Below are 72,089 nucleotides of genomic sequence, written 5' to 3'. Positions count from 1 at the left end.
GGAGTCTAAAACGTCCGGAAAACCAGGTTTTGTTCCAAAATGCGTACGGAACGGACCCCCGTGTACGGTGCGTATACCCCATCATTGCAGGGGTACGGTACATCGGGGTACGGTGCGTATACCCCTGGATTACAGGGGTACAGTGCGTATGTCCCCGTGCGTACCCCACATGAATTCTAGTTGAGCTCCTGATTCAGTGCCATGGGCCTTCTCTTCCCCCAAACACCTTCTTGCTGCTGATTGTTATTTTAGATGATGGGGGCATTTTGTGATTTCAGGTAAGGCCCTGGATTATTACCAAAGGAGCGACTGGCCTGTGAACATACATTTCCCCATCCCTCTTCACCAGAAGGTGAGCAATCAAAATATCGAAAATAAAATATTGACCTACAATAATATCGAGGTGATAATATTGAAGGGACAGAATATCGATGTTAAGAATATCGATGGACAGAATATCGACCCTAAGGTAAATAATATTGATTCTTTTAATATCGATGTAAGTAATATCGAAGTTAGTAATATCGATATCAAATATATAAATGTTATTAATATCAATGTTACTAATATCGATGTTACTAATATTGATATTTATATGATTGTTATGTATTTTATAATGTATTTAATATGTATGTGTTATATTTTATTTGTTAGTGTTCTACTGGTTTTAAAATATGTGTATACAATTTGTATATGTTAATAATGTTATTTTAAGTTAATTTTGTATTTTGGTACCGTAGCGGGTTGTGGGTTTATAGGGGAATAAGGTGGGAAGTAATTTAATTATACTAAATTAATTATTAATTTTTAGGAATTATAATTCTTTTGTGTAAGTTCTGTAGCGGGTTGTGGGTTTATAGAAGAATAGGGTGGGAAGTAATTTAAATGCAATTAAGTCATTTATTTTTATTCATTGGTACTGATAATTATATTATTGTTAATTAATTATCAATTGGTAATTAATATTTATTAATTTGTAATTAATTTTTATTAATTGAATAATTATATTATTGTTAATTATTCATTAATGGGTAATTAATTTTTATTCATTGTAATACATTTTTATTAATTGATTACTTGATAATTAGGTTGTGTATTATTTTATTATTGGAGGGAGTGTGTTGTGTGCTTATAGGGGAATAGTGTGTAAAGTAATTGATATCTAATTAGGTAAATATTACATTTATTTTTGTGTATTGATAATTTTATTTATTGGACATTAATTATTAATTGGTAATTATTTAAAAGTATACATGTTTAGTTATGAAAATTAATTTATTGTTTAATCATTAATTGGTAATTAAATATTAGTTAATATTATGTATTTATATGTGTAATTTATATATTATTAAGTCATTATTAATGGGTAATTATTGTTTAATAATTAATATTTTTGGTATGCAAAATTATTTAATTGTTTACTATTTGTTAATTGGTAATTTTTTTTATAATAATATGTTTTTATTATAAAATATTTGAATATTCAATGTTTATTAATTGGTAATTGATAGGTATTAATTAATGTTAATTGGTATTATTATTAATTTATTGTTCATTAATTATTCATTGGTAATTATGTTTTAATAATTATTTATTGGTATTTGTAAATAGTTTAGATTTATTTAAAAAAAATGGTATTAATTATTTTAAAACATTCATTTATTTATAAGTATGTTATTTTTAACTTCTACGCTATCCAACACTTTCCCTACTGTTGCACTCTCTGGAGTGTGAATAGTAATTTTTACCCCTACGCTATCCAACATTTCCCTACTGTTGCACTCTCTGGAGTGGGAATAGTAATTTTTAACCTTACGCTATTTAACACTTTCCCTACTGTTGCACTCTTTGGAGTGGGAATAGTATTGTTACCCCTATGCTATCCAACACTTTCCCTACTGTTGCACTCTCTGGAGTGGGAATAGTAATTGTTACCCCTACGCTATCCAACACTTTCCCTACTGTTGCACTCTCTGGAGTGGGAATAGTAATGTTTACCCCTATGCTATCCAACACTTTCCCTACTGTTGCACTCTCTGGAGTCTGAATAGTAATTTTTACCCCTTACGCTATTTAACACTTTCCCTACTGTTGCACTCTTTGGAGTGGGAATAGTATTGTTACCCCTATGCTATCCAACACTTTCCCTACTGTTCCACTCTCTGGAGTAAGAATAGTAATTGTTACCCCTACGCTATCCAACACTTTCCCTACTGTTGCACTCTCTGGAGTGGGAATAGTAATGTTTACCCCTATGCTATCCAACACTTTCCCTACTGTTGCACTCTCTGGAGTCTGAATAGTAATTTTTACCCCTACGCTATCCAACACTTTCCCTACTGTTGCATTCTTTGGAGTGGGAATAGTAATTTTTACCCCTACGCCATCTAACACTTTCCCTACTGTTGCACTCTCTGGAGTTGGAATAGTAATTTTTACCCCCACGCTATCCAACACTTTCCCTACTGTTGCACTCTCTGGAGAGGGAATAGTAATTTTTACCCCTACGCTATCCAACACTTTCCCTACTGTTGCACTCTCTGGAGTGGTAATTTTTACCCCCTACACTATACAACATTTTTCTCACTGTTTTTTGGGGGGAGTTGGAATAGTAGTTTTATTCCCTCTGCTATATGTTTTGTATTATTTTAGCTAATGTAGTATATCATTAATTTTAAAAATATTAAAAGTTTAAAAAAAATGTAATTTGCTTTACATAATTATTTAATTTGTATTGATGTTATTATTTTATGTGTATAGATGTATTTGCAATTTATAATATTTGGTAATTATTTATAAGTTATTAAAATAATTATTAAAACTGATTATTAAGTAAGTATATATATATTATATATTATATATTATGGGGTCGATTCCGATTCGGGAAACAAATCCGTACGACGATTCGAATTCATAGCCCTTTCCGTACGAATCGTACAAATCCGTCCGAATCGCGTAGTACGATCCGTTGTAAAAAATACGTCCGAATCTTTGCGAATCGTACGAAAAGCAAGGGAAAATCTGTACGATACGGACCCTCACGGTGAACAGTACGAATCGTAAACATGCTGTACGACCCGACAAGTACGATCCAGACCGGGGAATCAGAATGCGAATCGTACGGAAAATGTCGCGTATGAGCTGCGATTTGTACGGTAAACTTTGCGTATGAGCGAGTCACAAAATCAAATACGAGACGAACCCACACTGAACGAAGCACACGCAAACCCCGTAAAAACGTCGCGTATGAGCGATCCAGAAAATCAAATACGAGATAAACCCACATTGAACGAAGCGCACGCGAACCCCCTAAAAACATCATGTATGAGCGAGCCACAAAATCTAATACGAGACGTACCCACACTGAACGAAGCGCACGGGAACCCCGTGAAACAGCACAAGGAGGTAGAAAACGACCCGTACCGCGAGAACGTCGCGTTGGACACACAAATAAACAGAAACAAATACAAGTAAATGAGCCGTACTGAACCACGCGGACACTGTAAAACAGCACAAGGAGGGTGAAAACGACTCACACAACACAACAAAACACGTCTCCAGTGTACAAACCATGGAAATGAATGTCCTGGGCAGATCCAAACAGGCAAAGAGAAGGGCTAACTCAGAACCACCCCTTATAACACACCCACCAATAATTAAAACTAAGCCCCACCCACAAATGGACCAATAAAAAGGGCCCACACACACAAACCATGATCCTTTGCAACATACCCAATTAGCAAGAGACACTGACAATACACCACCAACTGCACACATCCACCTTCACACATACCCCCATTCACATTCAGACCCACACACCCCCATTCACATTCAGCCCCACACACCCACATCCATACACACCGTCACCCCACACCATGCCCGCACAGAAGAATCCAAAGTTCACAAAGGAGGAGATGGAGATCCTTGTAGATGAAGTCTTCAGAGTCGAGCCACAGCTGTTTGGCGCATTGGTCAGACGGACCAGCATAGCTGAGAAAACACAACTGTGGGAGAGGATAATCAATAGAGTAAATGCTGTTGCACCCATCAGACGCACAAGAAAGGAGTGCCAGGCCAGGAGGTACGATCTGCGGAGGATGATCAAGCAGAAAATGGACGAAGAGTACCTACAGAGCCACTCCACTGGAGGTGGTGGTCCCCGCAGACCAGTACAGTACCAGCCCTGGGAGGAGAAGGTGATGGCCCTGCTACCACCGGTGGGAGTACATGGAACTGAAGGAGTCGTAGAGCCTGGTGAGTACACAAACAACTCATGTAACATGGGGGTAATGGCATCCACACCCCAAGTACAAAAAATGCCTGCACCAATCCCCAAGCGCCCACTGCCCACTGCCCACAACTACATCCAAAAACTATGCTAATGCCACTAACATGTGTATGCCCCATTGATAAAGCAAGGCCATGCTATGTCCCATGTTACAGGAAGCACAGACCCAAAAATGGACGTCCGGTATGCTGGGAGGGTGGGTTTCACAAAATGCATTGTGGGACTCCAAATCTGACCCAATTGCATGGGCGTCCGCAGGGGGGCAAGGGGGGTCTTGCCCCAACCTGGATCCCCAGTCCATCTGGTGTGGGCCCAGTCAGGGCCAGACCTAGTCCATCATGCTTTTGAAATGGTGACATTGTTCCAGGTGGCAGCCCCCTCCATTGGGTGGGAAAGGTGCAAGGGGGTGTCCGGGAAGGGTGCAAGGCAGAGGGCGAGAAGGGTGCAAGGGGGAGGGCGAGAAGGGTGCAAGGAAGAGGGAAGAAGGGTGCAAGGGGGAGGTTGAGAAGGGTGCAAGGCAGAGTGGAGAAGGGTGCAAGGGGGAGGGGCGAGAAGGGTGCAAGGCAGAGGGGAGAAGGGTGCAATGGGGCAAGAAGGGTGCAATGGGGAGGGCGAGAAGGGTGCAAGGGGGAGAGCGAGAAGGGTGTAAGGCAGAGGGGAAAAGGGTACAAGGGGGAGGGGAGAAGGGTGCAAGGGGGAGGGGAGAAGGGTGCAAGGGGGAGGGGGAAAAGGGTGCAGGGCCGTGGGGAGAAGGGTGCAAGGGGGAGGGGAGAAGGGTGCAAGGGGAGGGCGAGAAGGGTGCAAGGCAGTGGGGAGAAGGGGTGCAAGGGGAGGGCGAGAAGGGTGTAAGAGGGAGGGCGAGAAGGGTGCAAGGCAGTGGGGAGAAGGGTGCAAGGGGGATGTTGAAGTAAAAAATTTGGCCACCCCTATAAACATATCTGTGGACGCCCATGCCCAATTTCCCTCATCCCATATGGCCCAGATACACACCCATGCACCATGCTGAATGCACAGGGAGTGGGAAAGTACTGACAAGATAGCTGACACTGGGCCCTGGTGTAGGCAGCACAAGGCCCTCCTGTGACCAGTGCAAACACAAACACCAGGACAACAAGGTCAGATATCTTGGACAGGAACTAACAACCACTGTCATGGCAGCATGCTCCATGGGGGGACAGCCACACCACGAGGGAGACCTAGTTCCAAATTAGACTCCAACTACCAGCACGGCCTTTCACAGACACCCCTTACACAAACATAGCCCCCTGGGACAGGCAATGGAGCGCCCCACTGTCACAATGGCCATGTAACACAACAAAACCAATACAGATCTGCTGAAGCATCCAAGCAAAAAATGCACGGTGCAGATTCACAAGCCCCTTGAGCTCCTTTAACTCCTCTGTTGCGTCACCTTTGTGACGCAGCGGTTGCACAAACGTGGTGCCATGTTGCTGGGTATTTACAAGGTGACGCATCTGGGAGATGTGTCACGTTCTAAAGCCCTGCACCATTAGTAGGTGTTCAGGCATGGGGGTGGGAGGGGGCTTTCCTGCACAGCAACGCCTCCCAAAAGTGGCTGAGTGAAATCTTTGTCACTTTTAAGCACATGCTGTGTCAAACCCCTGCGCATGCTTGAAGCAGGCGTGAGGATTGACGCAGTATTGCGCAGATAGGGCCCCACAGAGCATTGCTGGAGCTGCGTTGTGCTGGTGATGCAACTCCAGCAATGCGCCACTTCTACGGCACATATGCGTGACGGAGCTGTGCCGTCTTTCCCCCATGGTGCTCTGCATTGTAAATGTGTCGCATCCATGCTGGCATAGCTGTGGTGCACAATGACAGGCGAATCCCTGCTGATATGCAGGGCTGTGCCATTGATTGTAAATATGCCCCCACATGTCAATGACTCCTGAGCACAGATCAATCTGACCCCACAACATACCCATCCACAAGTGAACATTGAGGACAATCCAAAGCATAGACAACTACCAGGTGGAACAGTGGCAACTACAATTTGTATGAAAAATGTATGTTGCATTAAATGACATTAACATTGTCTGCCTCTCACACCCACAGGGCAACGTGCGGAATCTACCCCCAAAAATGGGGGGAGATGAATCACAGTCCCAGGCTACGCATAACCCTGATCCCACCGACAGCAACGCCTCTCACCACTCCACGGATGACCCCGATCAACATGGCACCTCTGGTGCCCAAACCCGTGCAGCAGCTGGATCAGGAACATCTGCGCCAACCACCACCACCATTCCTGCCACATCCCAGCAGACATCTCGGAGCCCTGCCCACAGTCAACAACTGAGCCAATCTGACAATGAGGGACAAGGTTCGCCGGGCACCCAGGATGTGGCAGACAGCACCACCACTGCCATCTCTCAGGGATCCCGTCGACCCGATGTGCCCACAAGGGCATGCCAGGCTTGTGTGGGCAGGGGTGGCGCCAGGCAGAGGCGAGAACCTGACCAGCCAGCTGTAGGGCCCGGTATGTCTCAACTACGCAACATTATGGAGGCATACCGGCGGGACACCAGGGAGATCAGCCAGGTAGTGGGGACCCTCACAGAGATCAAAAACCTACAGACCGAGCAACATGCCAGTCAGCAACAATATCAAAGACTGGCTGAGCTCCTGACAGTGCAAAGGGACATACGCCATTCACTCCGTCAGATCGCTGACATCATGGAGCACCCTCCCTGTGTCACCAGGCAAGACACTTCTAGGCGAAGACCGCCACCAGGCACAGGGAGGGAGGAGGAGGAGGAATCGTCTGACGGAGCGTCCCATGCATCGTCAAGGCCTGCATATGAGGGTCCCCCAAGGAAGGTGGGTTGTCCACGGAAAAGACAGTGAGAGGCAGCAGGCCATGCCCATCTCCCAGAGTCCCAGGTCACCTGGTCTGGCACCTGGACTTTGTGTGCAACAGCATCACCTCATTGACTGTCCTACTCTGCCACATGGACTTGCTGGTTGCAGTCTGAACAATGATGCCAAACACTGTGGTCTGGACTCTGGTGACTCCAATTGCAAGGTATCACATCTCCCTCTGTGAACTTTGGATTCCCATCATTTTTGTACAGCACCTATCACTCACTCACGATTCACGCACCTGACAGATAAATAAACAAAACAATCACAAGGAAAATTGATGTTGCATTCATTTTGCATGAGTCAGCAACATACGTGTGGGGACATGTCAAAGTATGCCTGAGTGGGGAACAAACTCAAGCCATCCATACAATGGTATCTGAGTCTGGTCGAGGACACACATAGGTCACATTGTATCATCAAATACATACATGGAGTGCAAAACTCACCCATGATATTTTCAATCTGATGGGGGGGGCTTGCCATACTGCTCGGACAGGCAGGTTTTGAAGAGTATCATGAAGGCCTAGAGGGCATGGGTCATGTGGAGGTGCCCGGGGAGGGAGTCCCAAGTCTGTTTGGTTAGGTGGGAGAATCATCTCCCGCATGCAGTTGTTCTGTGGATGTGATGACTGGTGGCCAGGGCAACGTTGGCTGGACGGAGTTGGGGCAATGGTGTGTGGGATGAGAGACGTCCATGGTCGTTTTTGGGTCTGGGATTGTGGAGTGCCTCCTGAGTGTGGCTGAGGAGTCTGAAGGTGAACCTGCAGTTGACAGTGAGCCTATTGTAGGTATCTCAGGTGGACGGTCATGTGGCTGTGGCAGGGGATGTTGAGGATGAGGCGTGTGGATGCACCCTGGATGTGGACAAGTCCTCCTGGAGTCTGGCTGTTGTTCCAGCATAGAGGGCGCTGCCGTCGTTGACCCGGCTGGTGTCGTGGACTGGGTGACTGTCTGTCTTGCCTAGGATTGGATCTATCTGAGGATCATTTGCAGCATGCGGAGGGTGTTGCAGCATGAGGTAGAGATGGTGTTGAGTTGCATTGTAATTGTGAGTGAGGAGTCTACGATGAACACCAGCTTGCGTGCGTGGCCACTGGGTGCTGGTGTGCTGCCCGGCCGGTGGGACACAAGGAGTTGTCCAAGCCGTAAGGGGACAATCCTCAGATGATGACCTCAGTCTTGTCTAAGTCCAGCCTTAGGTGGCTGATGTTCATCCATTCGTCAACGGACCTCATGCATTCGTGAAGGTTGGATCTGGGAGTGGCTGGGTTTTTGCTGAGGGTGAGGAGCAGATGGATGTCAATGGCATAGGACATGATGATGAGGTTATGTGCGCACGTGATGGTGGAGAGGGGGGTCATGGAGACATTAAAGATCGTCACGCTGAGAGATGAGACCTGGGGCATGGGCCAGATGACCCCAGTGTACTACGTGCTGAAGGTGGGAGTTGGACTCCCTGGGCCCTGCTGGTGAGGTACTTGGCGATTTAATCCTGGGCCCTCCTCTGGATCCCAGTGTTGGAGATGTGTGATTTGACAGTGTGGTAGCACATGGTGTAGAATGCCATTGAGAGGTCGAGGGGGTGAGGGTGGTAGTCTCACCATTGTTGAGCAGGGTCCAAAATGTCATTGGTGGTGGCAATGAGGCCAGTTGCAGTGGTCTGATTACTGTGGAAGATGGACTGGGGCGAGTTCCCTGGAGGTGTTTGCTTGGAGGGAGTTGGTCAGTTGCTCGTTGACTGTCTTCGAGATGACATTTGCCGGGTAGGGAAGCAGGGTGATGTTCCAGGAGATCCTGCGATATTGCCGTCCATTGTTTAAGAAGGGCCTGGGTCTCTGCATGCCTCCCGCTACCATGGAATGTGGCGTACTCAAAGGAGACATTCATGACGTGCCGGAGGTGGGCTTCAAGGATGGGGTATGCTGTGATTGAGATTTTGTGTGGGAAGGGTCCTGATGGAGAGCCGGAGTGGATGGTGGTGTATGAGCTGCTGACGGGAGTCCAGGAGCTGAGGGGGGGGTATGTCCCGTGGATAATAGCGCTATCTGCCTATGTGTGGCGAGGCTGTCGTGTATGTCCATGAGCTTGCAGTGGTAGATTGTTGTGAGGGATTCCCCTGGCCTTGCAAGGGTGGGATGTCTTTTGGATGGAGATCTGGGGTTAGATAGTTCACTCACAATGCTGATGAGCTCCTTGATGTTGTGTGTGTTGGTGCCTATGCCCTACCTGAAGGATGTCCTCTTGTCCGTGCTGATGATATGGTGATGTCTGTGTGTGGCGGGTTTCAGGGCTGAAAGGTAACTGATGGTTGATTGTTTCTCAAGGTATGCATGAGAGTCCAGCTAGTTCTGTATGAGTCCAGTAAGTCTGCTGTGTCCCAGGTGGCTTAACTGTTGCTGTGATTCACAGGAAAGTCCGCCAAAGTGGCAAGAGTGAGGGATCAGTCGCTGATCCAGTCTATGAGGTTGCAGGTAGTGGCGGTAGCTTTGATTGGAGTGTCCTGGGCGAGGGTGCCACACAGCTCGTCTGTGGTGACTTAGATCAAGCATCTTTTGGGGATCTGTAGCAGAGTGTGGCTCATTGTGTTGCTTGTCAGAGAACTGGATGCAAATGATAATGTACCAATGAAGGATGGTGGTGTGATTGTCCTCCAGCCAGAAGTTGCTGTCCCCCAGCCACATGTAGTCTGTGGAGGTGAGGGCCTGCGTGCTGATGTATTTGTTGATGGCTTAGCGGAATTGTGGGTGGAGGGCTGGAGATCTGTAGATGACTGTTAGTTCTGAGGGTGGTCAGGGTGTTGGTGTGAAACCTGAAGTGCAGGTGCTTGACAATGCTGAGTGTTTCCTTGGTGTTGTATGTGACTCTGAGGGTGTACTTCTGAAAGAATTGCAATTCATCCTCCTGGATTGATGGTGCGGTCCCTGCGGGTGATCTTGTTTCTGTCTGTGATGGCAATGTTGAAGTTGTGTGCTGAGGATGTGTTCAACCAGGTTACTGTAATGAAGGCGATGTGTGGGGCTGTTGTGTTGAGGAGGTAACAGAGTCCAATGGCGTGCTGGTGGATGGAGCGAATGTGGAGTAAGAGGCACATGACCTGGTTGTACGGACATGGTCTGGTAGGCGGGGCAGCGTTGTGTAGGCAGTTGGAGTCGCACACCCAGCATGCAAAGCTGTCGTGTGTGTGCTTAGGGGTTGCCTGATAGCAGGTGGTTGATTGTCTGGTGTTCATTGTTTGGAGGGTGGCTGGAGCATGAGTCTGTTGTGTTACATGGGACATGCAAGCACCAAAGGGTCTTGCACTGTGCGCGTTTCAGGCGCTGACGATCCTGCCTTTGTCACGGCGTTGGTGCAACAGTGGCACGGAAAAGCTGCTTCCTGCATCAAGAATGGGTGGAGGCAGGGAGGAGCATCTGGAAGGCGTGTGTGTTGCACATTCAGGGCCCTCGGTGGGACGGTGCCGCATGGGAGGCAGCAGGAGGAATGCGTGAACACCTGATGGCGGCAGGGGTGAGAAACTAGGCAAAAACTAGCAGACAAAGACAAGGAGGTTAGAAAGCCACAGTGTAACAGGTATATAGAAAGGATGGAGTGTCTGGTTACTCATGGGTCACTCAAAGAAAAAGGATGAACAATAACCAAAAATTACGGGCACAGGATCAGGCTCCAAAAGGCCAAACTGCGCATAGGACACACAGCGTCAGCAGGTGTTGCCTGCCCGTTGTGGGTAGCAAGCAGCACAAATACATACACAACCAAATACTTCATGCACAGTAGTGATCATTAGCCATGAAGAACTGCATGCATGTTGCCAAAGTACACATACTCCCATATGCACAATCTTTGACAGTTATGCCATAGATGATGCCTGCAAAGTGGTAAGAGATCTGCGGTGACAGAGATGAGGCACATTGTACTGTGGTAAACACATTTACTACACCAACAGATCAAGTATGTGTTTTGGGCCATGCTGCATGAGCCAATGTCCATGGCCAGTGCCATTGGTCTGCGGAAATTAACAGTAATGTAATGAGTCTACCTGTACTGCTGGTGATCCAATGTGCACAGGACTACCTGTGACTGTCAGGGCCTTGAATCTCCGGAAACGTGCGATGCTCAAAGGTGTCCCTCTCCCGATAGCCCCTTGGTCTGAGTAGAAATGACAGACTCAAAAGGGTGATCAGGCGAGGGAAGGAAAGGAAGGGAACTTCAGGGAGGGAGATCTGAAACAAAGGTAAACAAGCATAAGGATTCTACACTTCTTGTCACTGAATCTCAGAATACCTCAGGAACTATACAGTAACAGTTATACCTGTAAAGGAAAACAACAGCCACTGTATCCTAGTTGGGATCACAGTAATGAAAGTGCTAGTGGGTCTGAGGATCGAACAAGGACATTACTACACACTTACAAAGAATGCAGTTCCATACATTTCCATGTATTTATCCAGCAGTTAGCAACATACCCAAAAAATTCTTAAGAGCTATGTACCTGGGGAATTGAAGCTTTCTTCCGGACGAGCTCTACAATCCCCTGCTGTGAAAACAGAGATGATCAATCCACATGAATTCATAGCACATGTAAAGTTGATGAAACACCATAACCCACCAAAGATAATGTTGTACGAGTTGCAAAATAAATGTCCAATATTATGACACTGTTCCAAGGATTATGCAACTAGCACAGGGATCACAGGAGAAATATAAAAGGTAGCAGAGTATTGCAGCGATATGAGGGGGTATGACGCTCTGCAGGCTGCTTCAACAAAATTAAAGGCATTCTCAGTGTATGAATAAAGTCCAATAAACAGAAATTCAAATGCGCTGCTGGGCGTCTCACACAAAGCCAACAATCCGTAGTTCCCCCCAGGGAATCAGTGAGGGTCAAGAAGGGAAATTACACAGCCCCCGCTAGAGCCTTGAGAAGCTTGTCCAACAAGGGAGGGAATTTGGTAAACACATGGAAGCCCCACAAAAGCCAGTCATCGGCTTGTCCAACTGGGCTTTGAAATGCCAAACATTACAAGGTGCTGGGCCGGAACTCAACAAAGAGTAATGAGGCGTGATGGCGCAAATGCACCCCTACCGTGACCAGGATATACAGCACGCCACAAGGGAATCCTGGAATTAACAGCACCCGACTTGTGCCACGGAAGCGTTTACATTCGCTTCCGCGCAACGTTGTGACATCATCAGCGCCAAGTTCTTGGCTTCATGGGAAATTAAATTTCTCATCCACTTACCAAGAAGGCTTGCACCGCAGTGTTCTCCAACGACCCTGAGGAAGTGATGTGACAGTGACATGACATACTGGCACAAAGGGCAATGCATCCATACGAACAGACTCACAGGACAGTTGACAGAACATGTGGGACATACGCTGGCCCCCACCTTCATAACATGGATGTTGGAAATCCCATTGTACTGGCACACAATATTAAGTGGATGAGCCAAACACATCCTGCTGCACACAGAGAGACTGCAATTCCCCATTGAGCCTGTTGTTCTGATGTCCCACACAATGTCAACACGTGGCATCCGCAATGTGTCAGGGGCAAGGTTTACACACATTGATGCCTTCACCAGAGTCCACACTCCACTACAGATGACTGTCACGAAGGGTGATTGTCATGTAATGGGAGTGGTGCTACATGTAATTTGATCCATGGTGATGAGACATGTATGCATGGTACTACAACATGCACAGAAACAGTTTCCACACATTCCCAAAGCGTACCAACAACAAAAAGCCTGTTTGGATCTCTTACCAAAACTGACATTTACACATGTCCGTGCATGGATCGCTGATTCAGCCCACGTTGCAATCATCATGAGGAATAGTAGGAGGACAAAGATTACACGAGCACACAACAGGCACAGCAACCTGGGAGTGACAGACACACAAGAGGTCACCAGTAAAACTCTTTGCAATAGACATGGGCAGTTACGAAACATGAACAATACAGGACACATGCAAATATCAAAGAAAGTCATTGCGCATTACTCTGTGGCCTGACATCAGCACTCGAGTGACACATCAGAACACACATCAAAGTCACTTTGCATACAGTCAGCTGGACACACACATTGCAGCACATATCACTCAATGCTACAAGCTTGCTCACTCATACCCAGTGACTCACAATTATGAGAAGAAGTTGCGTATGAGCTGACGGATATCATCCTCCTCATCCTCATCACTTGCATCGCGACCAAGCCCTTGATCCTCAACAGGTGGATGTTCCTGCTCCTCAGGATCCAGGATGAGTGGCACTGCCTTCTCAACTGCCATGTTGTGCAGCATGCAGCACACAAAAAAGATCTTACAGACCTTGTCCGGTGCATTTGGGAGGGATCCGCCGGTCTTATTGAGCCAAATGTCCTCTCAATCACTCGCCTGGTATGCCCGGGTTGCGGAGAGGTGTCATTAGCCATGGCATGTTGGGATATCCCGAGTCCCCTACATAGATGCATCACGTAAATAAGTGGGTCAGGAGATGCCGTTAGAGCAAAATATACTGGAATACACAGGACAAACAGAGTTTACCCACCAACAAGACATGCCCGCTCGTTGCGCAGCTGCAGCATAATTTGTGGCACCCTGCTACGCCTCAGGATGAATTCAGCATGTGCCGATCCTGGAAAACGTGCACAAACGTGGGAAATCAGCATTTTAGCAAGACACACCACAAGGGCATTTATTGAATGGTAATGCTTACGGTTACGGTAAGCCTGCTCCTGTGCCTGTGGTGGCACCAAAGCCACATGTGTCCCATCAATCGACCCAATGACATGTGGCATCCCTCCCAGGGCATAGAAATCACCCTTGACATCTCTCAACTCTTCAGGAGTCGGAAATTTGATGAATTCATCAATGTGCTCCAACATGGCTGCCAAAACATCACACAGGACACGGCTGAACATTGTCTGTGACATTCCACCAGCATCAGCAATAGTTAATTGAAACGTACCTGTTGTAAAAAACATGTAGGGCTGCCATCACCTTTATCTTGGGGGTCAGCGCAGTAGGATACCTGTGTTGCGGTTGGAGATGTGGTGCCAGCTGTTTGTCAACTCCTTAATCAACTGTTGAGTGAATCTGTAACGTTGGATGCAGGCACGTTCCCTCATGGTAGCCAAGTATGGAAATGGCCTTGGTAGAGCGGTACCCTGCTGGACATATTTGGGAATAATGGAGATTGACAGTCAGCCAACATCAATGGCAATGTACATAGCACATGCAAAACTGCTACTAGACATCAGGTCACTATGGAGTCTGGCGTGTGCTAGACATCCAGGACACATATGCCAGATTGCTGGCACTCCTACGAAAAGCCAGATACACCTGTTGATTGACAAATCAATATGACATGCCCTGAAATGAGCTGCTGGGCCGGTCTGAGTGAACAGCCCGAGATATGACCGGAGTTACACACGTCACAATACCTGCAGTGGAAGGATGTCATCTCATCCAGACAGCTGACTGCATGGCACACGCACAGGTCACATGGAATGTCAAATGTACATATCAAACACATTACGATTAAGGTGTACACGTGACAACAAAACAACACAGCCATTGACACAACGCAGACATGTATGCCTGGGGAAATATGATGTCTGATGCACACAGACCCAATAGCTGTCGGAATCCACATGTGGCATGGTGTACATAGATGTGAAACCATTCCTATCTCAACCCAGACCCATGTTAGAGCACCAACACATGACACACACCTGACATAGTCACATAGGGTAATGCTGAGCGTGACATGTCAGTTGACAAAGTGCCCCAGTCCCTGGCATCAGGAGACAGGTGCCGGTAGTGATGACTGTGCCATCCCAGTGTTGCTGTGCATGACAAAATCAGACTAATTATACACATGTGACAAGTGTCAAGGTGATTTGTGCCACATAGTGCCCCATCACACTTGACATGTGTCCACAGGTCATCACACATCAATTGTGCAACAAGATTAGATGCCCTGTGCTATGTCACTGGCTGCCACACCTAGGGCCTGAACATGAAAGTATGCAATTACAAGTGCTTGATAGACATCCTTTTGCGAACCGTACCCCTGCATTCGCAAAAGCGTGTGAAAAGCACCATGTGAAATGCACCGTACCCCAGCATTGGCATCAGCGTGTGAAACGCACCTTGTGAACGCACCGTACCCCTGCATTGGCATCAGCGTGTGAAACGCACCATGTGAAACGCACCGTAACCCTGCATTGGCATCAGCGTGTGAAAGGCACCGTACCCCTGCATTGGCATCTGCGTGTGAAACGCACCGTACCCCTGCGTGTGAAACCCACCATGTGAAACGCACTGTACCCCTGCATTTGCATCAGCGTGTGAAACGCACCATACCCCTGCATTGGCATCAGCGTGTGAAATGCAACGTACCCCTGCGTGTGAAACGCACCATGTGAAACGCACCGTACCCCTGCATTTACATCAGCGTGTGAAACGCACCATACCCCTGCGTGTGAAACGCACCATGTTAAACTCACGGTACCCCTGCATTTGCATCAGCGTGTGAAACGCACCGTACCCCTGCATTCACATCAGCGTGTGAAACGCACCGTACCCCTGCGTGTGAAAGGCACCATGTGAAGCGCACCGTACCCCTGCATTTGCATCAACGTGTGAGACGCAACGTACCCCTGCGTGTGAAACGCACCATGTGAAACACACCGGACCCCTGCATTTGCATCAGCGTGTGAAACGCACCGTACCCCTGCATTCGTATCAGCGTGTGAAACGCACCGTACCCCTGTATTTGCATCAGCGTGTGAAATGCACCGTACCCCTGTGTGTGAAACGCACCATGTGAAATGCACCATAACCCTGCATTCGCATCAGCATGTGAAACGCACCGTACCCCTACTTTCCAGGCGTGTGTGCTTATCGTATCACTATTGTAATGGTGCCATACGCGAGCGCGTGAAACACAACAAACACGTGTGTGGATCTCAAAATTACTTAGGAGACACATAGGGGACGAGTCGTAGGCCCTGAATGCATCCTGGGTGTCATGGATACTGAGTTTTGAGTAGTTATGTGTCCAACAGGTGTCCTGCAAAAGTCAGTTGGCCCAAAATAATACTATGTGTCAGAGCCGTATGTTTAAAGGGATTGGAGGAAACGTAAGATGCGAACAAATCTGACCTATCACTCTGTACTCCTCGAAGTGAAAGCCCCTCAGCAGCATTGATTTAAGGCAGCATGAACCCCTGATAGGGCACTTGCCTGCACAACACATGCCAGAGGATGCAGAGACAGCAGCATACTGCTGCTGTCTCTGCATCCTCTGGCATATCATGACACGTACTATGGAGAGGGTCCCAGCATTCTCAGAGGAGGAGAACCAGGCCCTGCTGGACAGCCTCCTGCCACAGTACAGCAAGCTGTATGGGAGACCAGAGGAGCAGGTGAGTGCTGACTCCACTACCTTTGACTGTGCACCTGTTGTGTGAGTGTCACAACAGGCATTGTATATTGGTGGGACAGACATGCAATGTGGTTTGGAGTGAGTCCCAGGGGGTGTACATGGTGGTGTCTCTCATGTAGAGCATTATGTAGTTCATTTGTGTTCACTCCTCACTTGCATTGTGCTTACTGTGACATTCACTGCATAGTGAATGACACATTCAGCCGTGCCAGACCTTGGTGGCTTTATTTCCAAATGTCCTGAGGTGGAACAGTGGCCCCCCCGGAGTGATAGGTGACTGTACTCACAGATGTTTATGACTTGAGGGGACCTGTGGTGAGATTGTCCAAAGGTTGTGTACACCCTCATGGACATTTATGTGTGTGAATGTGCCTTGTCATGTGGGTGAGTGTGTATGTGATGTGTTGCACCACTGCTGCATGGTGTATGCAGCAGCTCTCCCCATCTGATGTGACAAGTAAGCAGTGCTGTGTGCCTGACTTGCAAGGCTAGCACGACACCTGTGACACCCCAGTGGCAAGTGGCACAAGTGCAAAGTGAGGGTTGTATCCACTGTTGTCAGTGACAGGCGAGTGATCTGTGCCAGGGTGTGTCTGTCTGGTCTGCTAAGGGTTCTTCAGTGGAGTGGGATATGTGACTGCTTGGCACGTGCTGTCCCACACCCTGCAGTTGCATGTGTTGCCCAGTGTGTGCCATGATCAGTGAGTGTGTTTCACCCGTTATGCCATCTGTTGGCTTTAAATGCCATGTAGTGCATTAGGGCTTGCACACAGGCCAAATTCACAGTGACAATGATGCAAGTCCTGTCAGCATCCTATGCCCTGTTCACATTATCAAAGATGTGCAAGTGTGTGACTCTTAGACATGGAGCAGGTGTAGTGATGTTGTTTCACTGTGTCTTCCTGACAGGTAACTGCCTACGAGAAGGGGGAAATCTGGTGAGACATCGTCAGGGCCGTCAGGTCTGCGGGGGGCCCTTGCCGGTGCCTGAGGAACATGCAGTAGAGGTGGCAGGACATCCGGTGCTGGACCCGGCGTATTGCCCGGGTCCAGCTGTAATTGTCACCTCCATGCCGGCATGGTGGACGCTGTCACCTGACCCCCCCACATGCTCCGTGTCCTGGCGGTGGTGTTCCCAGACCTCGATGGGCAGTTGCAGGGGAGACAGCAGCAAGGAGGGGGTAGGTACATGGCTGTTTGTTGTGTTGTGTGTCACCTGCTTTTTGAAGTGCCATGAAGCCTGGCTACACTCCCACAGTTGGGGTGTCAGCTCAGACAGGTTATATGTGCAGTGCCTTTTCACCTCCCCATAGTCACCTGTTGCTCATTTTCATCCCTTCCCCTTCTTACCATGTGTGCCCTGGTCTGTGTGTAATCACATTTGCACATGTTCATCTAGGGTGCAAGAAAATCAGACTGCACATTGATCTCCGCATCATGTGGGTTGGTGGTCTGTGACATGTGTTGGGACCTTGCCTGTGCAATGACCTGTGCACTGTGTTGGGGCTCCATATTTGTTTGGCACTGATGATGACTCTCAACATAGGAGTGTAAGGTTTCAACTGCACCCCCTTGCAGCATGCATGACCTATGTAGTGTCCTCAGACATGATGTACATCAGTGGGAGATATGCATAGTGCCATGACGGTTGCTCATGGTACAGTCAGCTCATTCCAGACCCACGGATCAGTCTGCCCCCTATAGTCCCCTGAGACACCCTGGCCTCCTAATCATGTGTGTCATCCAACACTGTGCCTATTGTATGTGGGTTCAGCATGGGTCTGCCTCTGTGGCATTGGTCCCTGGCATAGTTTGTATTTTTCCTGTGTCTGCTACATGTGTCCACTGGACAGAGATACAACATTTGGCTGGTGCGTACTCACACTGGGCATGTATTGCCAGCCCCACGAGGTGATGTTGTGTTACTTTTCGAATTGTTGCTGCACAGTTTTTGTAACCCCGATTCAGAGGTCTCACTTCTTGAATGAATGAATGAAAGGAGTCTTCTAAAGCGCAACTTAGCCCAAGGGCGTCAAGGCAATAAGCCGGTCAAGTAGAGAGTAGTAACCAGGGAGAATCTTACAGATACACTTCAGAGAAAAGCTAGTTTTCAGTGCTCTGCGAAACAATACAAGAGAGGGTTGCCTCAGGAGCTCGGGGGGCGGGGGGGGGGGGGGGGAGAGAGTTCCATAATCTGGGTGCAACCATGGAAAAGGCTCTACCTCCCCATTTAGCCTTTTTGAATCTGGGTACCTCAAGGAGATTCTTGCTAGAGGAGCGAAGGGATCGGCTAGGAGCGTACAGATGAATAAGTGACCTGAGACACTCAGCACCTGTGCCATAGAAGGCCCCATGGGCAAGACAAAGAACCTTAAAAGAAATCCTAGACTGGATAGGAAGCCAATGTTGGCTTTTACGGGCTGCCGATGCCGAGGCAAGTCTAGGGAGGTTGAGAACCAACTTTGCAGCCGCGTTCTGAACCATCTGGAGGCGATGGATAAGACTCTTATTAATGCCCACATAGAGGGCATTACAGTAGTCCAGTCTTGAGGAGACTAATGCCACAGTGGCCAGTTTCCGGGCATCAGGAGACAGGTAGTGAGCAATTTTTCTAAGAACCCTAATGATACCACAACAGGTGGAAACGGTCCTACTGACCTGACGGCCAAAGGAAAGTGCGGAATCCATCAGAACCCCTAGGTTCTTAGCAAAATGACGAGGGGGAGGGCAGTCCCCGAGAGAGGCCGACCACCAGTCGTTAGACCAGATATCCTGACTGCTCCCGAAGATCAACACCTCCGTCTTCATCCACTGAGACACCGCCTCCATGCAGTTCCTGAAATTCAGAGCAGAATCCTTCACAGGCTGCGAGAGAGAGACCATTATTTGGGTGTCATCAGCGTATGAGAGAACTTCCAGCCCAAAAGAGCTAACTATCCTGGCAAGTGGGGTCACATAGATGTTAAATAATGTAGGGCTCAGGAGGAGCCCTGAGGGACCTCACAATGCACAGGCTTCGGGGCAGAAAGAAACTGGCCCAGCTTCACTCTCTGTTCTCTTTCATTAAGAAAGGAAGACAGGAGGCTCAGGGCAGGGCCTCCAACCCGTATATCCCTAAGGCGGGAGATCAGGATAGAGGGAGATAAGGTGCAAAAAGCCGCCGTCAGGTCTAGTAGAACCAGGAGAATAGTATGGCCCTTATCGAACTGGGAGCGGATGTTGTTAACAACTACCGTTAGGGCGGTCTCAGTACTATGAGATCTCCTAAAGCCATGCTGGGAGATATCAAGAAGGGCCGAGTCCCCAAGAAAAGAGCTAAGATGTCGATTAAGATGGAATTCCAATATCTTTGCCGGGGCAGGAAGGAGTGAGATAGGGCGGAAGTTCTTCAGAACCCCTGGATCTAAAGTAGGCTTCTTGAGAAGGGGTTTAACAACCACCATTTTCCAAGAAGATGGAAATACTCCCTCCGAGATCGCACGATTCATGACATTCATGAGGGGGAGAGTCACTACATCCCGGCAGGATTTCAGGACTTTAAGCAGGCAGGGATCCAAGTTGGAACCCGATTTTGTATTGTCCAGAAGCTGGGTCGTCAGCTCAGGGGTGAGTAAGGGGAAGGACAAGAGACTGGGGGGATCCATCAGACGGGTTCCAGACTCTAGAATGGACCAGAGTATCAGGAGGAATCAAACCATAATTTAATGAGCTGTATCAATCAAATTGACTGCGGTATGGGGGGGTTGTGCGGGAGAGTGGGTTAGAATTGGCTGAACAATGATTCACCATGCACTGCCCCTGTGATGGTGGCCAATGATTTCATTTGGAGCTTTGCAGCCTATGCTGTTTTGTTCCAGACATGATTCAGTCTCATACATTTTTGCCACATTTATGTAGTTCAGATGCAGCGCTGTTTTGTCTTTGTGTGCAGACATCTGTGTTGACATTTTGCCTGGGGATAAGGGTATGTTCACAATGCAGCAATGATTTTGTTCATCACAATTGCAGGCCCATTAGCTTAAGCATTGTCCTGAGTTGGGACATGTGTGCCACTCCACATGACAGCCTGTATGTTTTACGTGCAAGCAACTGTGTCATCAGGGAATGGATGCCCATGTGAGGACTGACATATTTGAAGTTGTGTCGCATAAATGATAGTACCTTGGCACTCACAACACTTTTTAAAAGTTGTTCATGTTTAGAATGTGTTAATATGATGATTTGTGTAAATAACACTTATGTGCCAGCATGATAGATGTCTCACAAGGTAGTGCACACAAAACGACATTTCCACTTTCATGTAAGATGCTGGCACCTTTTCAAAGAGGCCAGTGGTAGCGATAAATGGTGTGCCTTGATCTCCATATACATGTTCCCACAGTGGTCTTGGGGTTTCGAAAGTCCTCTGTTGTCGATTATACAAACTAAGGAGTCTCAAGACATCAAGACCTCCGTTGGCCCATGTATATGGACAATCTCCAAGGCCATTTGTTTCTAACAGCGTTTTATTTAGAAGGGTTAAAGTAGATATGTTGAGGCCGGTGCACTGCCTTTATTAAATTGTCTAATCCTTTGTAAATAGTTTTTTCCATTTTTTTGGTGCTCCACAGGAAGCGTCTGACGTCCTGAGACGCTGAAATTGTACTGAAAACCGTGCTCCTAATGTGACATTAGTGGCATCCCCATGGGCACTCAATCTTTCCTCAATGTAAAATGAGGGTTCTCCACACAAATTTCGGAGCCGACGAAAGGGTGATGAAGTTGCGTTACGAGTTATGAACAGTATTGTTCCCTAATGAAGGGCATCATTATATGCCCGAAATGCATTGGCTTTAAATAATGCCACATGTCGAACAAAGAAATGATTGGACAGTAGAAGTACATACATAAATATAATGAAAGTTTTTGAAGAAACGTCATGTGAATAAAATATGGAAAATTTTGCAAATGAAATTTGTGTGGAGAACCCTCATTTTACATTGAGGTAAGATTGAGTGCCCATGGGGATGCCACTTATTTAGAAGGGTGCCAGCTTTTTCAATGAATGTGGAAATGTTTTTTAGTGTGCATTTCCTTGTGAGACATCTTTCATGCAGGCACATAAGTGTTCTTTTCTCAAAAAGGCGAATTCAATACATGTAGATTGTGTAAGGTTTTGTGAGTCCCAAGGTGGCAACATTTATTAAAATTAAATTTTTGGCCAATGTACTTACAGGGCTCTGAGTGTGGTGACACCTTGGGGAGTGAGGTTGTTTAGTTTGCCCTGAGGGGCACCACTACTGTTTCTTTCTTGGTGAACAAGAGGTGGCATCACTTCATTGTATTGATCTGCTCTCCTGTAAACAAACACTAGCTTCTCTGTGTATTTCTCATTCAAGTGGTGGCCTGGTGTGTTCTTTGGATCATTGTGTCCAAGTAGCATTGTGTCTATACCAACTGGGCAGTACAAGGCTCAAATATGTGCAGAGTTATCTGGCTGTAAGTCATGATACATGGCATGATTTGCAGTGTGACCTATTGATTTTGTGATCATGTGTCAGATGTGTACAGGTGACGGATGCATTTCTGTTTCTTCTCCTTGCCCACAGCATCATCACCCGAAACTGGAGGAGACAGCTGCACGGACCAGGAGGAGGGACCCAGCCACGGTGCCACCGCGTGGAGGAGTCAGAGGGAGCCAGTTGCACGGAGGGTGAGGGGAGTCAGTCTGCGAACCTGTTGGAATGCGAAACATCTTACCGCGCCGATGGATCCGATTCTGACTCCCAGGAGGAGGGGGAATTTGCAGCAACACCGGGCAGCAGCACCGAGTCTATCCCCGCCCCCTCCAGCACCATCTCCACCCTCCCAGTTGCTCCCGTCCCTTCTGTCCGTGCAGCCCCCCATGTCTCCTTCAGCCCCGGCACCGCAGCCCCTGCCCCTGTCACCCCTGCTGCCCTCAGTGCGGAGTCTGTGGACTTACTCTGCCAGTTACAGGTTGGTCAGACATCGATGCTGAATGTCCTCCATGCTCACACACAAATCTTGACACAGTTGTTGTCTTTCATGGAGGGCATGTCAGCAACGATGTCTGACCAATGTCGGATTATGCAGTCCATGGACTCATCACTGACGGCAGCAGTTTCCCTCCTTCAGCGGTCCGTCCCCCCCTCCTTCGGACCCATCCACACTCCCCTCTCCCATACCTGTCCTATGCACACGCACACGCAAACACGCAGCCAGAGTCACAGTCCGCAACCCTCACAGCCCTCTCCCTCCACTCCCATAGTGTCCTCGGATGCAGGGGTTGGTCTGGACGAACTGGCAGCAGTGTGCAGCGCAGAGTATCTGTCCGCCTTTGGCGCTGCACAAGCCACTGAGGAGGATACGTCCACCCCTGCACCCACCACACCTACCCTTCCCACTCCTGTCCCTGCAGTGCCTGGTCCTGCCCCCGATGATGCCCCCTAAGGGTCAACATCTCATTAGCTACTCCATGTGCAGGCAAGTTAGGGGTAGACGGCCTACCCAAAGTCCCCCTACAAGGACATTTGTGTGGACTGGCCATTGGCCTTATTTCAGGAAGGACTCATTTTTGGACATCTTATTTTTTCCAGCTGAATAAGGCCTTTTATTTTACATTCAACACCATTGCATTTCAGGTACTTGATGTTGGTGATGAGGGGCCTGGAGTTGGTGTCATGGTAATGTTTTGGGGTTCTGAAAGATGTTTTTTGTTGATGGTCATGAGGTGGACCATGGTATCTGTGTGCCATCACGATGTCTCTGCAATTAATCATTGGTTGTGTGTGTTCATTTTGGCTAGAGACATTGTCCCAATGTGTGTTCCTTCCTCTTTGGCACCTGACATCTTCACTGCAGACAGTTGCACAATTGTTGTCCTGACATGTGTGCACATTTCCTATTTTGGTGACGGTTCCCTTCAACAATGGCCATGCCTGCTCATAAATTTCTACTGCTCATTCGTCTGTGCCATGCTTGCAACTCACTGTACTTGTGTTTTGAGTATGTACAAATGCCTTGATAGACACATTCACCCTTTTCACCACTATGCATGTGTGTAATCACAGCCTACACCTATGTTGGGAATTGTTATGCAGGGTATTTGGGAACATGACTCACAATTTTGTGCACTGTATCTATAAGGTTTCAACCCTATTCCTTCCATGAGAGACTACATCCTGGTGGTCTGTCCACCACCTGGACATTCATATCAGTCCTGGGATGTGCGTGACAGTGTGTGTTCCCTTTCGCTCTATTTGTTTGGTAGGCTGTTACATCACTATATACTATTGTGTCATGATGGTAGGGTGTGTATTTCGCCTGCAGCCTCCATGGGTGGGTATGCATGTGGAATTTGACATCACACCCACATGTGGTGTGTCACGCAGTGTGTGACAGTAATCCATCATCCAGGGAGTGGGACACTGCTGTAAGTGATGTGTTGCTATGGCACGATCATTATAGTCACAAGTTAGTATTGTGCAGATACCCCCATGTAGTTGTGGTATGCTGATGATGATGTACCCCCATATATCTGAGCACTGCTGGTAGTCATATCCACCCACCAATCATGGGCACTGCTGGGAGTCCTCTGCACCCACCCCCATACTGTTGGCCACTGCTGGTAGTCATATCCACCCACCCCTCATATGTCTGGGCACTGCTGGGAGTCATATCCACCCACCCCTCATATGTCTGGGCACTGCTGGGAGTCCTCTGCACCCACCCCCATACTGTTGGCCACTGCTTGTAGTCATATCCACCCAACCCTCATATGTCTGGGCACTGCTGGGAGTCATATCCACCCACCCCTCATGTGTCTGGGCACTGATGGTAGTCATATCCACCCACCCCTCATATGTCTGGGCACTGCTGGGAATCATATCCACCCACCCCTCATATGTCTGGGCACTGCTGGGAGTCCTATGCACCCACCCCCATACTGTTGGCCACTGTTGATAGTCATATCCACCCACCCCTCATATGTCTGGGCACTGCTGGGAGTCCTCTGCACCCACCCCCATACTGTTGGCCACTGCTGTTGTCATATCCGCCCAACCTTAATATGTCTGGGCACTGCTGGGAGTCACATCCACCCACCCCTCATATGTCTGGGCACTGCTGGGAGTCATATCCACCCACCCCTCATATGTCTGGGTACTGCTCGGAGTCCTCTGCACCCACTCCCATACTGTTGGCCACTGCTGGTAGTCATATCCACCCACCCATCAACTAATATGCTGAGATGCATCAGTTCTTGTAAATGTGCCCCTCAGTGCTTAGCCTGTGGCCGACGATATTAAATGTCATTGTGCCAAAAACCAAGGCTGAGCAGTCTTCAATCCACCTCAGGCCTCTTTAATCCACTGCCCTTCCCATTTATTTCAACCTTGCAGGTCCCTCCTTTCTCCCTATGTAACAGTTTTTCGGTCTTTAGGTGGTAGGAAATTGTTAGTATTTTCAGAAACTGATGACCTATTGTTTGAAGACAAAATAACTGCATGCCAAAATATATTCAAAGGAACTAGTTGAGTGCATAGTAATGCTCAGTTTGGGGAACCTTCTAGCTGATAGTATTTTCATGGTTACCGAGGACACTTGCTGGTGGAGGTGTACTCAAGTAGACACACCTATTGTATTGTAATTTATATTTATATAGCACTTATATAGAACCCAAAATTATTAGTGGTGGATTAGTATAGAAAAATATGAGTTAATTTGAGCTGTGGACATGTGTGTATATTAACATTTATGACGCTGCTCTTGCTAAATCCTCCGGTTCCACTGGAATGGGCTCTAGTGGTAATCCTGCATAAAATGGCTACTAACGTCATTTTAGCTGATGTAGTCCATGTTGCTCAAGCATGTCTAAAAGCATAGGCAATTTTTACATGGTGGTCAGGTGGGCAGAGGGCACCCTATTTGTAGATCACTGACTACCCCAAATGTGATCTATCCCACTCTCATTTGATGACCCTGAAGAGAGGAAAAACAATAATACAGGGTAATCTGGAGAGTCAACGTTCTACTCAAGGTAATTAAATAAAGCCTTGCAAAGTATCAAGTGGAATGCAATAGAATCAGAAGATCCTGGCACCAAGCTGGCTTTTGCAGCGGGTTGGATCTCAAATTAATATTCCCTTAGTTCCACCTTGGAGATTATTCTTGGGTCATCCTTGAACAGACCATCAGCAGCCCTTAATTTGTAAGAAATAACAATAATGATAACTGAAGTGGGGTGCAGCTTCTTTCAAAGGATCCCTCATACTGGTGCTGCATAGTCCTAATTCCATATCCTCCCTCTTCGTTTCACCTCCCTCCACTTGCTGTCTCTTCATCTCACTCTTCCAGGTTTTAGTTATCATCCTTGCTCTCTGTTTCTCTCTCTCTGTTTCTGTTTCCCATCTTACTGGCATCTCCTGCTCAAATTATGCACCATATGAGCCATCTCAAGAGCTTTCAGAACAATAGGTGCGGCCGAGGGACAGAATTAAATGGTGCAGAGACAGAACCCATTGGTAAAAAATTTATTACAAATGCACGTTCAGCTCTTGCTGCTTTTTAAAATTATTTTTTGCATCCGGATTCTCTCAGTATGCCTGCGATGGAGACCAGGAATATGCCGAACTCATCGAATTTCACAAGATGATCGCCATCGAGGTCCATTTTCCCGCAAATGCCTTTCAGTATATCGCCACTTTTGTCCATTTTCTGTGAACGAGAAGAAAGCATATAAAATATATTTGTGCCTTTGAGTAAACAGTAAACAATGTGCACTGTATTGAGAGAGTTCGCTTGCTTCACAGTACTAGAAGAAATAAAATTAGCTGATGGTTTTATAGGTTGAAGCCTACCAGACAGAGCAGCTGTATGGTCGTGAAAAGACTTCCTCTGGCCATTATGAAAGCTTCCCTGGGAATGCATTTCACCCATTGCTTACCATTGCCTCTGCAGTTTGTAACTCACTTTTTCTGGCTATCTATTTGCTGACTTTATTTGTTTTAGGCTGCCCAGCATGTCTTAGGGACATATTTACAAGACCCTATCGCCACCACAAAGTCACTAAACCTGGCTTAACAGCGCCTTGTAAATAAGGCACCCTTTCACGCTGTAGTTAGCGTGATAGGAAAGGGCAATGGGTGTTGTGGGGTTGTATGGCATTACAACGCGGGCTTTTACCACGCGTGCCATTACACCGCTGTTTTTACAACGCAAGTCGTTACAACGATTTGCGCTGTAATCGCTGGATAGTGGAATAGTTTCATTTTCTATTCCAACTCCAGCCCACATTACAGTAGGGAAGGTGTTGAAATAGAAAATTAAACTATTCCCTAACCAACAGCGCCCTCCAGCGCAAGTCGTTGTAACGATTTGCGCTGGAATAGCAGCGTTGTAATGGTAGCGCGTGGTAATACCCGCATTGTAAAGGCTGTTCCCCGTGTTGTGGTGGGCATTTCACCACAACACCCATTCATTTTGATGCTGCCTCCTATTTACAAGGGCAGCGTAAATAAGAGGCACCGCCAAAATTAAGACCAGGAAAAACCTGGTCTTAAACAGGCGATACGAGTATAAATGCTTTAGTTCTCCTAGTTTTTGCTGTTTCCATGTGTGCTGCCTTGGGCAGCACACATAGAAACAGAAAGTTGTCTATGATTGTTTATGTGCCGGAAGGTCCCCTTTCCTACACATAAACTATATAGTTTTTTAAATGCTGTTTTTCAACTTCTATGGGTGCTGCATTAAGCAGCACACATAGAAGTATTGAAACAGCATTTAAAGATTGTTTATGTGCAGGAAGGGACACCTTCCTGAACATAATCCAACTTCCCCTGCACGCAGACACCTTTGCACTGTGGTGCAAGGGTGTCTCCTTGTATTCTTCCACAAGTCCTCGCATTTCGTGAACAGGCCTTTACATTTTGTTCTTACCTTGTCACATTTGCTGTGCGTTCAAAGACAGAGGTCAAATGTCAGGCTCTGGCCCAGAGCGTGGAGACACCCCCACAACTGCAGGGCAACCGCCACGAGTGTGGAGACCGTTTATAAATCAGACTCCCAGGGGCTTATTTCCAAGTCCCTATCGCGACCTGAGCGTCACTTTTTTTTGACGCTCCAGTGGAGTTGCGCCAATCTCCATATTTACAGGGTAGCTCTAAGCCACAACCTGGCTTAATGCCACCTTGTAAATATGTCCCTTACCGCTGCAGTAAAGGGGTGGGCTGAGGGTGTTGCTTTGGTATTCCACTGCAACACCCATTGCTTTTTGAAGCTGCCCCAGGTTTACAAGGGTGTGGCAGCACCAAAAACTAATGTCAGGAAATACCTGCTCTTAGGAAGACGATACGAGGATAAACTATTAATTTCTCCCCGTTTTTTGCTCTTTCCATCTGTGCTGCACGCATAGAAAGAGCAAATCGCCTTTAAAGATTGTTTATGTGCAGGAAGGTGTCACTTCCTGCTCATAAACAATCGCACCTGCAGTGCAGGCACCCTTGCAACATGGCGGCAGGGCGCCTGTGCTTGCGCTACCTTTTTAGTGCCAGCGCTAGGGGAACCGTGGGGTGAGCTGTATTTTTATAAATACTGCGCATCCCTGGGTTTCAAAAGTGTCGGAGAGCGGCATTGGCAAATTTGACGTAACACAGCGCTCCGGCATTTTCTTGGAAATATCACCCCCAGTATCTTACAAAAACAGAAGGGAAGCAGGAAATAAAGGCAGAAGAAACGCACAAAGGCCCCATCTTCTACATAAAAAGATGCAGAAGTGAATAACCAGTAATATTTGAATGGTGTCTGGGATCAAAAGCAGTCAATATAAGGACGCTTTTCGGGGAGATGCCAGACTCCCCTGTGTGAACGTTATGACCATATGGGTAAAAGAAGTAATAAAATCTGTTTACGTTTCTGCTGGCGTAGCTGCTTGGTGGATATACGAGCCATCAGGGAGATTGTAACAACTCCAGGGCCTTAAGCGGGATGTCAGGTGCTTCCTTCAGCCAAGGGTTTTTGGAGGATAGCAAGGGGCAGGGACACTGGGAAAAAGAGAAGAAGGGACCCTTCAGGTCACACATGGTACTAACAGCCATGACTGACAGGTCTTGCAAGGAGGGCCCCAGGGCTACAGGAGACAGGGCCGGCCTTAGGGCAGAGCAACCGGTGCAGCCGTACTGGGCACTGACCTGTGGAGTAGGCGCTGTGACCTTAAGGGGGGCACTGTGTTTAGCAATATCTTATGATTGGATAGATGAGAGGAAGATTTGTACATGGTTATGAGAGAATCCTAGGAGGCAGTCCTTGGGTGTGGGGGTGCCAAAAGTGATTACCGCACCGGGCGCCACCAGCGACAAAACCGCCCTGACAGGAGGCAGGACCACCAGGCTACCTCCGTAGAAGAGTAACATCCGGGTCATAATCATAATTGGTGTCAGTACCGATCACTTGATGATTTGTGCTCAACCATCATGCTACTTATGACACGTTTACAATTGCATGGCCCCTCTGCAAAGGAAATGCTTTGGGCCTCTCATTGCACAGTGGCCTTAGAGCACCAGAGATGACTTGGTCTGCGTTACTGCATGCACATGTTGGTAAGGTCATGGGGATAGCGCAGCGTGTCCGTAGGTTAGGAGGCTTTGCAAACCTAATAAGTCGCAAGCTTTCAACACTATCTACTTTAACACCCTCCTCCCCCCCATTGCTTACGCCATTTACTTACGCAGAGTGTGGGAAACTCCGCCTTGGCCATCTTGATGAGTTCAGGCTGGCTCAGCGTGCTGCTGTCCTTATCTTCTCCTGCGTATTTATTGAACTTTTCAATCATTGTGCACATCAAAGCTTCCAGATTCATTTTGTCTGTAAAACAGAAGAGGAAACAGAGAAACCTCATCACTTTCTTCTGGTCTCTAAAGTTCAGAAGAGACAATTGATGTTAATGATGTTCAGAGGCAGGTGTTCTTAACCTTTTGGCTCCTGTGAGCCCTACTAAATCACTGCTGACCCTATTAGGTTCTGTGTACTGCCCCACTAATCAAGATAAGGGTACCAAATTCATTTTTAACCTCCAATTTTTTTATATATATATATTGGAAGTGAAGAAGTGAATAAACGAAACGCGTCAGGCAAAAAAGTGATTTGCATTTATTTCTGCTTGCAGGCGGATGCTGCCTGTACCAGTGATTCAAGGAACAGGTTGAGCCTTACGCAGCTGCTCGGGTGCTTTCCAAACTGCGTATGTCAACCAGGAGCTTGATATATATATATATATGTGTGTGGTGTCATGTTATGCTGTTATGCTGCATGCCTACATTAGGCCTACACTGCCCAAAGGTATTATCAAATCACTAGCCTGACAACAAATATGTGTGTTTAAAGTCATTTTCATGCTCAAAATTGGGCAAAAATACAAGCTTCTGAGTAGGAAGAAAAGTCTATGAATATGGCAATCTTGTTCAATGTGAGGCCTTATGAAGTGGTTATTTAACATGAGGCATGATACAATAGACATTTTAAATCATTTTTTGTACAGTCCAAAAAAATCATTTTTCTCATGAAAATCGATGTCCAGACCTGACGAACATTCTCCGAATGCTCAGTAAGGGTGATTTTTTAATGTTTAATCTTTTGACTGTAAATGCCTGTTGTAGGGAATCATCACTTTTGGAACTAAAATAAGTGTGTTTAGAGTAATTTTCATTCTTGAAGAAAAGTCTATAAAAATTGCAATTGTGTTCAATGTGAGTCCTTATAAAGGGGTTATTCAACATGAGGTGTGATACAATAGACATTTTAAATATTTTTTGTACAGTCCAAAAACTAAATTTTCTGATGAAAAACGATGACCCCTGACCTATCAAACTTTCTCCAGATGTTCAGGAATGGTGATTTTGTAATGTTTAATCTTTTGACTATAAATGACTATTGCAAGTGAATTATCACTTTTTGAACTAAAATAAGTGTGTTTAGAGTCATTTTCATTCTCGAAATTGGCTAAAATACAAGCTTCTGAGTAGGTGGAAAAGTCTGTAAAAATTTACATTTTGGTCACTGTGAGGCCATAAAAAGTGGTTATTCGACATGAGGCGACATACAATTGACTTTTTGAATCATTTCTGTACAATCAAAAATCAATTTTCTGATAAACAGCGATGACTCCGGACCTTAGGCACTTTCTCCAGATGGTCAGTAATAGTGAATTTCTTGATTGTTTAATCTTTTGACTGTAAGTGACTGTTTGATGTGAATTATCACTCTTGGAACTAAAATAAGTGTGTTTAGAGTCATTTTCATGTCAGAAATTGAGCAAAATACAAGCTTCTGAGTACAAGATAGCGTCAGCGGTGACGGAGAAAGAGAACTCAAAAGTGAAGGAACAATTAGGATGTAGTGAGAAAAATTTGAAACTGCAGCATTTTTGATAAACGTATAGTGCTTGAATTTTTTATTATGTTTTTTTCATAGTTATCGAGCAAAAATAAAATTTATCCAAATTGCCCTGAAATTAGAACATATATTCCTAAACTTTAGCACACATAGTATGTGCATTTTGTAAGTGTTGTAGACGTGACAGGAAGGGTGGAAAGGGGTTGCTGCAGTAACTGGGTGGGTGTGAGCAGTGAGCAGGCTGGTATTTAATTCGAAGTTGTGTTTTCAGTGTAAAATTTAAAAAAAACTCTGCCACCATGCCGTTGAACTGCTTTATTTTTCAACAATATTAAAGTTTCTCGGAGTTGTTTAACTTTCTAACCATTGCCTCATTTCTTAATCCTCCTGTCTATGTGGCACAGGACCATTCAATGCAAAGGAGGCCGAGTTGTTTCAGTTCTTCTGTTTCTATTGCTGCTCTTAACCCCTTGCAGACAAAGCATATGCGACTGCGTGTCTTCACAGACCGCAAACTTGTTTTTGCATCAAGACGGGGTGGGGAAGAAATCCATGATTCAGTGTATTGCGAAAACTACTATTTCAGAAGCATTCAGATAGCCATATGTATTCCGGATTTTGGGTTTAGAATTCTGGTTGGTCACCCAGCAATGCAGAGTTGCGTTTAGTCAGTCCTAGTTTTGATGCAACCCTCTGATTCGTCAATCAATGCTCTGAATAATCATTTTGAACTCTGATTGTTTAATGTAGAGTTCATATTGTGACTGGGGCATAGAGTTACTCATTATAATTGATCTTTCAAAGCATTGATTGGTCATTCTGTGTTCTGCTTGGAGATTCAGAGTTCCAGTTAATGATTCAGATTTTTGAGTTTTCGTTCTGATCACCCATTATTGATTTAGAGATCAGATTGAAAGTTCTATTTGCAAATTCAATGCTCAGATGGATCACTCAGCGTTCTTCTTCCCAGTCACTGATCTTCTGACTGGTCACTCACAATTCTGAGTTGTCATTCAGAGTAACAAATAGTCATTCAAAATGTTCCTTGTCCATTTAGACCTCCCGGTTGCTCTTTCAGGGCTCCTTTTGCTCAAACCTAGTACAGCTTGGTCACTCAGCATACTACATATCATGTGGCTATTCTGCGCTTTTGTTGTTAATGATGAGTTTCTGCCCCTCATTCGCGTTTTTTAATGTTAATTTCAGGTTCAAGGGACGCCAGTGAGGCACTGCTTGGTGAAACATCTTGATCCCTAGATTCTTTGCTTCAATGCTCACCCATAGAACAGTCTCATGACAGAACAGAGCAAATGCAAAGAAAGTACCACCACACCCTGAAGGTTCTTCCTTCGATTCCCCCCATGACCACATCAAGACCTGCTTCATTTAGAGAAGCTTCGAAAACTGCAAAAGTGTACGCGATGGCAAGTCGAAGAGACTAAAAGAAACTCCTTGAAACTTACAGAAAGTTGCAAGGCACTGTGGGAGGTTCTTCGGCCAAGAACATCCGCTTTGTGTCTGGATTCTTGGCAAGAAGACACAACTTCCTGTCATATTTACTGCCAGGGTTGGCAAAGGGCCTAACAGCCTGATTCATCATAGACCCGTTTTGCGAGTCTATAATAGCGATTCATAAGGAATCGCTATTACAGACTCGCAAAACGGAATTCATGTAGGAATCGCAAAAAGAATTGCGATTCCTACACAATCCTTATTTGCGATTAGCAAATTGCTAATCCCAAATAAGGAATAACTCCCCATTCATTCCTATGGGCCAAAAGGCCCATAGGAATGAATGGGGAGTATTCCTTATTTGCGATTAGCAATTAGCTAATCGCAAATAAGATAGCGATTTTAAGGGTGCCAGGGGTGTCCAAAGGACACCCTGTAGCACCCCTTAAATGCAAAGTGAAACAGGTGTTGCGCACACACATGTCCAAAGGACATGTGTGTGTAAAACATGCAACTTAGAAAAATGCTTTTAAAAGCATTTTTCTAAGTTTTCGCTATTTACCACGAGGTTTGACCTCGCGGTAAATAGCGGGCCGAAATTGCGAATTCCCAATTTTTAAATGGATGATGAATTGCATTTAAGGAATCTCAAATAGAGATTCCTTAAATGTAATTCCTCGCAAAATTGCGAAATCACTATTACCGATTTTTGCATTTGGGATGATGAATCCCAAATGCAAAAATAGCGCTCGCAAAGGGCCAGATTCTCAGAATCTGGCCCTTTGCGAGCCGATTTCGGCTTGATGAATCAGGCTGATAGTCTCCACGCCCTGCCCTAGCAGCAAAAAAGATCTGCTTACTTAATGCCCACTTGTATTCCTTGCCACTGTTTGCTTTCCAAAGGGCAAATATGCAAAGCCGAACAAGACTAAAGACTTGAAATTTGGAACTTCCATGCATATGATGAATGTGGTTACTTTGGGAGGATTCATGGGTTCGGCTCTGGGTCTTCAACATGCCAAGTGTGACCCTAAACAACAGAGTTCTAGGCACTGTGCAATTCATGGGAGGCCATTTTGCCTGTTAGAGCATCATCCTGCTTTACTGGAAACCTCCTGATCACTTTGCAAAGAGTTCATAGCAATACTAAGCACTATATCAAACATGAGCATTTGCAAATTGTATTTATTTTCTACTTTCAAGAACGAGAAATTCAAATAGTACTTGGTTAAATTGTACACTGATGCATTTTTACATTACATTCCAGTAGAATTTAGTCATAGATAGATCAATGCACCAAAATGTTATAATTTACTCACTACTGGTTACAAAATTGGGACGGTATTTGTTGTGTATTACTTGATTAGTAATTCTAGTGCAGTGTTTGTGCTGCATTTTTAGGCCTGGTGTTAGCCAAGAGCTTTTGAATATACTAAAATTATACTAACAAAACACATATAGGGGCTTTAAGCCAGCCCTCTACTTCTGTTGCTCTGATGCTGTGTCCTTCACATTTTGTATCCACCCATCATAGCAAACAGCATTGGGTAAGGGGTCAGCCCACTTCAGCCATTGGCCAAGTTCTGCAAGTGACGCATTTCCGCCCTTTCTCAAGGAGCGGTTCAATACTTACAGTGATGAAGTAGTTCCCTTCAGTGCCAATGGGCAATTTTGAGACCAAAAATATTTTTGCTTTTAGCCACGTTTTTTTAATGATTGATGAGGTCTAGCAGCTGGCCTGTTAAACGTTTTGCAAAACCCATGGCAAAACAAGCATTGACAACAGCAAAAGACTGGCCACCAAGCCTAGAGCTATTGACCTTACCAGTGCTTGTTTGTGTTATCTATATGATCCAGACTCCATTGAGTAAGGGAGCCCTGACAAGTTATTGGTGTGTCTTTATAGGTTCTGAAAATTACATAATATTTGTCATTTCTGTATGTGATGTTAGAAGGTTTAAGTGTATTTGGTTACAGATACCCCTGAGCCATGATTGATGGCTGCTGGCCTATCAATAATGGGGTGCACCGTGCAAGTTCCTGCTTTCAGAGGCCTGATCTCTGCAAATACTACGAGCACCTCGTCAATGGGAGGGGGTTGCATATTTTGGGGTTGGTCGCTCTACAGTGAAGAGGGGTTTATGGGACTTGAGCACAGAAGCAGGACAGCTGCCAGTAGGAAAGCACTCAACCTCTGAGGCTGTTTTGTGGCAGAAAGTGGAAACCATGCCTGCAAGGGATCTATCGCAGGAGCAGCAGGCAGACATGTCCCCAGTGAGTGTGGTTGTAGCTTGGTTGATTGCCCTCATCTGTGTACGCGGGCTTGGACCCATTGATGGTGTGTGGATCTTGGGTGCTTTCACTGTGTGAAGACATTAGGACTCCTGGGGGTGCTAAGCAGCTAAAGGCATAAGGAGTGTATTAGGGTCCGGGTGCATGGACGGACAATGTGAGGCGCTAGGGGCACAGCATGAGAAGTGTGGGGGTCGTGGAGAGATACTGTGAGGGGCACGACGGAACTCAAGAGGTTTTGGGGTGCTCATGGAGAGATGCTGTGCTGTGGGGGTGCTCATGGAGAGGTACTGTGGGGGTCACGAAGAGACAGCATGAGGAGTTCGGATATTAATATAGACGGCTTTATAAGTTTGGGGCTCATGCATAGACTGTGTGAGGAGTTTGGGACTCAGTGCTGAGGGCTTGAGGAGAATGAGGCAGTGTGAGGGTCTTTCAGCACATGGATGGTGTGAACAGCACCTAACCCATGGGCAGACACTGGAAGAGCTTATGACTCATGGGCAGACAGTGCAGTGAGATTCCAACTCCTGGACAAACTTTGTGAGGAGCTTGGGACCCATGGGCAGACATTGTGAGGAGCTCAGGACTCCCGGGCAGACACTGTGAGGAGCTTTGACACCTGGGCAGACACTATGAGGAGCTTACGACTCATGGGCAGACATTGTGAGGAGCTTCAACCCCTGCGCAGACATTGTGAGGAGCTTTGGACCCCTGGGCAGACACTGTGAGGAGATTAGGACTCCCGGGCAGACACTGTGAGGAGCTTCGACCCCTGGGCAGACATTGTGAGGAGTTTGGGCCCCTGGACAGACATTGTGAGGAGCTTTGGACTCATGGGCAGACATTGTGAGAAGCTTGGGACCCCTGGACAGATATTGCAGTGAGCTCATGACGCATGAGCAGACATTGCAGTGAGCTCGGGACTCCTGGGCAGGCATTGTGAGGAGCTTGGGACCCCGGCGCAGACATTGTGAGGAGCTCGGGACTCCTGGGCAATTGTGAGGAGCTTGTGACCCCTGGGCAGACATTGTGAGGAGCTTGGGTCCCCTGGGCAGAGAATATGAGGAGCTTGGGTCCCCTGGGCAGACATTGTGAGCAGCTTACGACTCATGATCAGACACTGTGAGGAGCTTGGGACCCCTGGGCACACATTGTGAGGAGTCCGGGATACCTTAGCTTGCATGATGAGGGGCTCGCACTGCTATAAGTACTTTCATCTCCAGGCCCCTCCCTCCCAGATGCTAAAACCATACCGCTCACACGGCGCGCCAGAGGAGCACCGTGCGATGTGCCTCGCCTTCTCCAACCTTCGCCAGGTTTATTTATTTAGTGCATTTTTATAAAGCGCGGACTTTACCCGCAGGTGTCAGAGCGCTGTACAATAGAACCAGTTATCTTACCTGAGTGTTGCACAGCCCTCTGGTACTCCCCAGTAAAGTAACCAATCCTAATAAAAACCATTCTAGGACCTCGTCGGTCACGCAGCCAGCGGCGCTCTGCAAACAGCTGCCATGCCCTAAACATTTCGGGGCAGATTTACAAGGACTGCCGCATCCCTAGATATTAGCAGGGATGCACCAGTAAAGATGCGACACGTAGGAATACCCTTGCGTCACCACAGATGCGTCTCATTTACAATGTGACACACCGTGGCGCAAGGATAGTGAGATGTGTGTTGCATCTTTTGTCGTAAGGGCAGTGCATTGCTGGAGTCGTGTCACAAGTGCGACGCAACTCCAGCAATGCTCAGGGACGCCCTATACTGAACATGCTGCGTCACTCCTTACGCCTGCTTCAAGCAGGTGTAAGGTTTTGACGCAGCGGGACGTAATCTTGTAGATTTCACTGCGTCACTTTTACGGGGCTTCCTTGCGAAGGAACGCCCACCCTGCATACATTATACCTGACGCAGGTATAATGTAGCGCAGGGCTTGACAACGCATCTCACTGGATGCGTCCCATTGTAAATCTGTTGCATAGTGGCAAATTGTTTACAACACCGCTGCGTCACAGAAGTGACGCAACAGTGTTGTAAAAATGACGCAAGGGGCTTGTAAATCTGACCCTTCCACTGCAGCGACGAGGCACAGCCTTCTGCTCTTGGCCACCCACCCCATGAGCGTCCACAGTAGACATTTATCAAAGAGAAAACGTGCGGTTTCTTTTAAAGGGCTTGCGTTTTCTGAGTATTTCATGCTATTTTGGAGCAGGGTGACTGTTTACTCCCAACATCGGAAGTAAAAATTGCCAAAAACTACGGGAATGCGTTTATGGACCTCAAAAGTGCACGTGGTAACTAGGACAGGCTTGAATTTAAACCCACAGCTTTCACACGAATCTCTTCTGTATGCACGTGACCTTCTAGGCGCTAGTCACACTCTCACGGGCAAATGTTTACCCTGATATCTAAGTCTTTTACTGTAACCCTATATTCATTTCTGCATATAGACTATTCCAAACCTATCATAAAATAATGCAGACGCTCCACCCATGAGCTCTGTCAACCTCGCAGCGCTTCGAGGCAGGGCCGGTGCTAGGCATGGGGAGCTGCCCAGGGCCCCATGCCTGCTCGCAGCCGTGGGGCCTTGCACCTTTAAGGACTCCAGAGTATCGAGGCCGGGGGGACCCTGAGAGTTTACATGTTTGTCTTTATTTCATCAATCTCTGCTGGCCCTTCTCAGTGGGCCTAATGGCTGCATCTGCATGTTGATGACAGTGCATGTTATGTTAATTTCGATTTATATAGCACCAAATCACCAACAGGTCTCTTAGCGCTTGCTTTGGGAACCCATCCTGGCTTTCCCTGCAAGATAACCCCTACTGGGCATCCCCAAGGAGAAGACCAGGCATCCCATCGCGGTGGGGCCGTAGTGGAGATTAAGGAAGCTATTGCCCAGAGTTGCAGAGTGTGAACCCATGATTCGAGTAGGCACCGAGGTGAGAATTATCGAGTCCATGGACATTTTGAGCTCAAGGCCCTGCCGCGTTGGGGATTGAACCCTGGTCCTGGGTCTGACCTCTGCATCAGGGTCTGCCTCCTCTAACCAGTGAGCCACACTTCTCCCCTTTAGACAGGTACTTGAAGTGCGTGTGAAGTGCGCCCTGCCCCTGTATGAATGAAAAGCAGGCACAACTAACTATAGAATGGCGACGGGAGCAGAGAGGCGAATGAATGGGGTTCGAAAAGTCGAATAAAGTGGGGGGGGCAGATAGGTGTGAGTACGGCAGTGAAAGTGAAACACGAGGTGCACGCAGAGGAGCAGAATCAGCATGTAAAAGTGGATGGAGCAGGGCTTAAAGTATGCTGAGTCACTCAAGTCTTAGACCTGGTAGTAAATTAAAATGGACATTGAAAGGGGCCCTATATTCGTGTTCTTAAGTTTGCCTGCAAAAACATTAATCCAGTGTCTGCACAATGAATGAAAGTTCTGAAAAGCAGGTGATGAGACGGCCCGCTCTCCATTTTTGCCCTCACCCTCAGAGTGAATAAATAAATCTTAACTCTGCGGCAGTGCCACTCTCCCCTACCTTTAATGCAACTTCAGTGAGACTCCTTATAGTTCTTTCACTGTCTCATCATGTCACAACTGACGCACTTTCCATATTATATACAAGGAAGCCCTAGATGTTGCTTATTCATCTTATGCAACTAATAACCACTGACAAAGCCAATAGTCATGGCTTGTTGTAGGTGTAATTTTACTTGTAGTAATATTTATAAGGAGGCAATGAAAGACGCAGCAAAATACCAGTCGGGCGGCACGGTACCTATGCTTTGCACAGATTTATGTAGCCTACATGTTTTAAGCTACGCCATTAATTACATCAGCCATGCCCCATTGAAAGACCCCCCAGGTTGTTTCATCCCGCTTAAAGCCCTGCTGTCAGGACAGTATGAAGGTCGGTTTTATTTTGGCTAGTTGTTGACCTGCTTTATGGTTAAGTGAGCCGGTCTTAACTGTTGATTTTTATGATATGAAAGCAAACTTTGCCTGCAGGAAACTCAAATCAGTGCAGTCCTTCCATACCATACAAAAAATGTATACAGCATGTGTTTGCAAGTTGAAAACTGCCCTAGCTTGTAAACATGGCACACTTTTCTAGCTAACTAACTCACTAATGGGGGCCCCTTTTATTTTGCTACAGGGGCCTATTTTATTTTCTGAACCTATCTAATGCTGCATGTTAAGCAGGGCCATTGGAATTATGCGATTGTGCGGTGGCGGTGATTTTAATCAATTTTAAATTAACAAAAAAAATACACTTTCCTTAGCCGCCTCTGCCAGGTGTCTCACATGTTCCTATTCTGCTCGGGGCCCCACATATCCTAGGACCGGGCCTGCTGCTTTGATGGCACCACAGACCCCCCGATAAGCGCTATGGAAAGAAACCTTAGCCCTGGAACGCGTCGCCGTAACCCAGAGGTGGTACGGATAAGGGAACTCATCGCAACAGCAGATAAACAATGGAAACTTACCGCACTGAGAAGCCATCGCTGCAGGAAGCTGTCTGTATTGGGAGGGATGCGTGTGAGTGAGCGTGTTATGGGAGGGAGGCAGTGCTTTTATACTTTCCACAAAGCCAACCCCCCTTAGTGACCGTTCAAACCGCTGGAATGCATTTTTGTTTGTTTCATACGCTTGGCATGATCTTTTAATCCGCCCCCCTCCCTATGCCAGAGGCTCTGTGTTCAGTTGACGTGCTGGCTGCATTTCAGCAGCACGGGTGAACTGTATGTAGCCCTGCTGTTGGCAAGGATTCGGGTTCCGCCGTGAATCGGGGGTTGTGTGTTTAATATAGCGCCTACATGGTACTCTCTCTTCATTTACTGAGGGCGAAGCTTCTCTTGTAAAGGGCGCCATGGGCGCTGAATCTGCCAGGACGCGCCCCCTCCCTCGAACGAACCTCTCACCCTCATCTCTGCGAGAAAGTGTGTGATGGAAAAAAACAGACTATTTCTGCAAGAGTTTGAGAAGAACCCACAAGTGTTTAAGATGTTTGTAAAAAAATAAAAATAAAAAAAGGATTTTAATCACCCCTGTCATGTTTCCAGCGCTTTACTTGGGCAGGCACTATCGGGTACTGAGTACCTGCACTTCTTTCATTTGGAGGGACAGTGCAGGCGCTTCTCTACACTGCTCCAATGCTTTTAGTGGGAGAGTACCGGCACTTCTCAGGATGAAGGAGTACATGCACGTTTGTGTTTCCATTGCAACCACTGGATGTTTCTGGTGTTACACACCTGAACACCTTTCTTAGGTCTGGTTGGAGGGCGCAGTTGTCGCCTGACCTGGTGTGATCAAATTGAAAAAAAGCTTTCAGGCTACTACCGAGAGGGGCGTTTGCTCCATATTGGCGGACAGGAGTACATGCTTTAATTAGGCTGAAGCAGTGCTTTAAGTGGGCCGGGTCCTGCCAGTGCTCTCCTTTTTTACCATCAGGGTGAAGAAAAAAAATCCTAACTCTCCAGCAGTGTCACCCTTCACTGCCTGTGATTTAACTTCAAAGAGACTCGTTAAAGTTCTTCCACAACCTCAGCATTTCAGAACAGAAGCATTTGCAATACTATATACAATGAAGCCACAGTTGTTGCTGATTTTATCTTATGCAACCAGCAACCACTGGCAAAGCCAATAGTCCTGAGCTTGTTGTATGTGTAATGTTACTTGTTATATTAAATATCTGGATGCAATGATAAATACAGCAATATACCGGTCGGGCAGCACACTACGCTAAGCACAGACTTTTAACTTAGGTGTTTTAGGCCACGACCTAAAACACCTAGGCTCAGCTCGTCATCAGCCACGATGCTCGTGAGCTGATGACGAGCTGAGCTCGTCATGGCCGTTAGAACGCTCTCACGCGGGGCTAATTCCCCCGCTGTGCTGAGCGTTCTAAAGAACAGGCGTGGCCATGACGAGCTCAGCCCGTCATCAACACACGAGCACTGTGGCTGATGACGAGCTGAGCTCGTCATCAGCACCGGGGCGCTGTGCGCGTCCTCCCGCCCCCCCAGCACAGCGGGGGAATTACCCCCGCTGTGAAGGGGTTAAGAGCAGTTTACAATGACCAAGGCCACAATAATCCACATGCATTTTGAAGCCTGCCGTGACAGCAGAACGGTCGCCAGACCAGATGCGATCCACAAAAAAGAGATTTCAGTGTGCTATCGAGAGGGGGCTGGGTTGCACCCATATATTGGTTTCTCAGAGTAGAGAACTGGATTAGTCCAAAGTTGTTTGCTTTCAGAAAAGAGTGGTCGTTTTGCACTTTTTGGCTTCTGGCAATTCATACACACAATACAGCAGGGCTGCATTGATAGCTAGCTAATGATGATGGCTGTAGACCTGATTTGTTTAATATGAAATGTTACAAAAAGGCAAAAGGTCTGATGCATTTATTGCATTGCTCAATTTGTAAAAAGAAATTAGAGCCCGGGCTCTCGTCAGGAGGCCACTGCACTTTGTGCCACACATGGCCCCTCCTATGCTGCCAATGATAGTAACAACACAACTTTTAACCATCACACTCCTACAAGTAGGACAATTCAGACTATTTCAAAAGCTAGAAGAATGGCTTGGGCAGCAGGTAATAGTAATCTTTAATGTATTTTGAATTACTAGTTAACTGTTCTTGTGGTAATCTCTAAATTAGCCAGACAGCGCCATGGTGTGGCAGACTGTCACCAGCACCAGTGCTGACAATTAAGTGCTGGTGCTGAGCACACGAAGCCACCGGCTCAAATTAAGCACTGATTTATTGTGAATAACATCTTAAAGTCAATAAGATTTTAAGGGTGGATTGTGTGACCTTGTATTAAGGCCCAGAGAGAGGTATTTTGTTACAAGGAATCTTGCTTATTACTGCTGTAGACGAGTTTTCATGTTGGTTACCCCCTCTGACAAACCATGGGTTAAGAAGATTTGCACTGTGAGAATCTGTCTTAAGCCCTTTTAGGAGAGATGGTATTTAGCTATGCCAAGTGTAACTCTGTATACATTTGCAATTTGTTGACTGGATGCCTGGTAGTAACCTTGTGGGAAAAGCTTACACTAACTACAGAATGTTTGAGGTGGTTATGGTGACAAGCAAATAATAACACCAATAGGCTTGACTGGTGGATTGATGCACAGGGAGAAGTTATGCCAGATGGAATGAGCCTGGTCTGTTTATTATGAAAAGTTATGGCAAAGGGTGAAGGCCAGCCTTATTTTTTGTGATCAGCATTTGTTAAAGCCAATAGGCTTCTAGTGGTGGATTGTTGTCACACTATGTAACAGGTAGTAAACATGTATTTGCTTACATGCAATTTTATAGAATGCCAAGAATGGTGTTTTAACAATCCTCCAATATGGTTTTAGACAAGGAAGGTCTACATTGGATCAGCGCTTATATTTACACTTATCAGCAGGGAAATACACATTGGCCAAAGCAGGGACACAACAGCTGGCCTTTATGGACCTTTCCTCTGATTTTGATCTGGTAAATAGATCAAAGCTATGGTCCATTTTGAAAGAGATGGAAATAGGTCAATGTTTAGTTCATTTCTTGGCTGACTTACACAGGGATCTCTCCGCAGAGATGAGAGTCAACCAAGAATTTAATTGCACAAAGCACTTTAGGTCCGGAAGAGGCGTCCGTTAAGGCTTCATTTTAGCGGCACTGCTTTTTTCCCTTTATATAAATAACTTGGGAGTGTTTTTAGACTCTGCCAGCTTAGATATTCCGCGAGTAGAAGACAGGGTTATCCCTGTGCTGCTATACGCGGATGACGCTGTATTACTGGCCCGTACAGCTGTAAGGCATCAGAGGCTATTGGACTCCTTTGGGGTCTTTATGAAATCACTGGATCTAGTAATTAACATAGCCAAACCACATATAATGACTATGGGTCAGAGGCCAAGAAAGCCTAAAACTTTCTATTGTGAAGGTGCAGAGTTGTCTAGGGTGACCTCTTTCACCTATCTGGGAGTTCTATTCGAAGAGAGGGGTTTGTAGGTCCCTCAACAAAAAGCGAAAAAAATGCAATGGCAAGGTCTATGGCTGCCGTTAATGGTTTTGCACAGCGATTGGAAGCCAGGCCAATCGCAGCCATGCTTAACATTTATAGGTCCAAATGCATAGCCTTTGCAACGTATGAAGCTGCCATTTGGGGCCATAAGACAGTGGAGGGGTTACAGACAGTTGAAAATACGTTTTTAAGTACTCTTCTGTCGGTCCCCCAATTAAACTCTACTTTTGTAATACACAAAGAGCTAGGTGTTAGTTATCTTTTCTGTTCTTCAAGAGGAGACTTCATCGCTGCTGGTCGCCCTGACTCGACCTCTCTCCCTGCTAGGTTCTGTTCTTCAAGAGGAGACTTCATCGCTGCTGGTCGCCCTGACTCGACCTCTCTCCCTGCTTTGCTGTGCCGGTCTCCCTCCCGCCGCCGCTGTTGTTACCTTAGCGGCCGCCGAGCGGAGGGAGACTACAACTCCCAGCCTGCCCAGCGACCCGGATCCACTCCAGCGGGGTCATCGCGCCCTGAGGCGCTAGAAAAACGCTGCTCCTTCGGCAGAGCGGGTGTTCTGTTCTTCAAGAGGAGACTTCATCGCTGCTGGTCGCCCTGACTCGACCTCTCTCCCTGCTTTGCTGTGCCGGTCTCCCTCCCGCCGCCGCTGTTGTTACCTTAGCGGCCGCCGAGCGGAGGGAGACTACAACTCCCAGCCTGCCCAGCGACCCGGATCCACTCCAGCGGGGTCATCGCGCCCTGAGGCGCTAGAAAAACGCTGCTCCCTCCGCATCGCGGGACGCGAGCGGGACGCCCGGACGAAGCCCGGACAAAGGGCGGGCCGTCTGAGGCCGTCCGAGGCTGGACAAGGTTGGGTTGGGCCCGTTACTCTGCTAGAAAACCTGATTTAAGGAGGTGAGCCTGTGTTATAGCTGGGGGTTATTTATTGAATTGTTGCCTCTTGGAGCACCTGTTTACCCCGTGCTTATGAAAAGCATTGTCTGTTAGTGAATTATGCCCGGCAAAAAGTTATCCCCTGCAAAAAACACTATGGACAACTATATCTTTCAGGTAGTTGCCAAAATCCATAGTGACAGGAGAACTTCGCTTGGCCGGAGTTCACCGTCTGCCCTGAGTTCACCAACTTCGCCGGCTTCAGCCTGTGCCGAGTCCACGGAGCATCCTACCTCCTACTGTCCACCTGTAAATGAATCTGACCAAGCTGATATCGCTGTAATGAACCGGTCGGCTCTGATTGAGTTAGACAGCGAGAGTGAGATGGACACTGATCAACAATTACCCGAGGACAAAGCCCCCACTCCGGTGCCTGCTCCACGATCCACCAGAGGGGCTAAAAAGCCACAGCCACAGCCGAAACGATTTGGGCTCAGATCAAGCCGCAAAAAGATTGCATCGCCCCCTAGCAAATCCGCAAGGGAAAAAGAAGTCACTCTGGATGACGTTTCTATGTCTCTTACTAGTGGTCAATTTAAGAACTTACTGAGTATGATAGACACTAAGATAGAGGACATTGTTAATCCGCTGTTAGGCAGAATTGATAAACTCACTAAGGAAGTGAATCGCCTTGGGGGTTTACTGAATCAAACCTTATCTGAAGTAGGCAAACTACCAGAAGCTGTTTCTAGCAGGGTGGAGTCCAGGAAGGCCTCTTCTTCTTTGGTGGGTGGTGGGGCTTCCTCACTACCAGTTCCTTCGGTGGCTCCCTTGATATCCATTATAGATAGTGCAGAGAACAAAAACGTTCCTTCAGATACATCCTCCGCCCCAGAATCTGTAAATGGCTCGGTAGAGTTGATAGTTGAGGCCTCTCCATTGGTCTTGGTTTTAGCCAATGTTCCTCTTTTGCAGCCTGGTCATGAAGAATCTACCTCATCCCTATTGTCTAAAGCACTTTATTGGCTAACAAATAACATGGTAATAACTCCTAGGGGTAGGCACCAATTGGCTGACGAAATAGTAAAGGCTAGAAGGGTGAGGTGGATAGGTAATAGTACAAAGAAATTTCTGGGTGACTGCGTCATCCTACATTTTTCTGACCCAGAGGTTTTGGCCAATATTCTACCCAACCTTCTACCTCCGCAGCGGAGATCGACTGAAATCATTCCACTCACTTTTGACTTTTTCTATCAGTGTAGTGGGAGGGTCTCTAATAAAACAATGCTAAAAACTAAGTGGAACGTTGTCCCAACAAAAGGGCGGAGGGAAGTGAAGCAACCAGAGAGGGGTTTAAATCTAGAGAATAGATTTTCAGCCCTTTCCAATCTTGATGACTGTGATTGACTCTCTATAAATCTAAATCAAGTACCACTAGCTAATGGGGATCAAAATTCGGATAGCTTATCTACCCAGAATGTTAATTGCCTTACTAATGATTTGTTGAATAACTTGGTTGTCCAACCAGAGGGTGAGGCTTGTGTACTAAACTCTTTTCCTGGATTACGCCAGGGTCGCTTGTCTGGAGTTGCTAACCTACTCTGCTGGAATATAGCTGGTCTGACATCCAAGCTCGATTGTGGGGACTGGCTTGGCTTTGTTACCCAATTTGATATTTGTATATTCCAGGAGACTTGGGCTTGCGATCCTGTCTTTGTATTAAGCTATTTGAATTTTTATGTGGCAGCTGTCAAGGGTCCGAAAGGTAGACCTATGGGGGGGCTTACTATCTGGATTCGACAAGCACTAAATTTCTCAGTTAAAAATATAGCTACTGGACACAATGATATCCAGCTTATTAGGATTTCTAATGACAGAACAGGGTCACTTGATATTTACAATATTTATATTAGGAGTTCCAAAGGTCGATCTGAAACATTATTAACCTTGGCCGACCTCATCGAGGAGCACTCCATTAAAAATAACATCGTTATAGCAGGAGACCTTAATAGGACGTTTGAGCCATTGGTTGTGGGAGAGGCTTTCACTGGTGCTGATGAGGATTCCTTCTGGGGCATCCCTGAACTACAACTGAAACCAGTCTCCCGTTGGACAGAGGACATTATAGCTATTAATGCACTGTGTCTTGAAAAAGGTTTGAGAGCTATGAACGGGAGAACAGCTGGGGACAGAATTGGTTCACCAACTTTCGACAATGGGAGGCACAAAAGTCGAATTGACTATGTGATCTGCAGTTTGCATCTGTGGCCTGCCCTTTGTGATATGGAAGTCATCATAAGATCTGAGAGTGACCATAACCCCCTAAGTGTGACTCACAAATGGTGGCCTGCTGAATCAAACTTTAGCTGCATGAATGAATTCATCCCTCCGCCCATTATCCCCGAGAACAATATGCGTAGGCTACGTTGGGATACTGTAGCGAGAAATCAGCAGGCTATTGATATTATTAACAGTGAAACTGATCAAGCCATTCTAGCTATGGAACTGGCTAATGCCTCTCCTAAGGACCTGGGTGAAGTGGTCAAAATACATGATACCCTCTTTGGTAAGATCAAGGCGCACTTTCTAAGACCTGATAAACATAAGGGGGTTATTACCAGAAAAGATGCTAGATGGTATAACTCTGATTGTAGGAAGGCAAGACTCGACCTTGGCCGGGCAATCAAGAAGCGAGACTGTGTGTCTGTTTCTCTAGCCAGGAAAGAATATAAAGTATGCATTGTTAAAGCTAAGAAGGATTGGGACGAGCAACACTGGTGCAAACTGAAAATGGCCAGTGACAGGAAGGATTCCAGAGTATTCTGGAATATTGTAAAATGGGGTTCTGAAAGAGCTGAAGAGTCACCAAGTAATAACGTCTCACAGGAGGCATGGGTTAAATTCTTTAGTTTGCAATACACTCTTAATACCCGGGTCTCAGTTGACGTCAGTACGGCTATGAAGTTTTTTGAAGATGACAATTTTAACTACAAAGAGATTATGTCTGCTATCTGTGCAGTAAAACGCGGGCGAGCTCCAGGACAAGATGGAGTACCCGCTGATATATTCCTAAATGATAGTGAACGCTGGTGCAAATATATACATTTGCTTATAAACTCAATTGCTCAAGGAGCAGATGTCCCTGATTCATGGAGGGGTGCAGTTATTATCCCCGTGTATAAGAAGGGGGACCGAGCTCAGCCCTGTAACTATAGGCCTATTAGCCTTATTGACACTGTGCAAAAAATCGTGGGTCGCGTGGTGGTCAATAGGCTTCTCGACTGGGCTGAGGATTTTAATATTCTATCTCCATTCCAAGCAGGTTTTAGAAGGGCAACAAGCACGATCGATCAAGTGTTCCGCTTCCAATTATTACAGTGGAAAACCGTGGTTCTGGGGGGGTGTAGCCTGTACGCGGCATTTGTCGACTTGCGGGCTGCATTCGACCTGGTCCCACGTGCAAAACTGTGGCAGGTCTTGCATAGCTTGGGGGTTTCCGATGAGTTACTAACCCTGATATTGCGCCTCCACGAGTCTAACTATGCAAAAATTCAGTGGGGCGGTCACGGGATGGTCACTCCTGATTTCCGTGTTGAAAAAGGGGTCAGACAAGGGTGCTCAATGGCTCCTACACTATTTACATTGTTCATAAACGGGGTAGTTTCTCGATTGGTAACTGCGAATGTTGATGCTCCTTCTCTTGCAGGACTAAAAATCCCCATATTAATGTTTGCGGATGACACGCTAATTTTATCAAAAACCCCTAGTGGACTACAGCGTGCTCTGACAATTTTTGAGAACTTTTGTGGGGAACATGGACTGGAGGTGAATACTACGAAAACTAAACTAATGAGCTTCAAGCCGCAGCGTAGCTTTAAGTCCAAAATTATGATGAGTGGTGGGCCTTTGGAGTTAGTTAAATCATTCACATACCTAGGTATCCAAATAACTGATGACCACAGGTGGAGCCAGCATATAAATATTGCTATTTTGCGACACAAACAAATAGCTGGCACAATTAATTCTGAACACAGGAAATCGCTAACCAAACCTGTTAAACCAGCCCTATTGGTATATGAAGCAAAGGCTATTGGGTCTGCACTTTACGGCGCTGAAATGTGGGGCTTTGAAAATCTTACATCTCTACAAGCCTCTGAAAATAAATTTTTAAGAACTCTTACCGGTACACCTAAAAGTACTCCGTTGTTGCCTCTCCGATACGATCTAGGAAGGAAACAAATCAAGGACTTGGCCAGATTACGCCCGATCTTGTATTGGCGCAGACTCTGGACCACTCCTGAGCTCTCACATTATGCCGCGGGTTTTGTGGATGTGATCAAGGCTGATGGCTTTCACAAGATAAGCTGGCTTAAATCATTGAAATCTATATTGTTTGAGCTAGGGCTGAGTTCTTTATGGCAGGACCCTGCTGGGACATCTTTCCCTTCTAAGCGTGTCTTAAAAGATATTTTTTGGGAATGGATTGCTACTAAAACTTTAAATGTTGCAAGCTTTGGGTCCATGTCTTCACATTTTCTTGAGGCCAAAATGTATCCAGTCTTGGAACCATATTGGGATATCATCTCCAAACCAGGTGATAGGAAGCTCTTATTCCAACTGAGAGCTGGTGCACTTCCTATAAAAATATTGACAGCTAAATGGGGTTCAGGTGGAAATAGCACCTGCCCAGCTTGTGGGTTGGGGGATGAGTCTCTGGGTCACTTTCTGTTTTCATGCGGATCATATGCTATTCCAAGACGAGTATGGTTAGCTCCAATGTGCAGGAACCTTGGGACATCAAGTAGTTCTGTAGCTATGCAAATTATTTGTACGACTCAAGTTTCTTGGATCCTGATAGCTACAGCAAAATATCTGGGTTGGGCATGGATGCTCAGGCAGAGACTGCTAGTTAAATAACTATTCTCTGCCCGACAATTTAGACAGAGACTGCTAGTTAAATAACTATTCTCTGTGTGACAAATTGGCCCTCATGAATTTGACATTACTGCTTTTTATTAATCAAGGACTATGTATCAAGATAGAGACTGCTAGTTAACCAACTATTCTCTGTCTTGATAATTGATTTTTTGCATTTGTATAATTGCTTTTAGACTCCAGCGTTTCTCATCTTGAAAAGTATTTTTATCAAATGTTTTAATTCTTCTTTTAACCGAATGAATTTTTTTATATGTAACTTATAGTGTTGCGTCAATGTGCTGGATTGTAAATTTAATTTGTTTTTAAAATTCTTGTGTATAATATGCTTTTATGAGTAACAACTCGAATAAAGCACTTTGACTTGACTTGACTTGACTTGTTATCTTTCTGATTGGTTACGGTTGGCCCTGGCGGTTTGTTGGCTTAAGACTTGGATCAACCCAGAATTACCTTTGAATCACAAGATCATTAGGGAGTGTGTCTCTGTGGAGCGAGCTAGTTGAATCTCTTGGCTACACTATGTTAAGTAAACATATAAATTAGGGCACCTAGACCTATTTGACTCCCCAGATAAAATAAGAAAAGAGGTTCTTGTGTGGGCTAAAAAACAGTTTCTTAATGTAATGTCGGTAGAGAGTGAGGCGAAAGAGCTATCAAAACCCTCAGTAAAAGCCTATGTCTTGCTAAAAACTTCTCCCAAGATTGAACCCTACATGACTATTGTCACTAAGCCCTTCCATCGTCTGCTTTTAACTATGTTTTGTTTTGCCATTTTCTTTTAGGCGATACACAAGGTTGGAGCAGGGCATGTGACTGAGGCCCCTGCACATGTGACAATTTTTCATCTCAGGACACTATGCACTTTATAATGTTTTGTGATCATTATAGTGATATCCGAAGGAGGTTTTTATTCCCAATTTTGAGAGGGAAAGGTTTTACTCAAGTTAGACCTGCCTTACTCTATCTTCAGATGCTAAATGACCCATGGGAGATATTTAATATTGTGAGTTACCTGGTGGCTGCATGTTAGACTTAGGAGAAAACGGTATCCTCTGTCAAGCATTTAAGTACTACCCGCTAAGATTAAATGATTACCGTTTTTATGCAGGCATATTTAACTCTGGACTATTTTTTTATTTTTAATGAGCTATTTATTAAGTATATATGTATTAATGGTATTTCAGGTGTTTATGCGAAACAATGAACTCTGACTTTGTAATGTTTTTAGGTCGTCCATATTTAATGTTGATTTGTATCTCAGATGTTTTTATGGTGTTGTGTAATATGTTGTATGTGCTGCACTTTTATGGTTTTAAGTAACCAAATAAAGTGGTTTGACTGACTGACTGACTGAGATTGCCATAGTAGGCAAGAGGTTTGGTGTGAGTCTCCATGTCTGACAAAGCCTGGGAGTTGACTTTTACATAATTGTAATTTCCCCGGGCCTAGTATTTTGTTAGATGAAATCTCTCAGATGTCATGTCTGAATATGTTTTGATGACCGACCAAAACAAACCATGGGGATAGAAGATGTGTAATGTCCTCAAAATACTCTATTAATATCAATAGTTTTGTACATAATTGTATTACTGTACACCTGATGGGTGCCTTGTGGTTAAGCTTATAGCTAACGCAGCACATATGACTTGGGAATGGGGCAGGCCAAGGATTAAGGTTATATGCACGATTGACTGCAATGAAAAGCTACAGTAAAGGCAGTAGGCCTGACATATTGTGAAAAGCACAAATTAAAATCATCAGTAGGCGTTTTTAGGGTTTACTGTGAATACTCTTTATTAAAGCTTACAAATAGATATTTTTTACGAAATCTTACCGATTACCCTTGTAACAAAGGAGTTTGGTGTTGGTTATCCCCTCTGACAAAGCCTAGGGGTCGAAGATTTCTGTTGCAATAATTCTGTCTGGAATCTCATCCAAAGCCCTGAGTATTTTAGTTGTTTGACATGAAGAAAAACCATTAAATAATACATTCATCCAGATATATAAATATATATATGGATACATATCAGGCCTTTGGAGCAGCCTTCTTTTGCCAATGCTATGTCTGAGGGCCATTCGTACTCTGCTTCCACCCATGAGAAAGATAATGGCTCGGTCCACATCAGTTATTGGCACCTTTGCCTTTTGAATGGCTGCCGTTTCTGATTGCATGTGTACATCCACCTGAAAATGAATGTGTTTCAGTGCCACAACTGGTTAGCCAGTCCTTCTGTTGTTAATCGTCTCCTTTCAAAGTTCCCTTTTCACTTCCTTGCTCTCCTTTTTTAATTTTAATTTTTCTTAAGATGAAACTACAGGGAGTCCTAACGGGTCTCTTGCTTGCAGCTCATTTCCTGACCATTATGCAATGCAAGCAACACAGACCACGGAAGGAGGGAGAAGTACACGTGGCAAAGCACAAGCAGGATAGCCGAAAAACACACACTTTTATGAACTGCTTAATCACAAAGTAGAAAATAGCACCTACAAAAGGGAGCAGTGGAAATTCTCAAGGAATGCATCCACACTCCAGGGGTGGAACGAACACATGAAGCGGAAGGAAGCCTATGGCGGCTGACCAGTAAGGAGCAAGCAAATCTGAGTAACAAAGAAGCCAGCCAGTGATAAGTAGTGGGCGGTCCCTAAGCTCACTATTAGAAAAGATGTCTTGCAAAAGACCGCACATCAGCTGTCTTAGATGCAGGGCTCGAGTCGGGGTACCACGCGGGTGGATGGCGTCCCTCCACTTATTTTACCGGTTGGACACCGTCCCCCCTGCCCAACAGAGGGACTTAACTCTTTGGCGTCTCTGGGACGAGAGTGGAGCTCACCTTTCGTGACGTCACTTTCTGTTGTGACGTGACTTCCGGTGACAGCGTCCCCCCACTTCTTTTTTTGGGACTCGTGCCTTGCTTAGATGAGACCTAAATTTGGCATTTAGCCCTATCTAGTGCTCTGGCCATCTAAGCTGTTACGTTATTAATGAAGAGGCAAAGTTGATGGCAATTAAAAATGTATCAGTACATTTTGAATGAAGGACTTTCTGTGCTGGAAAGTGCGGGAATAGCAGTTATTATTATTATTATTATTATTATTATTTATTTTTATAAAGCGCGTAGTCACCCGGAGGTATCCCAGCGCTAAAAAAATCCTATCTCCTAAGTACAGTGGGACAGGGAACGAGAGAAGGAAAAAAGGAAGGGGGGGGGCGGGCGGAAGAGCAGGGTAAGGGCCAAGAGAGGATCACTGTGGAAAGAGGTGGGTTTTGAGCTGTTTGCAGTGGCATAACAATAGCCCCCGCAGCCCTTGCTGTGCGGAGGGTCCCCAAGCTCCAGGGGGCCCCCTCCGGCACTGTTCATGGGCAGTGGTTCCTGGCATGAGAGCTCAGGACTGGGTCTGGAGCGTAGGGGGGGCCCCCCATGTACTTTGCAGAAGGGCCCCTTTAAGTTTCACTACGCCACTGAGGAATAGGAAGGAAATTGAGTGGTAAGCCCACTGTGTACTTTCTATATTTCCACTACTTGCCCTTTCACTAGCTCTATAGCTAAGGGTGCAACAAGGAGTCAACCTCATAATATCATCACAGGGTCAAAGGGTACATGATGTCACTGTTCCTGGAGTTCTGATGAATTGACGTCCATGTCTTCCTCTGATGTTCCTTTACAGACCAACACTGACTCTCTCTTCTCATGATAGCTGTACTCTCCAGTATGACCTCCTATCCTCTAATACATCTCTTCTGGCCTCACTACAGTTTTTTTTTTTTTCTAAGCCCACATTGTTCAATTGCATGTACCTCATCCCCATGGCCCCGCCTCCTGCTTCAACCAAATTTTGTTTGGAGCTATACAAAACGAACATAATAATATAATAGCGCTAAAATAATTGGAGAGGATTGGATGCGTTACTGTTGTGTATGTTCCCTGCTGCGGATTCTAGAGTAAGGCAAGAGTAATCAAACACCGATAGTGCACCAGGAGGAGGAAAGTTTGCCTCCATGCAGCAGGGTCTGGAAGGAGTCAGTCAGCCAAGTGTTACTTTACAGAGGGTGGCAAAAAACCTTGCCGTTTCTGCTGTTTCCAATTGCTACCGGTGCCTGTGGTCTAGGTCCTCCCCTCAGGCACCGGCTTAGAGAGCCGGCTGCAGGGCGGGTCCAGGTGACAGGATGTCATCGATCTCAATGGGTGCAATGCACCTTGTTGTCCACTGGGGCCACTGTTGCATTATTTTCCAACTCACCTAATCCTTACCTTGTCCTTGAGGCAGCCGCAAGCTTGAGCAGGCCTTTCAATATGGCTTTGTTGATCTGGTTCATGGGATGGACCAAGTAAACATTGGGTGTGATCGCCGAGGTACCCAGGAAGGTGCCAGGTACTTTGGCAAGGTAATCAAAGAAATACATTTCTGTATAAAGAGCTGGGCTCAAGTCACAAGCCCAAGATGTACACACTGGTCTTCAGCGCCGGTCTATGTTTAAATAGCACCCTGGACAAAACCACTTTTAGTTCCACTCCTAAGAGATTTTCCCTTAGTCCTTCATTACCGCCTGTACACTGCTGCCTTTTCTAAGCGTGGTATATAATTGTCATCAGTAGGACACAACCTAATAGTGCTGCTTCTCTGCTGATCTTTCTGTCTGAATGCGAAAAGTTTGCTTTGCTGTTTGACACCAGTGTGTGCTGCAACCATAATGTTTGCATCGTGCCAGGAAACCTCCTGAGAGTAGCTCTGTGCTTTTACGACTGAAGTAGTGTAAAATCCAATTTTCATTGCAGGGGTGCATTATAATCCCACTCGTAGACTGCATCCGCATGTAATCTTTTGTTTTGTTAATCTGAGTGTTATGATCTTGTAATGTAACAACATGAAAGTGACATGTGTAGGCCAAAACGTAGAATATATGAAGAATTCTGTTGAAACTCGAATGTAAATGGCAGAGTGGACTAACAGAAAGCACTTGTGTTGTGAAAATGACAATCATTTTATTATTGTATGTGTTTATTAATCGTTTCATTTTATCTGTAGAAGAAGCTCATGATCATTTCTCTTATGTTAGCTGATTACTGTAGGCCTCAAATGCATTTTCCCTGGAAGCACTCTCATTAGAAAATAATATTTGAATTCCATGTGCATGTTAGATTCCTTTCTTTCCCACTTTTATGTTGCAGGTGGAAGAAGTGCCCTTGTTGGTTAGATTAATGACTTTGTTTTAGGAGTTAGGTAAGGACAGAAGAGCATACATTGGAGCTAACGTCGCTAAGGAGTACTGTTGTACTTTCTCACCAGAGAGTGCTTGGGAATCAAGGCCATCATGCTCAATCATTGTCTCATGGAAAAATACCTATGAGAATGTGGACTGATCAGATGGCGTGACTTGGAATGCATCCTGGGAAGATACTTGAGATATTAGGAATATTGTAAGTAGGGAAAGAGTCCACTTCTTCTCTGCCCTTCGGAGGGAGAGCATCTTAGAACGAGCTCTGTCTCAGTAGCTTCATGCTACTTGATCCAAAAGAAGGGGAGAGACTTCTAAGGAAGACTCCACATGCTGACATCTTAACTGATCCTGCCTGCAAAATGCTTAACTAGGGATGTCCCGTTAGTGCTTGTGTAGGGACAGAATAATGCTTTATTTTCATGACCCTTCCATGCAGGGCATGCAGGGGAACTTGGATTCCTGTTCACTGTCTGTGGCTTAAGCTTTGGAATTGACTTCCAGCCCTGATGAGGAGCGTCCCAACTCATCGGACCTACCCCCCCCCCCCCCTACCCCCGCACAGATTGATCACTTTGGCATTTCTGCAGTTAAATTCTACAAACCAGCACCTTGCTGTCTTTTGATAACTTCATATTGCTTCCACCGGGCTGATACAAACCCCTATTGCATTCCAGATGTCGCATCAGTGATAACGAACCGATGTTGACAACACGACTACAGGCCCTTCTCTAAGGAATTCGATTCCACGCTGCACACTAATCTCCAAGGGGGGTAATCTGAAGCCCGTCACCCCTTTCTGGGTTGCCCCAGTCTGTCCTGATGTAGACCCGCACGGCCAAGGTCCAACTTACTACCATGGCCCCAATACGGGTCTAAACGCCGATGCCCCTTTAAACATATGGCCTGGACTCCTATCCTCCATGCCCAACGTGCCACATGGGAATGTATATCCCGATATAGAAAATACTGCGTAAACTACAAATGTGGCCAGGCCAAAAAGGACGGTGATTCGCAACCAGTCCTATTTTTAGAACTGTATCATTTTCTTTATGTCACCACCTTAAAGAGTTTTCCTTTTCCTCACCACTTCACGCTAGAGCACTCTTCCTTTCGCACGTTCCCTTTGGAGCAACCCGTACAAACGTAATAACAATTTTTGAGTGTTTTTGCTTCACCACTTGCCATGAAAATAAATTGCTTGTGGTTTTAGAATTTGGTTTGTTGCTTTCTCTTTTTTGGTTGAATAATTTATTTAGTATCATGAGCAGACTTTTGTCCTGTAGCATGCTCAAAAAATGATTTACCAAAAGAACAAAGGATTACTGATTGATCTCTTATTTATAAATACGGTTTAGGACCATTGTTTTCTGTATCAAGACTATACACAAGTCCAGGACCAATTGGGTAACCCCATTTTTGTAATGACGCAACAACAGTGACACACGCATTTGTTTACATGAGTCCCCTGATCGCGATCATCAAATCTTACAATGTTAGCCTAGTGAATTACGCGGATAACACTCAGCTCATCCTAGCACTCGAGGGAGAACAATCAACATCTCTGGAAAATTTCCATGCGTGCATGCAGGAAACTGTATGCTGGCTTAATGATAACTCTCTGCAATTTAACGAGGAGAAAACTGAGATTGTATGCTGTGCAACCAAGAAAATCTCACATCCACTCCAGACAAATTTTTGGCCGCTGCCAGTGGACAAGCCACTAACACCGGTTAAGGCAGTACGTAACTTGGGAGTAGTAATTGATGATAGACTCAGTCTAGAAACTCAAGTTAACAAAACAGCCAGTATCAGTCTCTCCCTAATAAGGGTGTTAAGGAAGATCCTCCCAATGCTACCAGACAAAACTAGGGCATAAATAGTCAGAAATGTGGTCCTTAGTCGACTGGATTACTGTAATGTGCTGTTGCTGGTGACCCGAAGTATTTAATAGAGAGACTCCAGAGAAGTCAGATGATGGCAGCTAAGCTAGCCCCCAGGAAAACACGCATATCATCAGCCTCATTGGCCCTCAAGGAACTACACTGGATTCCTGTGTCGCGGAGGATTCAGTTCAAGTCGCTATGTGTAGTCTTCAAGGCCCTTCATGGTATGGGGCCCAAACCATTGCAGCACGAGTTTAGCTGGTATATCACCACCAGATGTTTGCGATCATCCTCAGCTAAACCAATAAAAGTACCCAAATTTAAAAGAACTACACTAGGAGGAGACCTTCAGCGTGGCAGCCGCCAAGCTGTGGAATGCTTTACCGAATAGACTCAGACAAATAGAAGATCTTTTGCAATTTAGGAAAAAATTAAAAACCTGGCTTTTTCCTAATGGGGCTGCATAACTCATCTTCCTGGCAACAATTGCTTTTATTGTAAATCAGTGCATGGTTAAACTAGTACTCTCAGCGCCAAGATGCCCATGGGATGATAGAGCGCTTTATAAGTCAGACTAATATGTTGTCAAGATCCGAGAAAACTTTTTTATGATTTTTCAACTGCACAGGAACAGAGATGCCCTTTTCCCAAATCCACCCCGAACAACCATCCAGAGCTCAATTTGCACGAGTCTCTATATAGTTATTCCAGGGGGAAGGGGAATATTGGATAAATTAATAAACACAGAGAGAGATAGAAGAGACTGTCCTGGCTGGCTCCTTTTAACCTGTCCGACCTGCAGACCTTGTTATAACTGGAACCTATGCGGGAAAAAGATCATTAATATCTGTAATGTTCCTACTATTCCGTGCTCTACATCTTGTGATTTATTTCTACACCTACCAGTGTACTTCCAAGATGTAACCTCTCTTCTGTGGTGTACTAGGATTTGACAGCTATGCTATTCCTTACTGCTCTCTCTCTTTTAATTTGATTGCTCTGTGTGTTTAAGATCATAGAATGTTATTAGTTGAGCATTTCCCTCTATTACTAACTTTTACTAACTGTTTTTTCACTATACTTACTTATCGTGTAGGTGTGTAATTCCTTGAATGTCTTTACTAACTTCTTATTATTTTCTTCTCTTTTCCTGTAGGTTTGTCGCTATACTCATTTGCCTTCAGGTAAGTACTTTTATACAATTCCTTATATAGTGTTTAAGTCTCTCAGTTACTGTAAATACTGTTCAAGTCTCTCAGTTTACTGTTAATCCTGTTCAAGTCTCTCAGGCTTTAAGTAAACACGGCTTGTCTCTCAGTTTAATACATTTACAATGCGTATTATCATTATTCACTTATCTTAATCCATAAATGCCTTTTCTCCTCAGGTGCACAATGCTGTCGTCGGGTGTCAAATTAGCTCAAAATGACGGTGAGTTATTTAGTTTAACCCTTTCGATGCTGATGACGAGCTCAGCACGTCATCACCCACGGGTGTCATGTGCTGATGACGAGCTGAGCTCGTCATGAAAACAGCAAAATGGTAATTCCCAGAACAGGAGGGGGAAAACGCCTAGCAGCCAAGAGGTTAATTACTTGACTAGAAAAACCTTGAATACTAATGAACTCGCTGACTTCGTTTTCTTCTTCTGAAAACCGCGACCACTCCGGCTCAAGGACTCAGTGAAGTGCGCAGATGACAATCAGCGCGCGCCTCACCTGAGCTCCAGAGCAACTGGGGTAAACGACTAGACTGCGGAGTTGAACGTGCAACCGGCCGCCATCTTGGAGTGCTGAATCTGCATCAGCACCGACCAAGAAGCCAGCGCTGGCGCAATCTTTCTCCTAAACGACCTCTGGTGCATAACAGTGGCAAGCTGAGGGGTAAGGGTCCTGACAGTACCCCCCCCAACAAGGCAGATTCATTCCATCTTGGTTTGTTAGGGAATCGTTGATAGAATATTTTTATCAACCTGGGTGCATGAACATCGTCCTCTCTTTCCCAGGATCGCTCCTCTGGTCCATACCCTTTCCAGTCCACCAAGTAATACAATTGTCCCTTGGACCATTTTGAATCCAAGATTTCTTTCACCTCAAATTCAAGCCCAGTTTCCATCTGCACAGGTTTAGGTGGTAATGTCTTCCGCAGATTAGCTGGAGCTTTCTTTAATGAAGAAATATATAAGACTGGATGGATCTTCAACTTGGGTGGTAACGAAATTCGATAAGTTACCTGATTTATCCTTTCCTCTACCTGATAGGGTCCAATGAATCTTGGTTGAAATTTTTGATTCCCTTTTAGCCTTAGATTCTTTGTGCTTAGCCAGACCTGATCTCCTATCTCCAATGAGGGACCTTCTCGCCTTTTCCTGTCTGCATAAATTTTATATTTCTTTTTGGCTAAATCTAGATTTTCTCGTGCACTCAGATGGACCTGTTCTAGATGGGATACTTTTTCTGCAACTGCTGGGACAGTTATTTCTGTTTGTCGGATAGTGGAGTTTGGATGTCTACCATAATTTATGTAAAATGGTGAATAACCGGTGGAGACATTCTTAGCATTATTATGGGCAAACTCAGATGCCCATAGATAATCTGACCAATTTCCTTCTTGTTTCAGAAGGAATAGTCTTAAATATTGTTCCAGCTCCTGATTCACCCTCTCTGTCTGACCATCGGTCTCTGGGTGGTAACTTGTGGAATATCTCACTTCAGTTCCCAACCCTTCCATAAAAGATTTCCAGAATCGGGAAATGAACTGAGCCCCTCGGTCAGAGATTATGATCTTGGGAATCCCATGTATCTTGATGATTTCAGTACTAAAATGAGTAGCTAATTGTTTGGCATTTGGAACCCCTTTTAAAGCAGTGAAATGGACCATTTTGGTAAATGAGTCAACTACCACTAATATTGTGTTATAGCCTTGACTAAGAGGTAAATCTGTGATAAGTTCTAGGGTGACTGTATGCCACGGGTAAGGTGGGGTGGGCAAAGGTTGAAGTAGTCCTTACGGGAAAGGTTGAAGTAGTCCTTTCGGGACCTGTCGTTCAGATTTTCCCAGGGCACAGACCTCGCGCGTTTTAACATATTCTTCGATATTCTTAGACATATCTGGCCACCAATAATGCCTCTTAATCAATTCCTTTGTCTTCGCTTCTCCCTTATGTCCCGCTAATTTTGCATCATGACAATCTTGCATTACTTGCAGTTGTAACTCCTTGGTAGGTATGAACAAGGTATCCTGAAAGTATGGCAGTTGACGAATGATTTTTCTATCATCTCCTTCCTTTACCCAATCCTGGAAGGCTTCCTCATCCATTACCTCTAAGATACTTTTTTCTAGATTGACTGACGTAATTGCTCCAATTATTCTGTACTCCGGAATAATTGATTGGTTTTCCAGTGGAGTCGTTTGATTCTCTGTATCTATCCTGGACAAGGCATCTGTCTTCCCATTTTGAGCTCCTGGTCTGTAAGAAATCACAAAGTCGTAATCGGCAAAATACAGTGACCATCTCAACTGCCGGGGTGTAAGTGTTCTGGTGGTCTTTAGAAACTTCAGGTTACGATGGTCTGTAAACACTGTCACTTGGTGCTGAGCTTCCATGAGATAATGGCGCCATTCCTTAAAGGCATCTTTTATTGCCAATAATTCCTTCTCCGTAATGTTTTAGTTAACTTCAGCAGGAGTCAATTTCCTTGATCTATAGGCAACCGGATGTAGTTGACCAGTCACTCTATTCCTCTGTGATAGGACTACACCAACCGCTTGATCGGAAGCATCAGTCTCCACATAAAAAGGCTCAGTGGGATCCGGATGTTGTAGAATGGGGGCTGATGTGACATCCAGCTTCAGAGCTTCGAAAGCTTCCTCAGCTTCTTTTGACCATTCAAATTGGGTTCCTTTCTTCAACAGCTTAGTGAGAGGCAATATTTTACGGGAGAATTCACTAATGAACTGCCGGTAGAAATTCGCAAATCCAATGAAGCTCTGGACCTCCTTGACACTCGTTGGAGACTTCCACTTGATCACTGCTTCGATTTTCTTCTTGTCCATTAGAATTCCATTAGGTGAAATTACAAAACCTAAGAACTCTACTTGGGTTACACTGAATGCACACTTTTCCAATTTCACAAACAATCGATTGTCTTTTAGCCTTTGTAGAATTCCTTTGACTTGATCTTGATGCTGTTTCGTATCGGAGGAATAAATAAGAATGTCATCGATGTATACGATTGCACATTGATCGATGTACTCCTTCAGGATGTCATTTATGAAATGTTGGAAGGCTGCCGGGGCGTTACACAGCCCGTAGGGCATAACCTGGTACTCAAATAATCCAAATCTCGTCCGAAAGGCGGTCTTCCACTCGTCGCCCTCCCGCATCCTAACCAAATGGTAGGCCCCTCTCAGGTCGCGCTTAGTAAATATCCGAGCTCCCTTTACCTGGTCCAGCAAGACTGAAATCAGAGGCAATGGATAACGATTCTTCTTGGTAATCTTATTGATGGCACAGTAGTCGATGCACAACCTTAATTCGCCCTCCTTCTTTGGCACGAAAAATAATGGCGACGACACTGGGGATTGGGAAGGTCGAATAAAGCATAAACAAAGTGGAATCCACTCAGAGTGATAGTGATCCCTAGAGTGATGGGGAACACACAGTGTTGTTTAAATGCCCCTCACACACCAACAGGCCCCTTGGTGTCATGCTTCATCATCGGGGCCTTCGCACCCCTCTACGGGATGCGGCGTGCTACGACTCGCGGATACGCAGGAGCACTTGAAGTGAACTATGTGTGGGGGTGTGTGTTTATTACAAAAGTGTGAGTGAGGTGAGGTGAAAAAAGTGAATAGTTAAAAGATACCTGGCACGTGGGAGAAAAAATACTTTATTAAATCCCCGGCTGGTATTATTAACCACATGGCTGCTGGGCGTTTTCCCTCCCCTGTGCTGGAAAATGCCATTTTAGTGGCACCATGACGAGCTCAGCTCGTCATCAGCACACGACACCCGTGGGTGATGACGAGCTGAGCTCGTCATCAGCATCGAAAGGGTTAAAACAAAAGTGCAGGGCGTGGTTTAAATAGATACGTCTTAGGGTATCCAGACCACTGTATCAAGATGTCAACATGTTTCGGAGGTCACAGCCCCCTTCTTCAGGACAAGGGTTAATGCACTTACCCTTCCCTTACTCACATGTAAAATGTAAAAGTGTCAATAAAAAAATTACCACAATGTGTAATGTTCCTAACAATGTTTTATGTTAGTGAATGTCGTTGCGCCCAATTGGCGTAAGAACCTGTGGAGACAAAATCATAGATAAACATACAAATCTATAATTCACAAGCTACTGGAGAAGAAACAAGCTTCTCTGAAAAAACATCAGGTTGAACCAAAAATAATGGGACCCTGGAAAAGAAAAAACAAAAGGACACTACATACAAACATACACACACAACACCAAAATTACTCTCTGCTCAGATGGAAGGAGAGCAAACATAAAGAAAGAAAGGTCTTACTTAAAGTTCCCAACTACAGGACTTCATGAGCCTAAGCGTATATTGGGGAATCCTTCCTTTCTAATCAGAAAACCTATAAAAACATCAATGTCAGGGGTTCAGTTGGAAAAACTCGGTAATCAATGCACCAATAGTACAGAGAACAACAGCTTCTCTCAGTGGTCTATAACTCACGGTTACTGCAATAGCTAATCGCCTGCCTTCCCTCAACGCGGGGCCTACCGCCATGTGGCGTGGCCTCGCTGGTCACAGAGTTAGTGGCACCTCAAGGGCTGAGGGGGTGTGCAGCCTGCGATGATGCCCTGTGCACTGGTATGTCCTCTGCCATGGCAAAATCAAGACCCAGCACCAAAAGTGAGACCTGGTGGCCTGTAGAGCGGGGCTGCATGATGTGGAGTGTGCCATATTGGTGGGACCTGGGCTTGGGGCTTGCAGCAGCACTTGGTGGGCCCTCTTTTCTACGCAGCAGTGGCGGAAGGTGTGCAGTGAGGCCTGGGTGCGCAGGGCCGGAATGCACCACTGGGCAGCGGGAGGGCCCGGGATGCAGCTGCCTGGGTGCGCAGGGGTGGGCATGCACTGCTGGGCAGCGAGAGGGACTGGGGTGCAGATGCCCGTGTGCTCAGGGGCGGACCGGCGATGATGTTGTGCGCAATTGTATGTACTTTGCCATTCATGTATCTGGACTCTGTTTCAGATGACGGATCTGTATCAGATGTGGGACCTGGTGAACTGCACTACATGCTGGCCTGTGGTTGGAGACACGCCGGTGGCAGCAGGTGAGCAGTGTAGCCTGGGTGCGCAGTGTCAGCACTCTCTCTCCCGTTCGTCTCTTCTGTAATCTGTGTCTCGCTCCCCCTCTCTGTCTCTCTCTCTCCCCCTCTCTGTCCGTCTATCTCTCTCTCCCTCTCTTTCACTCTCTCTCCTTTGCTCTCTCTCTCTGTCCGCTTGTCTCTCTCCCTCTCTTTCTCTCTCTCCTTCATCTCTCTCTGTCTATCTGTCTCTCTCCCCCTCTTGGTCCGTCTATCTCTTTCTCCCTCTCTGTCAGTCTATCTCTCTCTCCCTCTCTTTCGCACTCTCTCTGTCCGTCTGTCTCTCCCCCTCTCTGTCAATCTCTCTCTCTGTCCGTCTACCTCTCTCTCCCTCTCTTTCTCTCTCTCCTTCGCTCCCTCTCTGTCTATCTGTCTCTCTGTGACCTACGGATTGTCTCGAGGGGAGCCGCCATGTGTCTTATTTTCTGTTCTGTGTTTCTTTAAATATATTTTCATTTGTTGATTCAAATGTGAATGTGTGATGCTCATTTTTGTGACGACATATGCATGTCACCAGATGTGATTGTGCGACTTCAGGCAGATTATTTGGTATATGATTCCATGTAATTGATGTGGCATGTCTTTAGTCGGGTGGGGGGGTCCTGGGAGTGGTGGAGGTGAGTGTTGTGGCCCTCTTGGGTGTCCGACCTGCATGATCAGTGGCTCCATGACATCTGTTGGCCTTCAGGTGTGGCTCTGGCCTTGGCTCCCTTTTCTGGTGCAGGCTGTGATCTGACTTTACACCAGGTCAGAGCAGGTGTTAGTTTCCTGCAGCTAACGCGCCTTATCGCATGTTTTGTGGTCGTATCGGAGATCTGACTGGTCGTTGAGAATGTTGCAGAGTGGTGTTGTTGCAGCATTTCGCCCGGGAACGCCTACTCTGCATCTCATTAGCGATAGTTGCGGAGGTCATCTGTGGCGATATTTTTTGCACCAACTGGTGATGTTGTTTGCACCATCTTGTGAATGGGGTGATAAAGTTATCGCGACTTTGGCTGCGATAAAGTGCCGTTAACTCGGCGATAGCTCCTTGAGAATATGCCCCTCTGTGTGATGACTTGAGTTAGCTCCTCTTACTTTCACTCTTGGAACACATAAGTGCGAAAGAAGAACAGAAAGAAATAGTACACGGACAAAGACTCCATTATTACAAAATGTTTATTATAAAAGCACATTTTTTGCCAATGCTGGATTTTATCGCATCAATGTTTGTCAGCGCCTATATGATCTTTGAGTAACGATGCAACGGCCACTATAAATGTGCCAAACTCTTGGAAAGTGACAAGCTTGTCGCCATTGATGTCCATGGAGCCGCAGATCCCCTTCAGCACGTCGTCATCTTTTCCTGCTTTCTGTAATCAAGAAGTGAATGAAAGAAATATGTTGGTAAAACTGAATACATTGAACATAATATGATTGTGGTTCTCTCAGGCCTTCCAAATATGTGTCTTAAGAACTAGCTGATTTCATAGTAAGTAGAAATTATATTAATTGTACATCTTATATAGTGCACTTTCCCATTTGTCTGTTCTGTAGGCGCTAATAATAGAAATAATGAATTATCCAACTCAACATTACTAATCAAATGGGAGCAAACTAGCACTGGGGTTTTGTTAGGTTACAATAATGATGTGTGTGTTAATGGTAGTTTAGTATTGCACTGTGTATGTCCAATAAGCTCACTAACCCATCTCTTTTCAGTCAGTGTCTAACCACCGCAGACCGTTTTTTAAGATTACATTACTGAGAGACCCAGCATCACTTTTTATCTAATTCCACGTGAACCAGCAATGTCTAACATCACGTCCTGTTCCAACTCTACATCCGGATGAGAAGCCAAGCGTCACTTCCTATTCCAAACCTACCCGCTGCTGTGCGGTCCTGCACCACTTCCTGTTCCAGCTCTAAATACTGCGATGGCACAGCGGCGGCTCCTCCACAATGGCGGAGGTGCGCTGCCCCACTGGCTCAGAGCACGCAGATGAAAAATAAAACAATGTTTTACTATCGTTTTAGTTTTCAGCTGCTGGCTCTTAGCCAGCACGTGTAGGGAAGGGCAGGCCGGGATGGGGCCCTGGGAGGGGGAGGAGGAATGTTGTGCACTTCTAAGTGAGTGTGCATGTCTGTTTGGCCGGAGGTCCTAGGCGCCCCAAACAGATATGAGCACTTAGGTTTCTCTAACCTCACCCATTGACCCCAAATTTGACTCAGCACCCCATTAAACAATTTCAACAGATTTTTAGAAAGCTATGTGAACATCCACACCCCAATAACAACACACAAGTGCTAGCCAAATCCTTCAGCGCCATGGTATTCTAAAGATCTTGCTGACTATAAACAATCCATCCACAGACAAGAAAGAAAATAGAAGGAAAAAAGAGCACCCTCGGACCCCTTGATACTGAAGATGAAGAACCTCTGCACAATGCTGACACCTCATTGCATCAGCCCAAGCAAACTACTATACCATCACCATTAATGAAGTCACTAGCCATTGGGGCTAGAACCATTTTCAGAGTGGGGTTCTGCTATCAGTGTTGTGTCACTGAAGTTATTGGGTTAGTGAAAAATCCTAGAATCGCATAAAGAACAGGTGTAGCAAATGAGCCACGCCCTTTAGGCAGAAGAACGGTAAGGGTGTAGTATGCATTTTGGAATGCACTCTCGCAAATATTTTACTAAAGCATGGTGTGGTAAAACTCAGTCATTTACAAACAGCGCATTTTGCACTGAAATGGCAGCTGCATTTAAACAGAAATCTAATTTTACTGAGAATATTATGCAGGGCACAAATGATAATGTGTGGAAATCAAATTCAGTTCAAATTGTGTTGTGTATTAACATTCTAAAGCTTTTCCTTTCACACTCAGCAAGATTGCCACATAGTTCATATTACTAAATTATCTCACTTTTCAGTTGGAGAAAGGAAAGTAAACACTAATCTCCATGTTAAAAAAACTAAGCAGCAATTGAGAAACAGAATCTGACATTTGACCTCTATGACAAGATCATATGTAAAAACATCTTTATTGCTCATTCACCTTCCGAACTCCAGCATGGTTATTGTGGGGGTGCTGCAGCACCCCCTGCACCTCTACTTCCAGCACCTATGCCACCAACCGAAGGAGAACGCTGTACAGGCCAATAAAGCACTGCACCAACCCGTTGCCAAACCTGCCTATTCCTCACTCCACAGAAAAGTGCAAGCCTATCAATCACCCTGTCCAGTGAAAAAATACCTAAGATCCAACAGGTCATCGACAATACCAAGCCTGCTTCTTCTCTTGCATCTACCCCTCCCCATAGAATCTCTGCTGCCATGCTACTGTTGGGCATCACACTGGGAGCACTGGGTAGGGGGGTGGATGGGGGGCTCTGCTGCCATGCTACGGTTGGGCATCACACTGGGGAGGGGGAGGATGGGGTGGCTCTGCTGCCATGCTACGGTTGGGCATCACACTGGGAGCACTGGGGAAGATGGGGGCTCTGCTGCCATGCTACGTTTCGGCATCACACTGGCAGCACTCACGGAGGGCGGGCTCTGCTGTCATGCTATGGTTGTACAAAAGGGGGTAGTGATGGACGGAGCATCTGAATCAATCAAACACTCACACCCAGTCAAAGGATCTGGGTTTAATCAATCACCGTTCTTTAGCCCACTCTGCCACCCCAGTTCAGACATGGCTATATGCAAATCAGTCTGATCCTGTGCCTCATGGGAACAGTCCAGCCCGAACTGCCAAGCCATGTCTTCCCTGGACCGGAAACAAGCTTCCGAGGACCAGTTTCTGGCATTCCAGCCGTCTTCAGCCCGGCTTGCTTGAATCCAGTGGCAAAGTGAGTAAGGGACTCACGTCTGAGGATACCCTGCCACACTTGTGGCGGCCAAAAGCGGTACAAAAGGGGGTGGTGATGGCCGAAGCATCTGAATCAATCAAGCACTCACAACCAGTCAAAGGATCTGGGTTTAATCCATCACCGTTCTTTAACCCACTCTGCCACCCCAGTTCAGACATGGCTATATGCAAATCAGTCTGACCCTGTGCCTCATGGGAACAGTCCAGCCCGAACTGCCAAGCCATGTCTTCCCTGCACCGGAAACAAGCTTCCGAGGACCGGTTTCTGGCCTTCCAGCCGTCTTCAGCCTGGCTTGCTTGAATCCAGTGGCAAAGTGAGCAAGGGACTCACGTCTGAGCATACCCTGCCACACTTGTGGCGGCCAAAAGCGGTACAAAATGCTATGGTTCGGCATCACACTGGCAGCACTCGCGGAGGCTGGGCTCTGCTGCTTCGAGCCCAGAGCTGCTTTCAAAACCTGACCGCTACATAGCATCAAGGAACGTATTTTTCCAAGCATAATCTCGCGTAATTACCCATTATGCGGGAGAGGATGTGGCCTAAAGGCTAGGGCGGTCACTCTGAAAAGTAGGGAACCGAGTTTGTGTCTCGGCAAAGATGCTCAAAAACCTGTGTGTGATCCTGGGCAAATCACTAATCTCCCACTGCCTAACAAAACAAATGTGTTCTTGTGTAACAACTGGTGCTCATGTAAAGCGCTCTGATAACCAATACCTTCAGGTCAAGTTTGTGCTATAAAAAAACTCCCAAAAAAGAAAAAAATCCTGTAGATCTTTATTGCGCGTAACTGTAATTTTTCCACTGGCTTTTCACTGAAAGGAGAGCCTTGAGCAGAAACAACATCTAGCGGGTACCTGTGCACCCAGGGTGCCGCAGCTCATGCGCTATAATAATAATAATAATAAACAAATGTATTAAGCGCATGGCTACCCTAACTAGTGTGTCCCAGCGCTGTGGTAGAAAATACCCAGTTTCGGGCAGTGAAGTGAGAACTAATGAGAGATTAGATGGGGGCTTACAGATGGAAAAAGCCAGGTCTTAAGCTTTCTCCGAAAAATTGTCTCCGAAGACTCCAGCCGGAGCCCTGGGGGAGTTTATTCCATTGTTTGGCCGCTAAAAAGCGCAAGGAGCATCCTCCCATCCTTGCTCTTCTGGTGGTTGGAATGCTGACCTGCCCTGTCCCACTTGATCTCAATGGGCGGGTCAGAGCACATGGGGTAAGTAGGTCATGCAGATAGGTGGGCTCTTTCCTCTGTAGAATGCAGTGGCTGACACACAGAGCTTTAAAAGGAATTCGTTCCCTAACCGGGAGCCAGTGAAGGGCAGCCAGGGCCTTGTTAGAGGGAGCTCTCCTTGGTAGCATTAGAATGAGACGAGCTGCAGCATTCTGAATGCATTGGAGTCTCTGTACACATTTGATACTTGCTCCTAAGTAAAGGGCATTTCCATAATCCAAGTGTGACGTCACCAGGGCGTGGACCATAGTTTCCCTCGCTGTTACAGAAAGTACATCTAAGGTCTTCCGGAGTCCTCGCAGAACCCCGAAATATTTTCCCGCCACCCACCTGTTGTGAGTGTCGAAGGAAAGTTTGGTATCCAGCCACATTCCTAGGTTCTTTACCTGAGCACTAAGGGGAGGGGTTGGTCGCCAACATCTGAGGCCACCATGCTGAAGACCAGATCGAGGGTATTTTGCCTTTCACTAGTATTTCTGTTTTATTGCCATTAAGTTTTAGGCAATTAATAGCCATCCAGGATGCCAGCTCTTGTAGGCAAGCCGAGAAATTGATGGCTGCCTTATCGTGACCTTGAGTTAGGGACACCACCAATTGTGTGTCATCAGCGTTTGACACAACACTGACACCAAATTTCCCAATAATCTCTGCCAGGGGGGTGATGTGGAGATTAAAGAGGGTGGGGCTAAGTGTGGAACCCTTGGTCCAACTTGATACTTTTAGAGTAGAAGGATTCCTGCGACACCTGGAAGTACGGTTGTGTAGGAAGGAACTTAGCCATTCCATGGCTCGACCAACCATACCTCCTTTCCTAAGGTGCTGGAGTAGAGTTTGATGGGCAACAGTGTTGAATGCGGCACTGAGGTCTAGTAGGACTAAGGCAACCGTCTGTCTCTCATCTACGTGTTTGCGAATAATTTCTGTAGATTGGAGCAGGGGGGTGAAGTAAGTTATGTTTATTGATATGAGCTGTCATTTGTGTGTTAACCACCTTCTCTGCTATTTTGGCAAAGTAAGGCAGGCAAAGTGAGACAGGACGTAAATTTTCCAGTTGGCTCATGCCAACATTCAGTTTCTTTTTTAAGGGGATGACGCTCGCCTCTTTCCATCTTTTAGGGACTATTCCAGAGGTAAAAGAGAGCTCGAGGAGGTGTCTAATATAAGGCTCTAGTACCTCCAGGCTCCCTCTTAGAACCTTAGGGGTGGCAGGGTCTCTAGGTGAGCCTGACTTGATGCTTAAGGCTGCATCTTTAAGTATGTCACATGGGGGAGCTCCAAATTCACAGAGACTTTCCGCCTCTGCTATGTTGGATGTCCCATCACTATCCGTGCACCCGTTTCGTGCTGCGTCAGGGAAGGTAGAGTAGATCTTACCCACCTTCTCCGCAAAGAAGTCCGCCACCAGATTGCAGTAGTCTACTGAGCTAGTGTTAGGAGCTGTGGCTCTTGCTAGTGACGAGATCTCTTTAAAGATAGTGAAGAGTTCCTTTGAAGAGTTCTCAGCTGTGCCGATCCTATCATTATAGTAGGTGGTCCGCGCTTTCCTGATGAAAGAGTGATAGTTCCTAAGACTGGATTTATATTCAGTTTGCCTAAGGTCTGAGAAGTTTCTCCTCCAACCTCTTTCAAATCTCTTACAGGCTGATTTAGCTATTCTAAGCTCACTGCTAAACCACGGTGGGGTTTTTAATTGTCTACCAGGCGCTCTCGAAGACCATGGAGCATTACTATTCAATGCCTCCACAATACGTTTGTCAAATGCGTCGCAGGCAGAATTAATATCTGTGCCGCCAGGTGGCCCGCCCTGTTGTAGGGCCAAATTGAAACTTGATAGGGAAAACCTAACCCACTTCCTCTGCAGTTTCTTGATGCCCGTCTTCGTCAGTAAATAAGACTGAGGCAGCATGACACTGAAGGGGACCACAATATGATCAGACCACGGGACAGGGATCGGGGGTTCAATTTCTAAGGCACCCCAGTTGGCAAAAATCGGATTAAGTAGGTGGCCCAGTTGGTGAGAAGGAAGCACCAATTTAAGTGTCAATTGGAGATCAGCCAGTTCCTGGCAGATCTCCTGCGCACCAGTGTTAGACAAATCGTCAAAATGTAGATTCAAATCTCCCAACAACAGCATTTTCTCGTAACGCAGTGCGGGTTGAATCATTTGCTCAATAATGCTGGATGCAAACCTCGTGGAGGGCCCAGGCGGCCGATTGATCAACCCTTTATAATGTAATCAGTGGATGCCACAATAGAGAAAAAGCCTGCTTCGCTGTCCGCAATGTTAGTGGGTTCTAAGGTGCACTGCATAGATAGCCTATGAATAATAGCAATCTCTCCTCCCCTGTTAGTTGGCCAATACCCTCTAATAATTCGATAATTATGCTAGAAACGATCAACGCATCACTTCAGAAACACTCAAGACACATTGAACAGGCGTGTCTTGTGTACACCATGTCACAAGCAGTTTCCTTGCAGGCGACTGCCAAGCATAACTTTTCGCAATATGCGTAATTCCCACGAAAATTCCGCTTGTTGCACGTAAAGAAATCCCGCGCTTTTTGCTCTTCTCCTTTACTTACACAGAGTGACGGGAACTCCGCCTTGGCCAATTGGACCAGCTCAGGCTGGCTCAGCGTTCTGCTGTCCCCATCTCTGCCAGCATACTTGTCAAAGGTTTCAATTAGCTTTAGCATGAGGAATTCGAGGTTCATGTGCTCCTGAAATACAGAAATTGACAAAAAGAAACATTATCTCTTATTTTTACTCCCCAAGTGCTGTACAGACACGGGTTGGTAAACATATTATATATTTTTGTGCGGCGTCTCCTTTAAATTTGTGTTTGTGTGTGTTTTTAAATTATATTATCCCAGTAGATTGTTCAAGTGCTTAGAAGTCCTTCATTTCAGCATGTCAGGAAGCGCTGTGGACATCATGTAAGCAGGTGTAACAATTTGGATACTTTTTGATTTGTGCAACGAAGTAGTATGCTTTTAGTCAGAGGGCGTGACAGTAAGAGTTCTAGTCTAGATAGTGTGTACTCATAATAACAGTACACTGACTATTATTATAAGGCAGTGACATTTCATGATTTGTGAGACGCCAGGCAAGACATATTTTGCGGCCTCCTGTTGGGAACAACTTTGAATTCATTATCCCTTTTCACTTAACTAAAACCCTTGTGATGCCAAGCAATTTTGAATTATATGTTAGACCTTCAGAAAAGAAGGCACCCAAAACAGCTGAAAACTCCGACTGCCTGGTGCCCGCCACCCACACAGTACCAGAATAAAACTAGAACAAGAATGGATAAATGCCTTTTCTTTTTAAGTTTTGATCGATCTTTTTTAGGGCTCGCCTGCTAATGCGCTTGCGCATTGCTGGCGAGAGATATTGGGGCTTAACCAGAGCTTAACTATCGGGCGATTTCATGCAGTGCCCGTGAAAAGCGCGTGCACATCTAAGCCATCTGCTTCCCTCCCACAGCTTCCCCCAGCGTGCGCTCTGCCTCAGGCATTTCTCCTCCCCTAATTATTCACGGCCGGCCGGCCGACCGGCCGTATTTTCACTTTTACGGCCGCCAGGCCGTGTCTCGTTCTTTCACGGATTCCATACACATCCTTCAAGATTACAGCGAACGTTTCCCAGAGCCCTAAACAGAACGAATCGAGACTGCCACTTTTTCAAAACTTTGAGGAATGTGCTAATGTTGCTGGCATAGCTGACATAATCACACTTATAGTGCCATTGCGCCCTTCCTTCGTGTAGTCTTCTATTTTCCTTCAGCTCCAGATTAATTATGAAGACCATGTCAGTGACTACACCAGAATCTATTCTGCTTTTCATATACTAAATATATCGGTATATAGAATGATGTTAAATCTACAGATTGAAAAAATGCATAAATATTTCTCTTTGCTAAAGCATCCCGTTACGTTGAAATTGTTCTCTTTCTGCAAAATTCTCACTCTATCTTTCTGGTCTATCTCTGTCCCTGTCGTCTGTCCTCTGTCTCTGCATCTCCCACTCTCTCTCGGCTGCCCTCTGTCCTTGCAATCCTCCATCCCTCTCACTGCCCCTGCTGCTGTTTCCTTTTCTCTGCATCTCGCCTGCTCTCTGGCTGTCTCCAGTGACGTGACCCGGTCTCTCTCTCTCTGCCACACTTAGGCTGCTCTCTGACTGTCTTCAGTGACCTCTCTCTGTCGCTGCTCGCCCCTCTCTCAGCCGCCCTCTGTCTGTCTATGCTGCTCTCTGACTGTCTCCAGTGGCCTCTGTCTGTCTCTGGTCACCCCTCCTCACCATCACACACCTTCACATCCACTCACCCTCACACCCTCACCCACCCTCACACCCTCACCCATCCTCACACCCCCTCACCCTCACACACCCTCGCACCCTCACACACCCTCGCACCCTCATCCTTACACACCCTCACTCACCCTCACACCCTCACCCCCCTCACAACCCTCTCACCCTCACTCACCCTCACACCCCTCACACACCTTTACCCTCAGCCCCTCACCCTGACACACCCTGTCACCCTCACCCTCACCCCCTCAACCTCACTCACCCTCACACACCCTCACTCACCCTCACACCCCATCACTCATCCTCACCCTCACACCCCTCACCCGCCCTCACACACCTTAACACCCCCTCAAACACCCACTCACCCTCACACACCCTTACCCTCACCCCCACACACCCTCAGTCCCCCTCACACTCACACTTCCTCACCATCACACACCCTCACATCCTCTCACCCACACACACCCTCACCCTCACCCACCCTCACCCAACCTCACACCCCCTCACCCTCACACCTCACTCATCCTCACCCCTCATCCCTAATAAAACCCTCACTCACCCTCACAACCCTCTCACCCTCAATTCCCTCACACCCTCACCCTCACACACCCTCACCCTCACTCACCCTCACACAACCCTCTCACCCTTACACACCCTCACCCTCACACCCCCTCA

At 46.1% G+C, this 72,089-nt stretch overlaps 2 protein-coding genes across 2 annotated transcripts in view; both read right to left on the bottom strand.

Annotated features, from left to right (window-relative positions):
- Positions 1-26,141: 26,141 nt before the first annotated feature.
- On the bottom strand, positions 26,142-39,342 carry LOC147673647 (protein S100-G-like). Its single transcript, XM_086947585.1, has 3 exons — positions 39,236-39,342; positions 29,348-29,484; positions 26,142-26,340 (listed from the first exon to the last, which is right to left on the bottom strand). Exons 1-3 carry the CDS (start codon positions 39,249-39,251, stop codon positions 26,197-26,199), a joined length of 297 nt encoding a protein of 98 aa, XP_086803711.1. The 5' UTR covers positions 39,252-39,342; the 3' UTR covers positions 26,142-26,196.
- A 23,811-nt stretch (positions 39,343-63,153) lies between these two features.
- The window catches only part of LOC147673646 (protein S100-G-like), a 13,637-nt gene continuing 4,701 nt past the window's right edge, over positions 63,154-72,089 (bottom strand). The window contains exons 2-3 of the mRNA XM_086946388.1: positions 69,689-69,826; positions 63,154-63,365 (exon numbers count right to left, since the gene is read on the bottom strand). Coding sequence (XP_086802514.1) covers positions 63,216-63,365; positions 69,689-69,826 — 288 coding nt within the window. The 3' untranslated portion in view covers positions 63,154-63,215. The remainder of the gene's footprint in view (positions 63,366-69,688; positions 69,827-72,089) is intronic.

This window comes from Lissotriton vulgaris, chromosome 12, assembly GCF_964263255.1.
Source record: "Lissotriton vulgaris chromosome 12, aLisVul1.2, whole genome shotgun sequence".
NCBI lineage: Eukaryota > Metazoa > Chordata > Amphibia > Caudata > Salamandridae > Lissotriton > Lissotriton vulgaris.
This window is presented reverse-complemented; position numbering and strand designations above follow the sequence as displayed.

Excerpts from the sequence above, each read along its gene's own strand:
- LOC147673647 (XM_086947585.1), bottom strand. Across the intron at positions 26,341-29,347 it reads CGGAGTTTCCCACACTCTGC|AAAATGGACAAAAGTGGCGA; the intron begins GTAAGTAAATGG and ends TCTCGTTCACAG.